This window comes from Schistocerca nitens, chromosome 8 (assembly GCF_023898315.1).
Source record: "Schistocerca nitens isolate TAMUIC-IGC-003100 chromosome 8, iqSchNite1.1, whole genome shotgun sequence".
NCBI classification, from domain to species: domain Eukaryota; kingdom Metazoa; phylum Arthropoda; class Insecta; order Orthoptera; family Acrididae; genus Schistocerca; species Schistocerca nitens.
Window position 1 is genome coordinate 509,438,989 of NC_064621.1, and position 72,089 is coordinate 509,511,077.

Consider the following 72,089-nt stretch of genomic DNA (forward strand, 5'->3'; position numbering starts at 1 on the left):
TGCTCCAATGTAGGGCGCTGCTGCGGTCGCGGGCATTTAACTTCGGCACGTCCGCTGGGGCGGGAGTGCGGTCCCACACTTGTTCGCCAGTTGTCGGTGTTCTCTGAAGTATTCAATGGGCGCCATTGGTATTAGAGCGATTGACCCTGCCTTTTTTTACGTTTTTCTATTCGGGTTGCTTTCTGGACCGTTTGTGCACGCTTTTGACGACTTTCACTGTGCTCTGCACTTCATTTCTGGCTATCCGTTCGCTTCGTGATTTCCGCCGTCATCGACCGCAGCAACTGACTGTTTGTTCCTTTGGCCTCGCCGCCACTTCGAGTGATCGTAAATTGTGGTTCAAATGGCTCTGAGCACTATGGGACTTAACATCTGAGGTCATCAGTCCCCTAGAACTTAGAACTACTTAAACCTAACTAGCCTAAGGACATCACACACATCCATGCCCGAGGCAGGATTCGAACCTGCGACCGTAGCAGCCGCGCGGTTCCAGACTGAAGTGCCTAGAATCGCTAGGCCACCGCGGCCGGCCGTAAATTGTGTTCTACTTACTTAGAATAGGATATAAAAAGTGACATCTCCCATCTTCGTATAAGAAATTGCAACAGGTGAAATACAGTTATTGTGGAGAATAATAAACTACTAACAGTGGGTGCATAAAAATATGGAAACACCAAACACACAGCACATTACCATGCCTAATATCGTGCATGGAACCGATGGCATTTAAAAAAGCTTCCAGTCATCTTGGGATGGATAAATAAAGGCCCTGTATGGTTTTCAAGGCACTCTTGTGCCATTCTTCCTGCAGCCTCATGGGAAGTTCAAGTAATGATGATGGATATGCATATCTGTCACGCACCCTTTCTTTCCATGTAGACCATAAAGGCTCCATAATATTGCGACCTGATGACAGTGGTGGCCAACGGAGATGCAACAATCCATTATTATCCTCACGAAACAAGCCCTGGATGGTGTGAGCTGTGTTACCAGGGAACATTTCGTCTTGAACCACAGCATCACCATTGGCGTCCAACATTTAACCGTGGAATCGACCTCATCAGCCACAACGGCTGCAAAATTCTTGGCAGAAATGTGACCTTGCAGAACAACCATGGCGCCTATCGAATACCGCAAATGGCTGCACAGATCATCACCGAACCCCTGCCACGTTTCACTCTTGGGACATGAACTCGGCCGGAAGTTGGAAACATTGCGAAACAAGAGTCATCCGACCAAATGACTTTCTTCAACTGGTCCATACTCTAGGTTTCATGGCTTCGGTAGCACGTTTTCCTTCTACTTGAATTTGTACCAGTGATGAGTGGTTTTGGAATTCCAGCTCGCTTGCGATTCCATGCTTATGGAGTTGCTTTCGTGTTGACCTGGTGCTAACAGGGTTCGCAAGAGCGACATTCAGTTCTTATACTTTGCGTCATAATCCTCTTCAATGGCCGTCTGTCACGACCACTCAACACACTGTTTCGACGGCGTTGTGACTTAGCGGATGACGTTTTTCCTCGTTCCCTGTACGCGATTCAAATCTTCGGCAGGGTGTCTCTCGAAACACCAAACAATTAGTCACGAAAGCACCCACTATACGATCACGAACAGTTTGCCCAAGTTCTAATTCGCTTAACCCTGACATAATGCAGTTCCAACTACACGCAACACTGATCTTACCACGACTGACTTTTGCAACGTATTGAGGACGTTTCACACGTGCCGCTCGCGCAACCTGTAGGCTTGGTTGACATTTGCATTTATATTCAAGTATACATTTCTCGTCGTGTTTCCATATTTTTGTCCAACGCCTGTATTTTCTCTGTTAGGGTACCCATTTCATACAGTTGAATCTAATGTTATTTATTAACCGCAGTCGATTTCAAATCACTCAGGCCCTCATCATGACGCACACGTGGTGACCATCGTATATACTAAGCATCCTCGAAACACTTCATAATCATGTATTGTTATCAAGTATGGTCCTACTTAAAAAGGAGCCAGACTTGATAACGATTAACGATTGTCAAGTAACGTAATCTGCGCTGGCCCAGTATGTTGACGGTCACCACGCGTGCGTGATGATGAAGCCTTGAGCGCTAAGAAACCGACAGCGACTAACAAACAACATGAGACACAGCATTGTGAAATGGGTGTCATAATAAAGAGCATAAATAGTTCACAGTTCTTTCCAACAAATAATTTGATTCATTGCTCTGTGTTATCTGACCATCTTCTTGTTTTACCTGACGTCTGTCTCCCTTTCTTTCGGCACTTAGCACAACATTTTGTATCATACAAGAATGGACAAGCATGAGCTCCCTGAAGCGTCTGGCCAGAATAAAGCAGATGATAAGAAATCCTAACGGAAGTGCAACGCGAGGCATGAAGAGTGCAGACAAGAAGGCAGTAGTAGCAAATGAAATGGTTTGTTGGAGAAGAATGGTGGCGATTAGGTAGGTTGATCAGTGGCTCATAAAGAAATTAATGATTCGGATTGTGGACTAACGAACTTTGTGGCACAACTAAAATAAGGGATACACCAATAGGTCATGACTTGAGGCATTAAGGTATAGTGAATTTGGTAATGGAGGGAGCTGCGGAGCGTAAGAATTGTAAAGGAAGAACTAAGCCTTACAACAGGAAGCGTGTGTAAACAGACGTAGGCTGCAGCAGTTACACACAGATTAGCGTGGAGAGCTGCATCAAACCAATCTTCGGGCAGCAGACCGCAGAAACAGCAACACAAAACCCTGAACTGCGTGTTGTGAGGCGAGGAACTAACGGTCGGAAACGAATATCTAGTTCTTCCCTGACAGAAATAACTTAACACGTCTAGACCAAGCTAAGCTCGTGGAAGTTATTTAAATCGACGTCCGTCATCCTCAGTGCATGCATTACAACACAACCCAATGATGCAAATGATACTTTAGAACTGACAATTACGAAGTAAGTAGTGGTGTGAGGATCACGATGAAGGCACGGCTCGCATTCAGAGCTTTGCAGCAGCAACAAACAACCGCTATTCCCAGAGTTTCACCCCCACCACTACAACTATGCTGTAGCTTCGAACGGCTTGTTTTCCTTTGGGATCGTTTGTTGCGCGCTGAGATGTTGTGTTTGCTTTCATTTCTTACAGTTACCGGGTTGAAATTTTATCTGTAATAACTGTTGTTTGATGTGTGTTGAGTGGTACTGAACAACCTCAGAAGCAATTTCGTCAAATGTTTTTCAGGTGAAACGTTCGACTGTGCTCTTTTGACCAAGGAATTACCGTCAGTCAGTCGAGAGAAAAGCTTTGCACGTTTTGTGTCTGCACCAACAACAACCGTTATTCATAATGGTCGCAACTATTGTGTTGCTGTTCACAAGATGCCTACCATGGCAAAGAAAAAAGGAGTTGATTGGCTTCCGCGTCGAAACGTGTAAGTAAGTGATAATCTTAAAAAGGTGGAGCTTGTGGAACTAATATCTGTCTATAAACTACGACTCCTCAAGTACAAAATTGGCGAGTTAGCACAAACATAAGAGCATAAAGTCACTAGGATGTCGCATTCTCACTGTTATTCCAACCCAGTAGAACTGCTATGGACAAAAATTAAAGATTACTTTGCCAGCACTAAAAATAATTTAAAAGAACGCTGTATGCAATCGAGACACTCAGCAACGAAGCTCTTAGGAAACTCATGTCTAAAAACTTTGAGCATAGCCGCTGTTTTCCAGCGTAATAACGCTGAAATGTTGTGAATGCATGTACTTCTGAAGTTACTAACATCTAAAGTGCCACTACTCTATCAAACACATAATATGGAAACACCGAAAATTATCACGGTGACTAATGTACAGTTAATTTGTTAAAAACGAAATATTTTTCCAAGAAAGCTGATAAATTTAATGTAAAGTGATATGAATACACCAGTTATACGAATAACTATTATATTTTACAACAAATGTTGCTTAGACACTTCAAATGTTTCATTTGTATCACTATAGTCATCATCACATTATTTGTTTGTGATTTAAATAGCAATCTCCAGCATGTCATTCTCAATGGAGAGAAGTCTTCCGAAGTAAGAGTGATTTCAGGTGTGCCGCAGGGGAGTGTGGTGGGACCGTTGCTATTCACAATATACATAAATGACCTTGTGGGTAACATCGGAAGTTCACTGAGGCTTTTTGCGGATGATGCTGTGGTATATTGAGAGGTTGTAACAATGGAAAATTGTACTGAAATGCAGGAGGATCTGCAGCGCATTGACGCATGGTGCAGGAAATGGCAATTGAATCTCAATGTAGACAAGTGTAATGTGCTGCGAATACATAGAAAGGAGGATCCCTTATCATTTAGCTACAGTGTATCAGGTCAGCAACTGGAAGCAGTTAATTCCATAAATTATCTGGGAGTAGCCATTAGGAGTGATTTAAAATGGAATGATCATATATAAAGTTGATCGTCGGTAAAGCAGATGCCAGACTGAGATTCATTGGAAGAATCCTAAGGAAATGCAATCTGAAAACTAAGGAAGTAGGTTACAGTACACTTGTTCGCCACTGCTTGAATACTGCTCACCAGTGTGGGATCCATACCAGATTAGGGTTGATAGAAGAGAGAGAGAAGATCCAACGGAGAGCAGCGCGCTTCGTTACAGGATCCTTTAGTAATCACTAAAGCGTTACGGAGATGATATATAAACTCCCGTGGAAGACTCTGCAGGAGAGACGCTCAGTAGCTCGGTACGGGCTTTTGTTGAAGTTTGGAGAACATACCTTCACCGAGGAGTCAAGCAGTATATTTCTCCCTCCTACGTATATCTCGCGAAGAGACCGTGAGGATAAAATCAGAGATTAGAGCCCACACAGAGGCATACCGACAATCCTTCTTTCCACGAACTATACGCGACTGGAATAGAAGGGAGAACCGATAGAGGTACTCAAGGTACCCTCCGCCACACACCGTCAGGTGTCTTGCGGAGTATGGATGTAGTAGAACACTGAGTATGGAAACATGTACGTGAATGTAAACCAACTGAAAATGGGCACAAGCTCGAAACTGGTCGTATGTTAAAGTTAATCACCTTCTATTGTGAATAGTAGCGGTTGTTATTCTACCCCTATAAAGGAACAGTCACGGAGTTCAACTGCATTATAGATAAAATAGATTGTTAGTATCACTGTACAGGTTAACAACTGGATTTCTTGCACTGGGATTCTTCGCAGAGGTAGTTTTATGTGAACTACGCGCGTATTAGCGGCGCGTGGGGGTAGCTAGTGTGCCACCGACGAACTGAGCCGTCCAGAGCGGTGTGCGTGCGGCCACCGAGCTGCGCGTGCCAGCAGCGGACACGGGGCACCGCTAGCCGCGCCTACGTCACCCGGCGGCCGGGAGCTGTCTGCACAATTACTGTGCTCGTCACCGTGGCGGCGAGAACAGCTGTAGATGCTCGCCGCGATACGTGCCATTCGCAGTCTGCCTTATCAGAGGAGCCTTCTCAGCCAGTTTGGTAATGAGGTTGTACCCACAGGCGTCCAGAACAGCTGCAAGCTTCGTATTTTGCCACTGCGCAAATAGTTACCTTCAGGTACACAGCAAAAAGAAAAAAAGGAAGTGAACTTTTGTCGCCTAATGTAATTCGTCAAGGCCGTCCCACATCTGATGTGTTAGGCTGAAGTCTCCCCATATGGTCTTTTCACTGCGTCTTTGACTTCTTTTGTGAAAAATCCGACTGTTATTTATAGAAATACATAAAGGGGACGCTACAGAATAGCCCTCTTCGATTGTCTCCACAGTTATGGGATTTATTCGGAAAAATCCTCTTTGAAGATTAGAAGATTTCCAAGCGCTGTTAAGTACGAAGGCTTTCTACGTTATTCGCATAATGGCCGGCAGCTGAGTGTGAAGAACAAGTTTTGTAATCGCAAAGTTAAAGAATTAAATCACAATAGCACAATTTTTTCATATTTTCACTTAAATTCCATATTTCTTAACAAATAATAATAATAATAATAATGGCGTGTGACGAGGGCCCCCCGTCGGGTAGACTGCTCGCCTGGTGCAAGTCTTTCGAGTTGACACCACTTCGGCGACATGCGTGTCGATGGGCATGATGATTAGGACAACACAACACCCAGTCCCTGAGAGGAGAAAATCTCCGACCCAGCCGGGAATCGAACCCGGGCCCTTAGGATTGACAATCCGTCGCGCTGACCACTTTTTTTTTTTAATCTCATTTTGTTCGTTTTCGTTCGTTGTATCTGCTCTGGGCGGACGTCGAAAGACACCCGTTTCAGTTCGTTGTTGATCCATTAACTCAGTTTTTTTTTATTCAGAGGGCAGCTAACCCTCTGACCGAACACGCTGACCTACCGTGCCGGCTATACAAAACCATAATTTTTAATAGACATAGCATGTTATAAATATTAATCACTAACCGCCAGAAAATATGAGCGTTCACAAGACATTAAAATTTCGTACAAAAATGTGAAATTTAAACTAAAAATAAAACACATTTTTCTGCACAATTATGTATTTCGCATGTTTGTAACATATTTTGCTTTCATGCCATCAATAATTAAATATAAGAAGATATGATTAAAAATTATGGTTCACTATTTGTTAATTAACAAATATGAAATTTAAACAGAAGTGTAAAAAAGTTCCTACTAGCGAGGTTCGAACCTGCAACTTCACAATTACGAACCACTTTTTCTCCCCCTATTTACCGGCAACATTAACATACTCGAAATATTTCACACCGCATATATTATTTTAATTGTGCGTATAATGTCTTGCCACTGATATTCTATAAGTGTGATGAAAATCGAAAAAGAGCCACTCCTTTAGGTCCCCTTGTTTTATGAACCTCCTACTTGTTTTACGAAATCTGGTACAGACGACTTGCGGAAAAGCTACTGGTCCGCAAACCCGTACATCATCCTTCTATACTGTCGTTTTTCCTTCTTCCGCTGTTGTTTCAGCCTAATTGTGTATCTCTTATTAGACACCGAAAACATGAAATGTTAATAACAGAAATAAAGAAGAACTAAAAATGAATTGCTTTTGAACTGAGGGGGTTCTTCTACGAGATTTGAGAAAATAATTACACCTCTGGGCAGACCGTTAGTAACTATCCTGATAAAAGGTGAGGGGATGTCGGGTTTAAATCCTCAAGCAACCACCCACATTCAGATGTTCTCTAGTTTACTAATATCAATTTAGGCACTAAAGTAAATGCCGCGACGGTACGTTTGCAAAGGAGACGGCCGGTTCTTTTCCCAGACTTGCCCTCTACCAGCACTGCTCCAGCTCTAATGACCTCGTCATGGACAGAACGTTAAACGCTTGTATTCCTTCTTCCCTTGATCAGAAGAGACGGCACACTGCGACATCTGTGTTTACGTCGAGTGAGATTTCATAATTATTCTGACTCTTACGAAATCTACCGTATTCAACCGTTTCAGGCATGCGTTCCTCAACTCAAATACAGTAGTCAAAATAAATGTTGCATATTGTTTTATTGTCAATGCTGCACATAATAGGAAACAAAACGAATTTTGTTCTCTCGGATACAGTCATAACAAAATAAAAATAAAACAGGTAAACACATTTTCACTTAATAAACACAAGCATGAAGGACAAAGGTTCCCTGTGTTGGGCTGTGAAAGAACTAAGGCGATATCTTTCACCATCTGTGTCTAAGGCAGACCACGGTCTTGCTTAACGTACTGTATACACTTTGGGGTTATGTTTAGAACTACATTGTTTTTGTTTTCAAAGGTACCGCCCGATTTTACAGGGGTATATCTTTGAGATGTAAGCACAGACAATTTTGGGGTATTTACTACAGTTACATTTACGACCAAAGTTTTGATTTACCTTTCATAAACGCTCAATGCGCCATCCACCAGACGCACGACTAACTTTCAGGCGATAGACAAAGTCATCCCAAACCGTACCTGATCAAAAGTGTCCAGACTCGTTTTGGTGATGAGACGTGTCCACGCTTTGCCTTTATAACGGCTTCGATTAGATGTTGAATGTCTGTGGAGAAACGGCAGCTCATTATTCGTCAACAGACGAAACCAGAAGCGGTAGTGATGTTGGGCACTGTGGTATGGATCGAAGTCGACGTTGTAGCTCCTCTCAGTGGTGTTCACTGAGTTCAGGTAAGGACTCTGGACAGGCAATATATTTCAGACAGATACTGCTTTATGACACGGCGCAATATTATACAGTCAACATTTTGCAAACTGCTTCTCTACTGTACAGAGTATACAGTGGTCTAAAATGTCCTCATATCCATCCGCATTTAGCGCTTTCCTAGGCGCAATAAAGGGATCACTCCCTAACCAGGAAAACAATGCGATTCCGTAACTTCACTGTTCGCACTACACGAGATAGCAAGTAACGTTCTCCAGGTATTGCCCAAATACTAACCTCTCCAACGGACTGGCACGCGGTATAGCATGATTCATCGCTCAAAATCACACGTTTACAGTCATTCAATGCCCAGTGGCGTCGGTCCTTACTCCAACTGAGGCGTCAGTATTTATTACAGAAATGTGTAGCTTATTAGGAGCTGCTCTATCACTGTACCCCATTATTTTAACTTCCTAAGGACAGTCATTGTGCTATTGGACTGCTGGAAGCACTTTACAACTCACGAGTGGTTTCTTCAGCGCATTTCATGCAATTTTTTACAACCAAGCGGTTCAGGTTTGATTTCTTTCTCAGATATTCCTATTCTTATAGCGCAATGTTACGTATTCGTATGTGTGCCACTTGAAGTTCGGAATTTTATTTAGCCAGTTTTGGTACGTAAATTTACAGGGCAACTTTGACAGAAGCAATTTGGATAATTATTCTTTCAAAGTTTCGTTTGCAATTTGTATTTTTTCTGTCAGTTCATTGTGTTGGAACTGTAAGACAAGCACAGTGATGTCATGCATTGCTATTCACTGCACTGCACGATACTGAGTTTGACAGGGTAGCTTATATACACTCCTGGAAATGGAAAAAAGAACACATTGACACCGGTGTGTCAGACCCACCATACTTGCTCCGGACACTGCGAGAGGGCTGTACAAGCAATGATCACACGCACGGCACAGTGGACACACCAGGAACCGCGGTGTTGGCCGTCGAATGGCGCTAGCTGCGCAGCATTTGTGCACCGCCACCGTCAGTGTCAGCCAGTTTGCCGTGGCATACGGAGCTCCATCGCAGTCTTTAACACTGGTAGCATGCCGCGACAGCGTGGACGTGAACCGTATGTGCAGTTGACGGACTTTGAGCGAGGGCGTATAGTGGGCATGCGGGAGGCCGGGTGGACGTACCGCCGAATTGCTCAACACGTGGGGCGTGAGGTCTCCACAGTACATCGATGTTGTCGCCAGTGGTCGGCGGAAGGTGCACGTGCCCGTCGACCTGGGACCGGACCGCAGCGACGCACGGATGCACGCCAAGACCGTAGGATCCTACGCAGTGCCGTAGGGGACCGCACCGCCACTTCCCAGCAAATTGGGGACACTGTTGCTCCTGGGGTATCGGCGAGGACCATTCGCAACCGTCTCCATGAGGCTGGGCTACGGTCCCGCACACCGTTAGGCCGTCTTCCGCTCACGCCCCAACATCGTGCAGCCCGCCTCCAGTGGTGTCGCGACAGGCGTGAATGGAGGGACGAATGGAGACGTGTCGTCTTCAGCGATGAGAGTCGCTTCTGCCTTGGTGCCAATGATGGTCGTATGCGTGTTTGGCGCCGTGCAGGTGAGCGCCACAATCAGGACTGCATACGACCGAGGCACACAGGGCCAACACCCGGCATCATGGTGTGGGGAGCGATCTCCTACACTGGCCGTACACCACTGGTGATCGTCGAGGGGACACTGAATAGTGCACGGTACATCCAAACCGTCATCGAACCCATCGTTCTACCATTCCTAGACCGGCAAGGGAACTTGCTGTTCCAACAGGACAATGCACGTCCGCATGTATCCCGTGCCACCCAACGTGCTCTAGAAGGTGTAAGTCAACTACCCTGGCCAGCAAGATCTCCGGATCTGTCCCCCATTGAGCATGTTTGGGACTGGATGAAGCGTCGTCTCATGCGGTCTGCACGTCCAGCACGAACGCTGGTCCAACTGAGGCGCCAGGTGGAAATGGCATGGCAAGCCGTTCCACAGGACTACATCCAGCATCTCTACGATCGTCTCCATGGGAGAATAGCAGCCTGCATTGCTGCGAAAGGTGGATATACACTGTACCAGTGCCGACATTGTGCATGCTCTGTTGCCTATGTCTATGTGCCTGTGGTTCTGTCAGTGTGATCATGTGATGTATCTGACCCCAGGAATGTGTCAATAAAGTTTCCCCTTCCTGGGACAATGAATTCACGGTGTTCTTATTTCAATTTCCAGGAGTGTAGTATAAATTCTTACGTATTCTAATCATTTTTGTAAAAGTTCATTGCAGTACAATTATACTGTTTCAGATGGATTTGGCGACTCTATTGATCAGACAACGTTTACACGATCACATCATTTGCATTGTTCAGGTTCGCGTTACAACACACACACACAGACACAGACACACACACACACACACACACACACACACACACACACACACACACACACACACACACACACACACACGAATAGAAAGATTAAGAAACCTGTTCTCGTACACAAAAAAAAATAAACAAAACAGTTACAAAATGTTTGCGAATCGTGTAACTGAGACGGAAGTTGGGTACCGACCCGGCATTCAGCTAGTCAGACGTGAAAACCCGTGGAAAAACCAGAGCCAGGGTGGCCGGCGCTCTGACCGTCGTTGTTAATCCACCGGATTGATTCGATCCGGGCCAGCGCACCTCCCCGCCCGTGAAGCTGCGCCTTAACACGTACGCCTCTACGGGCGGGTATTCGTCAAGAAAATGTAGGCTTGTAAAGACGGAAGAATCTCTCAAATGCCCTGTAAATCTAGAAACTAACATAGTTTCTCTTTAGTTAATTGTAATAAAAATCGGATACACGTCGTAGTTCCTTTCCTACAAATAGATTAGATGTTCCACGGACGTGTACAAGAAGTGACCCTCCCTAAGTATTTCCTCTGCACCTGACCTCCACTCCCCATATAATCGTTATAATCGTCGTAGTGCGGTGCAGACGTCGGTCGGCGCTCGGTCCCACGACCGCATCCTCCAGGCATTTTACGAGGCGTAAAACTGGAGACCTTTTACCTCGGCCTACCTGTTCCCGCTGTCCATCGCGCGCCCGCCACGATGGCGGAGCGATAAGCAACAGGATCCGGCAGCTCGCACACATTCACTCCGATACTCTTTTCTTTCTCCGGCGGCCGCTGTGATGCAGTTCTTCGACAATGGCCTTTCATTTGTGAGGATCCGGCTCGGGCGCCCGCTCTTTTCCCCACGGGCCACCTGTATGGCGAGTGGTGGAGGGTGCTGTGTACCGGCGGTGCAGGCTTTTCTCCTCGTCCCTTTTATGCGTAAGGCATGAGGGGAAACGTTTGTCTACATGCCTGGCTTCTGTCCGTAATTAACCTTATACAGCACGAGACCGCTGCTCTGCTCGCGTCCTTGCACCGACGCGCCACAGTTCTGCGATTGTCTCCGACAGACAAGAGAGGATCATTGTCTTTCTAGGAATTATACTGCTGCCGTGTGATACCCGTTACCTTTGTCGTTACAGCAGAACCCCACCGATGTTATCTGCTAACGTACAAATACTTTCTGTTATTTCGTACACTGCTTTCAACGCATTACCAACACTTATTAATAAGAACAGCTTCATGTATGCTACAGCTTTCACGTACTTAGTGATCTAGTTGCTGTTTTTTATCTACTTGGTAGCCAGTGACACACCTTTCATAAAGCATGCAAAAATAGTTTGGAAAGTCTTAGAACACACATTTATGCAACGGATCATATGGCACAGAGAAGTCAAATACATCACATTTCCTACTAAGGAGGAGTCAAAGATGCTTAATTTTCACACAGAAACCAATTTGTTGTGTGTCGCGATAACATGTGGAATATTAAATAGTAGCCCTTGTGATGTATGTGTAATATGTTGTGTTTGTGCTTGTGTGAACATGTGTTGTATTTTTTGAACAGCCTGGATGCCTAGGGTGGACGGATTCGTCAAATGGTACTGTAGAAGACCTTCCCATTTTTTCGTTTCTTCTTTCTAGACTTTCATTCTCTTCTACTCCTTCTCCTTCCTGTTTCTTTCGTCCGTTCCTTCCCATATGAACGATTTCTAGTAGTTCTTCCCTCAAAAAAAAAAAAAAAAAAAAAAGACTTCAGACACAATCTCGCATTTTTTCTCTTGATAGAGTGACGAAGCGGCCGATTACTCAAAACAAAAACTACAGCAACTCTAAGATGACAGAAAAGGTCAACAGGCTGCCAGAGACCTTTCATGTCTCTTCATGGTAGACTGAGACGGTAAAACATATTCTTCTATGTGATAATTTTCAGATGCATCGCTTTCCCACTGGAGGTCCTTAAAATACGATATTTCCCACAATCATTTGACTGGGAGGCCTTCACGAGTACCGTCGGTACTAAAACCACCTCAACTGACGGCTAACCTTCATAGACAATGTCTCAGTCGAAGGCCAGAGTTGTGTGGCTTAGCCCAGGGTAGTAGCTTTGAGTCCTGTCGTGGAAGAAATATTCACCATCAGTAAATGGCAGACAATAGAGAAAGATGTATTGGCGTAGAGTTCATGATCACCCAACTATGTGGTACTATTGTGCATTGGAAATGGAAATGAGCGTTTGGCATCATTGGCCGGGAGGCCCCTTGCGGGGCAGGTCCGGCCGCCTTGGTGCAGGTCTTGTTACATTCGACGCCACATTGGGCGACCTTCGCGCCGGATGGGGATGAAATGATGATGAAGACAGCACAACAAGTGGAGAAAATCCCCGACCCAGCCGGGAATCGAACCCGGGCACGTAGGACGGCAATCCGTCACGCTGACCACTCAGCTATCGGGACGCACTATTGTGCATTACATACCTCTCTGTATTGTGCTAAAGAAGCTACTTGCTGGCTCCAGCAGTCACCTTATCCCTAGCCTTCATTTCCACACAGTGCGAAATAATGCAGTGGTAGAGGCACTGCTCTCGTATCTGGAGAAATGCGTTTCAAATCTCTCTTCGAACCACCCATCCAAATTTTGGTTCCGTAGTTTCGTTAAATGACTTGCGATGAATTGTGAGGTACTAATAAAGACAAGGATAAATTCCTTAGCCGGCCGAAGTGGCCGCGCGGTTCTGGCGCTGCAGTCTGGAACCGCGAGACCGCTACGGTCGCAGGTTCGAATCCTGCCTCGGGCATGGATGTGTGTGATGTCCTTAGGTTAGTTAGGTTTAAGTAGTTCTAAGTTCTAGGGGACTGATGACCTCAGAAGTTGAGTCCCATAGTGCTCAGAGCCATTTGAACCATTTGATAAATTCCTTAGATGTTACCTGTCTTTAGTGTCCTAGACGTCGAGGCCGTGTCAAACTCTAATATTCATCATTCGTTTGGACAATGACCCGATTGCAACATAACATTTCTTGGCCAAGCGAGTGTTTGTGTTGTTCGGTATTACGGATTCCAAGACGAATTTTGGGTATCCGGGAATGGGATGTTCTCCAGTCTGTAGGTAATGGGTTGGTCTTTCCCTAAGCTTCCTAAATGGGTTGTGGCTGGAGCCTATGTTGTTGCCTTAAAGGCATTTGACTTTCCATGGTGGCACCTATTTTTCGGAACCCTTGGGAAGGAAACTTCTAAAGTCCTATCAGGGAGCGGCACATAGTGCTTTTAATGGGAGAAGGAAATCGCCAATTTGGAATGCTTACACTCTGTTACTGAGACTGATTGGTTGAAATCGCCAAGAGTTAAATAATGTTGTGGAGCATTTAGGAACTGGAGAATTTGGGGAATAGGCCGGCGGCCCTCGTGGGGTTGAAGCGGTAAGTCGCGGGCCCTGTACGGTGGAGCAGGTTTTTTTAATAATGTTTAACTGATCTCAGGAGATAGTCATAGTGACCAGCAAAGTTTCCTTTCAAGCATGAAGAGATGACAAGTATCGGAAATGCGTTCCTGTGTGCGGACGTGCATTTCTGCCTCGGAAGTGCTCGACAGGAATAAGCAACTTACATCAGAAGCTCAGGCAGTTTGCTAGCTGGAGGTAGTGTCCACTGGCCGAAGCGGACTGGGTTAGGCTTAATTAAAACAAATAAATTGTACCTGTTCCCACGAAAATACCAATGTAGGTTTTGGAATGTCTTTCGATCTGTTAACGCTGAGTTGTATTCCTTATTAATTGTTGTGGAGATGGACGGCGGAAGTTGCTAGGAAATAGTTGCATGCGTTGTATGAACTGTTAATAAAATACATATTCAAAATCAGTGGTCAGATTTCGGAATCTTCCTGAGACTAGTTACACTGTTGCAGGATTTTTAATTATTGACTTTCGGTTAGTGAGAAGTTGAACCCTGACACGCAGGTGAAAGCGAGGTTAGCGATCATTATTTAGACTCATTAAACAGTGCAGTAGTGCAGAGAATTAATGCTGCTTCGCCAAGAAAAGGACTTCGAGTAAATCTACGGCACAGTACGCCGCGTAAATACACTCTAAGAAAAAAAGAAAGGAACTACTCGAATGGGGGCGGAAATTGGGAGATGCGAAATACATGTACAGATAAGCAATTGATTACATTTTCAGAAAAACTGAGTAATTTATTCAAGAGAAAGAGCTTCACAAACTGAGCAAGTCAGTAACACGTTGGTCCACATCTGGCCCTCATGCAAGGAGTTATTCGGCTTGGCATTGATTGACAGATCTGTTGGATGTCCTCCAGAGGGATATAGTTCCGAATTCTCTCCACGTGACGCATTAGATCGTAAAAACCACGAGCTGGTTGGAGGATCCTGCCCATTATGACCCAAACATTTTCAGTTAGTGAGAGATCCAACGGTCCACATACGGCGACATCTTCTACTGCTTCGTTTCGTGTTTGCTAAATCCTACTTTGCCTATAGGGTCGACCTCTCTCTCTCTCCAATTGGAAATGGAAACGTTCGGAGCATTACGGGCGAGGTCCTCCAAACACCTCGGAATTTTGACGATCTAACGCGTCAGTTGTATAGAATTTGGCACTATATCCCTCGGTATGACATCAGCAACGCTATCAATAAATTCCAAGCAGAATAACAGCTTCCATAAGGGCCAGGGATGGACCAACGCGTTATTCAGTTGCTCAACTTGTGAATCTGTTTCTCTTGGAAAGCCAGGCGGTCTGAGGCGCCTTGCCACGGTTCGCGCGGCTGGTCCTGTCGGAGATTCGAGTCCTCCCTCTCGCAAGGGTGTGTGTGTTCCCCGTAGAGTAAGTTAGTTTAAATTAGATTAAGTAGTGTGTAAGCTAAGGGACCGGTGACCTCAGCAGTTTGGTTCCTTAGGGACTTACCACTATACTTTCCCTTGAAAAAACACCCATTTTTTCCGCAATTGTAGTAATTTGTTTGCCTGTACATGTACATCGCATCTACCGATTTCTGTCCCATTCGGATAATTCTTTCGTCGTGCATTATTATTTTTTTTAGTGTACATGTAGCTTTGCGTGCCGCACACCGCTGTAGTACTGTGCAAGTAAGAGGGCATGTGCGCGTTGCGTTTTGCGCAGACACACAGACTTTATGGCGTCGTCATTGTCTCTGTCCCACACAATACGCTCCAGCCGTCGCCTACCGTAGTACCTGGAAATACTGGGATAACTGCCACATTTGGCCACTGTTTGTGTTTCTGACTCTCCGTAGATAAATCTGTATGCTAGGAAAATCTTTCTTAAGGGAATGCTTGTCGTGTATGATTTATGCTACTCATAATGAACACTATAGTGGCTGAGTACCTTCACCATACCTGAACTAACATGAAGACCACCTCTTAATTACCTACACACACACACCCAAGAACACATGACTCGCCACTTAAAGACACGGCAAAACGGACGTATTTGGCGGCCGCCTCGTAAAGTACAGTGCCGCTTGCTTCTGCGCATCGCCCCATCAAGGGCACACCGCTACGAGATTATGTGGGTTTGTTACCACGGCAGCGAGTGGGATATTACTTGACGCCACTGAAGCTCCGAGGATGGGCGAAATGAACGTTTCACGACGTAACTCTTGAAACGTGTCTGGTATTAATTAATAAATATCCCAGCAGGATGAGCTAAATGAAACGTATCTGTTAATACGGATAAACAAACCAGGCAGGTTGACATAAATGAACCCGTAAAGTATCTGTTAATGTGGGTACAATATAAAACAGAAATATCCTTCATATAAAAGGATAGTTATCATTTGGATAAGGGTTTGCACAACGGAATTCTGAAAGAAACATGTCCCTCATACATTGTAACATAAAGATAACTGCGTTCAGAAAGAATTCATCCGAATATGATGGGAATAGTTATGTCTGATTTACATGTACAGGAAAACAAATAATTACAGTTTCACAAGAAATGATGATGATGATGATTGGTTTGTGGGGTGCTCAACTACGCAGTCATCAGCGCCCGGACAAAATCCCAATTTTTACACAGTCCAACTTTTTTACACAGTCCAATCTAGCAACTAGCACGAATGATGATGATGATGATGCTGATGATGATGATAAAATTATGAGGACAACACAAACACCCAGTCCCCGGGCAGAAAAAAATCCCTAACCCAGCCGGGAATGAACCCAGGACCCCATGATCCAGAGGCAGCAACGTTAGCCACTAGACCACGAGCTGCGGACTTCACAAGAAATGGATGATTTATTCAAGGGAATGAACTTCACAGACTGAGCAAGTCAATAACGCATTGATTCACCTCTGGCCCTTATGCAAGCTGTTATTCGGCTTAGTAATAACTGATACCGTTGTTGGATGTCCGCCTGAGGGATACCTCGCCATATTCTGTCCAATAGGCGCGTTAGATCGTCAAAATCCCGAGCTGATTGGAGGGCCCCACCCATAGTGCTCCAGAGTTTCTTAACTGGGGAGAGATCCGGTGACCTTGCTGGCCAAGGTAGGATTTGGCAAACATGAAGACAAGCAGCAGAATCTCTCACCGTGAGCGAGAGGGCACTACCTTGCTGAAATGTAAGCCCAGGATGGCTTGTTACGATAGACAACTAAACGGGGCGTAGAATATCGTCGATGTACCGCTGTGCTGTAAGTCCTCCTGGATGACAACCAAAGGGGTCCTGCTATGAAAGGAAATGGCACCCCAGACTATCACCCTCGGTTGTCGAGCCGTATGGCGGTTGACAGTCAGACTGATATCCCATCGCCATCTGGCGCATGTCTAGACACGTCTGTGCTGGTCATCAGTGCAGAATTCAAAGAGGAACTCATCACTGAATACGCTCCTACTCCAGTCTGGAGGCGCCACAGGCAGTGGTTGGAGACCAGCCTGACTGTTGCCCATCACACGGCGCGACGACCAGAAGCGAAGGTCTGCGGTGCCGTTTCTGTTCAAAGCAGGACTCCATTGCTAGCCCCATCGGCACCCTTACAGCGCAGCGACAATATTCTACACTCTGTTTTGTTGTTCTTCAAGGCAAGTCATCCTGAGCATACATTTCAGCAAGATAATGACCGCCCGAACATGGCGAGAGGTTTTACTGTCTGTTTTTGCGCTTTCGAAACCCTACCTTGGCCAGCAAGGTCGCCGGATCGCTCACCAATCGAAAAAATTTGGAACATTACGCGCAAGGCACTCCAACCAGATGTGGATTTTTATGCTCTAACACGACAGTTGGGCAGAATCTGGCGTAATATCCATCACGAGGTCATCCAACAACTTATTCAGTCAATGCCAAGCCGAATCACTGCTTATGTAAGAACCAGAGATGGGCCAACAGGTTATTGACTTGCTCAATTTGTGAAGCTCTTTCTGTTGAATAAACCATCCAACTTTTATGAATATATATATTGCTTGTATATCACATCTACCGATTTACATCCCAATCGGATAATCCTTTCGTGATGCGTCATTTTTTTCTTTCTTTTTCTTCTTCAAGTGTATATAAGCATGGCTGATGGCCCTTTTTAAACTATAATCAAAGTGACAGAGGCTGGTAACTACCGAAATGATAGTAAAAGATCAATTACTGCACATTTGCTTCACAAAATTTTATGCACACGGGGAAAACTAAATACAAAGAACATCTTCTTTCAAAGTTGATAAGATGCACATGAAGCGCTAAACTGACTCAGTTAATCATAATACACACACGCCTGGCCCCCAAGGTACTGGGAAACATAGCACAAAAGAGATGTTACTTTCAGAGATCGCGACTGAATCGACTTTAAACGATATGGCAGAAATAATTTCTTTACCCGTGGTAAAAGCAGATATGATATTCATACATACACAAATCTAATACGTGCACATTGGAATTTAACAAGCAAGATACGGTAACATAAGAACAACTCTCATAAACATCAGCTACCGAGTGGCGAAAGAACTGAAATAACTAAAATATAAGTCATGAATGTTGCTTCAACAAACATCCTCCGCCACAAACTTCACGTGGCTCGCGTATTATGTATGTAGATGTATATCGTGGCGTTCGTAAAATTCACACGACGCCAGTCTCAGTTAAATACAGTCGTCGAAGCGAGAATACTTACCGGCCTTAACAGCATCAAAATCGGAACCCCATTGCCCCGAAAAACTCTGCACCTCTGAGCAGGCTGCAACTCGCCAAAGATGGAGCCTCAACCGTCAGTCTCGGACTCTGAATGCTTTTTACCCCAATATCGAGACCTGAATGTCTGCTTCACCAGTATCAGACACAAAATGCTTTCTGAACTTGTCGTCTCTGTAATTCTGACGTCCCACTGAAAAAAGAGACTGCCAAAACACATATTAGCCAACCAGGACCCATGGTGCTTATTGACCCTTCAGAGAAAGGAAAATTGTTGTCAGAAATCCCCTCCTCTCTTCCGATGAGTAGCAGAGATCTAGTCTCGTCGTTAACCTCTCAATCAAGAGGGAAACCTCCCGCCTTCCCCATAGATTCGGAATATTTTCGAAACGTCTGAGCTAGAGCCCGAAAATGCGTTGGCATTCGCACGGTTCACAAGTAACCTCCGCTGACGCCGCCGAGGCGATACTCCATTGTCAGTTACAAGCGTGTCCTCTCCAGAGCATTCCAGTGGAATTCTAGCTTTACGGACCCATGGCTCGCTGGAAAAGCGTGCGCAAGAGACCGTACGACACAGTGCCGCCTATATATATACGGTCCGGCCACAATGATGATACCACCTGACTAACCTTTTTCTGCAGCGCGGACGTGCAGGAAGAGAGCGAGTGAGGTTTTGCAGATACCGACAGGCGTGTGAAGTCATGCCGGCTCCCGTGCCATGGCCAGCTGTGTTAGGCTTCTCGGTTGAGGATCCATGGCGGCCGTGCGGAGTGACCGCGCGGTTTGAGGCGCCATGTCACGGATTGCGCGGCGCCTCACTCCGGAGGTTCGAGTCCTCCCTCGCGCATGGGTGCGTGTGTTGTTCTTAGTATAAGTTACTTTAAGTAACGTGTAAGTTTAGGGACCGATGACCTCAGCAGTTTGGTCCCTTAGCAATTCACACACACAGACACACATACACACACAGACACACACACACACACACACACACACACACACACACACACACACACACACATTTTGAGATCTATGGCGCAAATGGCCCGATCGAGTGGTACCACGGATTCTCGATTGTGTTTGAATCCGGGACGTTTGGTGGCGAGGGGAGTACGGCAAATTCATCTTGATGTTCTTCGAACCATGCACGGACACTGCGAGCTGTGTAACACGTTGCATTCTCCTGCTTGTAGATGTCATCGTGCTGAGGATAAAGCAGACTGCATCTAGGGGTGCACATGGTTCCCAAGAACACACACCTGCTTGTGTTGATCCATTGTGCCTTCATGAACGACAGTATCACCCAGACAATGCCACGGAAACGTTCCCCAGACCATAAAGCTCCCTCCTCCAGCCTGGACCATCCCGACGATTATTGCAGAGCCGTACACGCCAACGATGGAGCATAAAACTTGATTCATCTGAAAAGGCCGCATGACGCCATTAAGTGGACGTCCAGTTTCTGTATTGACGTGCAAATTCCACGGCGGTCTGCCAACAATTTACAGACTTGGCCGTTTCGAAAATGCTTGCTTTCTTGAGCCGAATCCCAAGGATCATGCCTCCCTGGACGTCACATAAAGCACTCCATTTCCTCATTAGGACAACTACTGCACTGTTTTCCACATCCCCCGAGCCCCTTCCGCCCCCCCTTCCTCCCCCCCCCCCCCCCCGACGCTCTTTTCATACCATCCACTACTAGTGCTGCCACCCCTGTGAGTGGTTATTGCGCGTTGACATAGAACTTAGGCGGTGGTCACATTAGTGTAATTGGACCGTATATTAAGCGAGTGGGACACCTTGAAGTAACTGCCCAGCAGACTCACGATTCCAGTGAGAATTCTATTATGCTCAATGCTACTCTAGAGGAAAAATAGTATTATTTTAATAAAATACGAATTGCTCATTCGTTGTTACGTTAAAAGGTGCAGACAATTATATATATATATATAGGGTGAGTCACCTAACATTACCGCTGGATATATTTCGTAAACCACATCAAATACTGACGAATCGATTCCACAGACCGAACGTGAGGAGAGGGGCTAGTGTAATTGGTTAGCACAAACCATTAAAAAAATGCACGGAAGTATGTTTTTTAACACACATCTACGTTTTTTAAATGGAACCCCGTTAGTTTTGTTAGCACATCTGAACATATATACAAATACGTAATCAGTGCCATTTGTTGCATTTTAAAATGTTAATTACATCCGGAGATATTGTAACCTAAAGTTGACGCTTGAGTACGACTCCTCCGCTGTTCGATCGTGTGTATCGGAGAGCACCGAATTACGTAGGGATCCAAAGGGAACGGTGATGGACCTTAGGTACAGAAGAGACTGGAACAGCACATTACGTCCTTATGCTAACACCTTTTTATTGGTCTTTTTCACTGACGCACATGTACATTACCATGAGGGGTGAGGTACACGTACACACGTGGTTTCCGTTTTCAATTACGGAGTGGAATAGAGTGTGTCCCGACATGTCAGGCCAATAGATGTTCAATGTGGTGGCCATCATTTGCTGCACACAATTGCAATCTCTGGCGTAATGAATGTCGTACACGCCGCAGTACATCTGGTGTAATGTCGCCGCAGGCTGCCACAATACGTTGTTTCATATCTTCTGGGGTTGTAGGCACATCACAGTACACATTCTCCTTTAACGTACCCCACAGAAAGAAGTCCAGAGGTGTAAGATCAGGAGAACGGGCTGGCCAATTTATGCGTCCTCCACGTCCTATGAAACGCCCGTCGAACATCCTGTCAAGGGTCAGCCTAGTGTTAATTGCGGAATGTGCAGGTGCACCGTCATGCTGATACCACATACGTCGACGAGTTTCCAGTGGGACATTTTCGAGCAACGTTGGCAGATCATTCTGTAGAAACGCGATGTATGTTGCAGCTGTATGGGCCCCTGCAATGAAGTGAGGGCCAATGAGGTGGTCGCCAATAATTCCGCACCATACATTTACAGTCCACGGTCGCTGTCGCTCTACCTGTCTGAGCCAGCGAGGATCGTCCACGGACCAGTAATGCATGTTCCGTAGATTCACTGCCCCGTGGGTTGTGAAACCCGCTTCATCGGTAAACAGGTAGAACTGCAACGCATTCTCTGTTAATGCCCATTGACAGAATTGCACTCGATAATTAAAGTCATCACCATGTAATTGCTGATGTAGCGACACATGAAACGGGTGAAAGCGGTGACGATGCAGTATGCGCATGACACTACTTTGACTCAGTCCACCGTCTCTCGCAATGTCCCGCGTACTCATGTGTGGGTTCATGTCAACAGCAGCTAACACACCACCTGCACCCGCTTCTCCTGTGACGGGCCTGTTACGGACCCGTTTGCGTGCTACGACCATACCTGTTGCATACAGTTGGCGGTAGATGTTTTGCAATGTGCGGCACGTTGGATGCTCTCTGTCCGGGTACCGTTCTGCATACACCCTGCAGGCTTCAGCTGCATTTCGTCGACACTCGCCATAGATAAGTATCGTTTCCGCCTTTTCAGAGTTCGAATACACCATGGTCACAGTTCCTACAACACTACACTACCACAGACGTCTGGTAACACGGTGTACTACAGTTGGTCTGCGTGCGGAGACGAATGCAGAATAACAATAGAAGCAAGCGCTACATGCGGACACAGCGACAGCTAGACCAAACCACAACAGTGCACTATAGCCACACTCGTAAACACGGTCGTCATCGTAAACATGTCCCTGCAGATGCTGCTCGCCGACCGTGGCCCGTGTTTGTTACAACACGCAACTGAACGTCGGAGGTTTCAAGCGTCAACTTTAGGTTACAATATCTCCGGATGTAATTAACATTTTACAATGCAACAAACGGCACTGATTACGTATTTGTTTATATGTTCAGATGTGCTAACAAAACTAACGTGGTTCCATTTAAAAAAACGTAGGTTTGTGTGAAAAGACATACTTCCGTGCATTTTTGTATGGTTCGTATTAAACAATTACACTAGCCCCTCTCCTCACATTCGGTCTGTGGAATCGGTTCGTCAGTATTTGATGAGGTTTACGAAATATATCCAGCGGTAACGTTAGGTGACTCACCCTGTATATGTGTGTGTTACTCAAAAAGGGCCTAGCTATTAGATTGATTGCAATTACTTCAGCTCTGCTTATGCTTACCTTGAAGTAACTGGCGGAAATTAATCTTAAACGAGTTTTCATCACAGCAGGGAGTTGTCTTACTCAATGTGCAAATAGTGAGACATGCGCCATCATCTTCCTATTTTTCCTTTATTAATTTATCTCTTCGTTCTCCGTTGTGAGACTGAATTTCCATATTAACTGGTTTGGGAAAAATAGTAAAACCTACGAATGAAGTGACACACTTCTCTACGAGAGGCTGATAAGACCCGCAGACAGGTACCAAGCGGCGAAAGCCCTGAACGGTGAAGAAAGCCAGGGAGATATGAGAGTTATCTGACAGATTTCGCTTCATCTCCAAATAACTACTGCAAACTACAATCATCTGAACTTGCTCACTGCAAACTGCCTTTACAATTTTTACCTCTTGTAATCCATTGCCAAATCGACTATTCATTGATGTCTCAGGTTGTGTCCTAACAAGCGATCCCTTCCTTTAGTCGCCGGCCGGTGTGGTCGTGCGGTTCTAGGCGCTTCAGTCTGGAACCGCGTGACCGCTACGGTCGCAGGTTCGAATCCTGCCTCGGACATGGATGTGTGATGTCCTTAGGTTAGTTAGGTTGAAGTAGTTCAAAGTTCTAGGGGACTGATGACCACAGATGTTAAGTCCCATAGTGTTCAGAGCCAATTTGAACCTTCTTTTAGTCAAGTAGTGCCGTAACTTTGCTTTCAGTGGCTCCCCATAAGTTTCTTGGTTTACCCATCTAATCTTCAGCATTCTTCCGTAGCACCACATTTCAGAAGCTTCTGTTCTCCTCTTGTCCAAACCGCATATCGTCCACGTTTCATTTCCGAACAAGGCTACATTCCACGCAAATATCCATATAAAATACATCTCAACGTGTAATTTATACTAAATGTTAACAAATTCCTCTTTTTCAGAAATGCTTTTCTTGGTGTTGCCAGTCTACATTTTATATCCTCTCTACTTCGGCCATCGTTAGTTACTTTACTGTCCAAATAGCGAAACGCCGACCGAAGTGGCCGTGCGGTTAAAGGCGCTGCAGTCTGGAACCGCAAGACCGCTACGGTCGCTGGTTCGAATCCTACCTCGGGCATGGTTGTTTGTGATGTCCTTAGGTTAGTTAGGTTTAACTAGTTCTAAGTTCTAGGGGACTAATGACCTCAGCAGTTGAGTCCCATAGTGCTCAGAGCCATTTGAAATAGCGAAACACATCTACTAATTTTAGTGTCTCATTTCCTGATTTAATTCGTCTGAATGCCATTATCCTTGTTTTATTATTGTTGTTATTGTTTATAAGATATTTTTTCTAGGCACTATCGATTCCTTTCAACTGCTTTTCCAAGTAGTTTTCTGTCTCTAAGAGAGTTATAGAGTCATTGGCAAGCATCAAAATTTTTATTTCTTCTCCCTGAATCTTAATTCCAACGCAAGTTTTTCTTTGACTTCCCTTACTACTTGTACAGATTGAATAACATCGGAGATAGGGTACAACCCTGTCTCACTTGCCTCTCAACCAGTGCTTCTCTTTCGTGCCTCTCGACTCATAACTGCCGTCGGGTTTCTGTACCAGTTGTAAATAGCAGTTCGCTCCCCGTATTTGACCCCTGCGTCCTGTATTTTACTCCTGTATTCCAGTCAACATCTCAAAATCTCTCTCTAAGTTTAGAAATGCTATAAACATAACTTTGCCTTTCTAAGATAAGACATAGTATACTGTATTCCTTTCCCCTGTTCCAGTCCAGTCCACCGTAGCCTAATATTCCCTCTGAAACTCTCAGCAGCTTCTCGTTCTTTCAGTTGATCCAGGAACCATATCCTTAAATTCCTATTGTTTATTTCAGTTTCTACCGTTTTACTCTACAGTTCATAACTTATAAATTACGGTCAGAGGCCACAATTGCCTCTGGCAATGTCTTGCAGTTTAAAATCTCTTACTTCTATATAATCAATATGAAATCTCCCAATGTCCCCAGGTCTCTTTCACGAGTTTTGAACTAATTGTTAGCCATGATTAAATTAATCGTGACGCTCCAGCTACATACGCAACCGATTTGAAAGAAATTTTCACCATTAAACTCTAAATTATTATTCATTTATTTCACACAGTCATGATTTCGGCCTTATAGCCATTCTCAAGCGGAAATCCAATTGTCACAAAATGTCCGCCCTGCCTAAATGAGAAAGCAAGTTGTACAGGGTGGGGCAAATAAGAGTCGCCCGGAGAACAGAGTTCCACGGGACAAAGAAACACAGCAGGAAAGGAAATACAGTACCAACCTGACTACAGCAGATGTTGAAAGTGACCACCATTCATCTATTAGTACTTTTGGGCCGTGGTCAGCAAGTTGCTGGAGGTCAGCAAGTTGCTGAAGGCGGACCGAAGCTGGACTGCTGGAATTGCTGCAGTCTCATGGAGATGTTCTGTTGCAGTTCTTGAAGACTATGAGGGTTATTGCGATACACCTTAGCTTGAGGGCTCCCCACAGAAAGTAATCTCACACTGATAGATCAGGTGGCCAGCTGGGGCTGCGACCAGAATGACCTCTAGTAACAAATCTGTCAGGCGTGAAGATTATGTAAAAGTGTTCACAGGTTTGACTGGCCGTTAGGCCAGTTGCTCCATTCTGTTGGACGTAACTGTAGGTCTTTTGCTCCTCCATTAGTGCTGCCACAAATAGCTTCAAAATGTTGGGAGTGTAACACGCCGAAGTCAGCGACTGATGGTAGTAGATGGGACCAACAATGCGGCGTGCAGACACTGTACACCAAACCCCAACCTTCTGATCATGCAATGGTGTTTCGTGGACGTGACGCGGGTTCTCCGTAGCCCAGAACCTGTGATTCTGTGAGTTGATATAACCACAGGCGAAACCAGGCTTCAGCAGACATAAGGAACAGATCCGCGCCCAAGCCATTCGTTGTTATCTCAGTGAACAGCCATTCTCAAAACTGAAGGCATTTAGGAGCATCTGCTGGTTTTAATGTATTACTAACAGTCACTCGATTGGGATGCATGTGGAAGTCCAGGCGAAGTATTCGTCTGCATGATCGACGTGGTACGCTGGTCTCTTACGACAGGCTTGGAGTTGATCTGGTAGGACTCTGAAGCATTTTCTGGTGAACTGCAGCCATTGCGGACTAAGCGTTGGATGTCACTCTTTGCTGGCGCTCTGGCACCATTAAACTTCTCAATAAACAACCGACCACACCGTTTCCACGACTTGTAGTCACCTAACTTTCCACAACAAACAGCCGCTGCTCCACTGTGATTTCCATCGTCCCCTTCCCACTGTTCCACTCACACTGACACAGCCCGCACTACGTTCTGAAGCTGTGTGGATCACGTGGCGGGTGTACACGTGGTATGCGCGTCACGGGGTGTGTTTGTGTGCATATTTTCACGTCCAATCGTTTCCACTCGTCCAGTCCACTTTTATGTGCCTCATCCTGTGTAACAATATGACTGCTCAGTCAGCAGTGAATATTGTTCTGTTTATACATACATTTATATGGATAAAATTTTTCGAAGACTGCTGTACATTTACTTTAATTTTTAACCTCTATTCAGAGCATGCCTAGCAATTACGTTGATGTACACACATTTTCGAAGCGTTATCGAGTCTATAACGACATGACATGAGGATGAAGTGCAATCTCTCAACGGTGATTGATTATTAAAATAAATTACAGAAAAGAATGAAAAGTTGGATGAGGAATTCCGCCTTACGCAAGACACCTTTGGAGTTTCGTTTTAACCAGACATGTTTCAATAATTTTTGTGCTATCTCCAGTGGGTTATTTTATCTCATTTCTTACATGAAGCTGTTGCATGTTTCTATTGGCAGCTGCAAGTTTGCTACACAATCCCCAACTTGTCGTGGTTTTGATGTCCAGGTGTGTTTGTCTCCATTGTTTGTAGTGTGGTAACACTCTGATTCCTACCACTTTTGTCGTTTCACAGGCTTTTTCTTCCATTACGTGTTGTTGTCCAATGGCGACAGAAAAGCCGTGCAAGTTCGAAAAATCACTGAAAATGCCTGTGAAACGACAAAATTGGTAGAAATCAGCATGTTGCCACACTACAAACAAAGGAGACAAATACCACAGCTTCAAAGTATTGACAAGTTGTCAATTGTTTAGCAGACTTACAGCTACCAACATAAACATTCAATAGCCTCATGCAAGAAAGGAAATTAAGTAACCCACTGAAGTTCAGACAAAATGTGCTGAAACATGTATGGGTAAAACAAAACTGCAAAGATGTCTTGCATAGGGCGGAATACGCCGTCCAATTTTCTTTTCAAGCAGAGAAATAAGAAGAACTGTAACACCACAAAATGATTAAGAATGATAAGCTACACAACTCGCCGTGAGCCTTTAATTGCAAGTAGCCATGATCAAATGAATACAGAAAAAGCGCGTGTTTTTGTTGCAGGGATGTAACAGTGACGTTGTTCTATACCAAGTTTTTGTTTGACGCAGAATACATATTTTCTCTTGGTGGAGGTGGAATACACAAGAATACAGCCTTATTGATTGCATTGGATGGAATTTGTATGTTTTTCGTCTGAAGCGTGAACAGTAGTGTAAACTTAATCCAGATGTCGCTCCTCCTCAAATTGAACAGATCTGCAATTGTGTACTACAATTTAATTTCGTCTTACGCTCTCCACAGCCTCACAAAATACAGGTTAGTTAAAGATCATCAGATTCCGACAATCGGTGATTTCGCTTTGTCGGTGCTACTTTACAGCAGTAAAATCGTATACTCGTCTACCGTGCTAGCAATAAGTGACGCTGCTGCGGGCTTCAGTAAGAGAGAACAAGTCGACATGTATGAAGTGACCGCAGCGCCACAGTTCACGGACTCGTCATACTTGTGGAACTACAGCAACGAAGGAAGCCCTTAGTACTAATGTGAAGTATGCAACCCACAACATTAAACTAGTAGTCGCATCGTTTCTTAACAGATACCGCTCCGTTGTGGTTACACCCCAATTCGGCAACGTCCTTGGTTCATGGGAGGACATCATCCTAGCAGTACCGCTTGGGAAGACGCATAGACACACCAGCGACACCTTAATCGCTCGGCGAAAGGATAATAGAATCTGCCCAGTACGTTGTCTTCGGTGGCGAGTGTTTACCAGAGACAAAGGTACCGTCAAAAAAAATGGTTCAAATGGCTCTGAGCACTATGCGACTTAACTTCTGAGGTCATCAGTCGCCTAGAACTTAGAACTAATTAAATCTAACTAACCTAAGGACATCACACACATCAATGCCCTAGGCAGGATTCGAACCTTCGACCGTAGCAGTCGCTCGGTTCCAAACTGTAGCGCCTAGAACCGCACGGCCACTCCGGCCGGCCAAATGTACCGTCAGGACTGCCCTTGGGAAATACAGGGTGCTTCAAAAAGAATACCACAACTTTAAAAATGTGTATTTAATGAAAGAAACATAATATAACCTTCTGTTATACATCATTACAAAGAGTATTTAAAAAGGTTTTTTTTCACTCAAAAACAAGTTCAGAGATGTTCAATATGGCCCCCTCCAGACACTCGAACAATATCAACCCGATACTCCAACTCGTTCCACACTCTCTGTAGCATATCAGGCGTAACAGTTTGGATAGCTGCTGTTATTTCTCGTTTCAAATCATCAATGGTGGCTGGGAGAGGTGGCCGAAACACCATATCCTTAACACACCCCCCATGATAAAAAATCGCAGGGGGTAAGATCAGGGCTTCTTGGAGGCCAGTGATGAAGTGCTCTGTCACGGGCTGCCTGGCGGCCGATCCATCGCCTCGGGTAGTTGACGTTCAGGTAGTTACGGACAGATAAGTGCCAATGTGGTGGCGCTCCATCCTGCTGAAATATGAATTGTTGTGCTTCTTGTTCGAGCTGAGGGAACAGCCAATTCTCTAACATCTCCAGATACTGTAGTCCAGTTACAGTAGCACCTTCGAAGAAAAAGGGACCAAAAACTTTATTGGCTGAAATGGCACAGAAAACGTTCACCTTAGGCGAGTCACGTTCATACTGCGTTGTTTCCCGCGGATTGTCAGTGCCCCATATACAGACATTGTGACGGTTGACTTTCCCGTTAGTGTGGAAAGTTGCTTCATCACTAAACACAATCTTTGAAACGAAAGATTCATCTGTTTCCATTTGAGCAAGGATAAAATCACAGAAATCGATTCTTTTAATCTTATCAGCTGCAGACAGTGCTTGAACCAATTTCAGACGATAAGGTTTCATAACTAACCTTTTTCGTAGGACTCTCCATACAGTTCATTGTGGAATTTGCAGCTCTCTGCTAGCTCTGCGAGTCGATTTTCCTGGGCTGCGAACGAATGCTTGCTGGATGCGTGCTACATTTTCATCACTCGTTCTCGGCCGTCCAGAACTTTTCCCTTTGCACAAACACCCATTCTCTGTAAACTGTTTATACCAACGTTTAATACACCACCTATCAGGAGGTTCAACACCATACTTCGTTCGAAATGCACGCTGAACAACTGTCGTCGATTCACTTCTGCCGTACTCAATAACACAAAAAGCTTTCTGTTGAGCGGTCGCCATCTTAGCATCAACTGACGCTGACGCCTAGTCAACAGCGCCTCAAGCGAACAAATGTACAACTAAATGAAACTTTATAGCTCCCTTAATTCGCCGACAGATAGTGCTTAGCTCTGCCTTTTGTCGTTGCAGAGTTTTAAATTCCTAAAGTTGTGGTATTCTTTTTGAATCACCCTGTATAACAGAACCGCTGCTGTTCCGTATATACAAAAATGGTTTGGCGGGTGGGGTGGGCAGCAATCTGCAATTGTTTGCTGGTGATGCTGTAGTTTTCGGGTAGCAGTTAGCACTAAATGTAGAAAAATGTAAGTTAATGCGGATAAGTAGGAAGATCAGATCTGTAATGTTCGGATACAAGATCCTGCTTCACACAGTCAAGTCTTTTAAATATCTGGACGTAACGTTGCAAAGCGTAATGAGATAGAATGGGCGTCTGAGAACTGTGCTAGGTACGCGAATGGTCGACTTCGGTTTATTGGGTGACTTTCAGAAAAGAGTGGCTCACCTGTAAATGATACCGCATTTAGGAAACTGGTGCGACCTATTCTTGAGTACTGCTCGAGTGTTTGGGGTCAGTAACAGATCGGAGTTATGGTTCAAATGGCTCTGAGCACTATGGGACTTAACTACTGTGGTCATCAGTCCCCTAGAACTTAGAACTACTTAAACCTAACTAACCTAAGGACATCACACACATCCATGCCCGAGGCAGGATTCGAACCTGCGACCGTAGCAGTCACGCGGTACAGGACTGCGCGCCTAGAACCGCTAGACCGCCGCGGCCGGCCAGATCGGATTTAAGAAAGACATCGAAGCAATTCAGAGGTAAGTTGCTAGATTAGTTACTGGTAAGTTCGAATAACACATAAGCGTTACGGAGATGCTTCGGGAATAAAAGTGGGAATCCCTGGAGGGAAGGCAACCTTCTTTTGGAAAAATACTATTGAGAAAATTTAGAGAACCGGCATTTGTAGCTGACTGCCAACATGCATGCCACGAAGATAACGTACGATCAATTACGGGTTATACAGAAGTACATAGATAGTCGTTTTCCCCTCGCTCTGTTTGCGGGTGGTTCAGGGAAGGAAATGACAAGTAGTGATATAGGGCACCCTCAGCCACGCACCGTACGGTGGCTTGCGGAGTCTCTCTGCAGACTCGACTCGAGGCTGAGTGCGGCAGTGCCCCTTGGCGAACAGGAGCGATCGGCTGTCGGAAGGCGCACGTTGCGGCGAGACCACAGCGCAGTCGGCGGCGGCAAGTGGAGCACGGAGCTGCGGCACCGCGCCGTGGCGGCCGGGAAGTTCTCACCGGCAGGCAGATCCTGCCTCGGCGGCGCCGCGGCCCACTTCTCGCCTCGCAAAAACGGCTGCTGCGCTGGCCCGCCTGGACAAATTGGATGCCCGCCTGGCGCTTCCTGCGGGTCGCCGATGGGAGGCAGGAAGCCCACGTTGGTGTCGTACCGCTGCTCATCACTTGGGACGGCAGCGCCTGCGCGGTTGCCACGCAGAGCGTCTAATGTCGACCCAGATATTACGCAAGCTTGACCAGGAGCCCGCCAAAATAACTGCACCAGTGCAAAACTTGTGGGATCTACATCTAGCCTACACTGAGGTGATAAAAGTCTTGGGATAGCGGCATGCTCATATACGGACGGCGGTAGTATTGCGTACATAAGATATAAAAGGGCAGTGCATTGGCGGGGCTGTCATTCCTTCTCAGATGGGAATACCAAGTTCGGGCGTTACCTCTCACCATGGACAACACAGTGGCTGATGGCTTCCACTTAATGACCGAGCGCAGCGGCGTTTGCATAGAGTTGTCAGCACTTCGTGAGAAAATAACAGAAATGAGTGTGCGACCTGCAGCGAAAGTATCCGCGGCAAAATCTGGCGTTCATGGGCTATGGCAGCAGACGACCCACGCGACTGCCTTTTCTAACAGGACGACATCGCCTGCAGCGCCTCTCCTGGGCTCGTAACCATATCGGTTGAACCCTGGACGACCGGAAAACCGTGGCCTTATCAGATAAGTCCCAATTTCAGTTAGTAAGAGCTGACGGTAAGGTTCGAGTGAAGCGCAGACCCCACAGGCCGTGGACCCCAGTTGTCGATAAGACACTGTGCAACCTGCTAGTGGCTTTATAATGGTGTGGTCTGTGTTTACATGGAATGGACAAGATCCTCTGGTCCAAATTGAACCGGTCATTGACTGGAAATAGTTACGTTCGGCTATTTGGAGACCATCTGCAGGCATTCATGGACATGATGCTCCCAAACGACGATGAAATTTCTGTCGATGACATTGCGCCATGCTGCCGGGCCCCAATTCTTCGCGACTGGTTTGACGAAGATTTTAAGCGATTCCAGCGAATGCTTACATGAACATTTAGGGGACATAATGGAGAGGTCAGCTCCTGCACAGAATCCTGCACCGACAAGAGTTTCGCATTTATGGATTGTCATAGAGGCAGCATGGCTCAGAATTTCTGCACGGACTTCCAACGACATTTTGAGTCCATGGTACGTTGAGTTGCTGCACTGCGCCGGGCAAAAGGAGATACTGGATGTATCCCACGACTTTTGTCACTTCAGTGAACACTGAGAGTCAAATACCAGTTCCTGCATTAAGCGTCAATCTTGTGTATATCTTCCTCGATTTTGCTACAATTTCCGAGCGTCCCGATTTCTCTGTATACTGAAAAATCATCATCCGCGAAAAGTTTCATGAAATATGTATATAGTTTGTGAAATTGGTGGTTCTACAGTACAACACCCTCTTAAGGTTCGCCTGAAATTACTTTTCGTTTCCGGATATCTCTTCATTAAAAGTGACATGCTGTGTTCTGTTTACTGGAAACTTTTCAGTCCAATCGCGCAGCTGGCCTGGTACTCCGTTTTTGTTTATTGGGCTGCACTGCGTAACAGTATTGATCGCCTTCTGGAAGTCAAGGACCACAGCGTCGACATGACCGCCGGTGTCTTCTGCTCTCTGCTCCTCGAGGAGCCCCAGAGATAGGTCGGTTTCACAAGATCGTTGTTCCCGGAATTTATTAGCATTTCACTGTAAAAGTATGTATGAAGTGTGATATATCTATTACAGGCAAAAGTAAACAAAACAGAGAGAGCATCAAACTAGATTTAAGCGTTCCGTTTATGGCCGCTATTTTTTCATATCTAATGGTCATCCTTTTGGAATGGATAAATGAATTACTATTTTATTGTTGTAATCTGAAAAACCTATACTATCTATTGAAGATGCTATTTGCAGATGACCAGGTAATTACTACTAAGAGTGAGAATGAAGTGCTAATAGCAGTATATCAACAACAAAGAATCCATGTCTCAGTCATCTTGCAAATATCTAACAATAAAGAAAAAGGTGATACAGTTTCATGGGAGAAACTAAATTGGTCCAAAATGGTAATAAACTGTAGAGAGTTGGAGCAAGTAAATAATTTTAAATGGTATGCAGTGCACCACATGAGGAAGAAATTGATTTTAAACGTAAGATACAAAATATACATAAATTTAAAATATACAGAGAACCCACTAGAACAGATGTCACCCTGAGCAACACGAAATGGGGTATTACAGGGCAATTTTCAACAGAATGGAAAAAATCCGTTCGGGCAGCAAAGATAAACTACAAGAACCAGTCAAACTAATAGTCCACAATAATGGTTACAGCTCTCATTCCATCACTAAACTTCACAACAGAACTGAAAACAAATACAGTAACAAAGACCAAATTAAACAGCACTTACTTTTACGCAAACAGCTCCTCAGAATTCTACAAAATATGTCTGTTTAACATTCATTGGTAAACTGTCATATCAGATTGCTAACTTATTCCATGGCAAAAATATCAAAATTAGTTTTTCCACAGAAAATAAAATGATAGACAAAATTGTTCACAACTTAAATTTAAAGGTGAAGTAGGCCGCAGGTCTGGCATTTACAAACTACATTATTCTGTGTGGCTCAAATTTTACATTGGCCTCATTGTTAGGAGTTTCAATGTATGATGCCGTGAACACATGGAAGCTCTCAGGCTCAGCAATCTAAATATGTCAAAGCTACTCACTTAGCCCAAAACGGAAAACAGTGATAAGATTGAAGAAAAGTTGGAGATATTACATTCTGCTTAAAAAGGAGCACAGATGAATTTGTTAACAGAATTAGATATATACAACTACACTCACAACAAAGTCGACTGCATACTGAATGATCAATAATAATTAAAAAACGAAATGTACCTATAAAATTTGATCGAACTTCTATATTCTGAAATAAAAGAAACCATAACTAACTGACAGAGAGAAAAGTCTTCATTGAGCATTACTGGCATCTTTCAAATCTAAATAATTAAATGTCTAACTGTATAAAATTATCTGTACTATGAAGGTGTATCTCCGCAGTAACTCCTGAAGCGTGCCTTATCTGTACATATATCACGTTCTTCGGCACATAAGATCAGCAACCAATGTAAACAAATTTATTGGCTCAAATGGCTCTGAGCACTATGGGACTTAACATCTATGGTCATCAGTCCCCTAGAACTTAGAACTACTTAAACCCAACTAACCTAAGGACATCACACAACACCCAGTAATCACGAGGCAGAGAAAATCCCTGACCCCGTAAATGTATTCAGTTCAGTTCAGTGGTCACCATGGATAGCAAAAGAAAATCAAAGCTCTGTCTTATAATATGTAAAAGAGGGATTTTCATGAAGAAAGTACAATGTATGAAACATATTTAAGTATAAAGCTGTGTAATCACGAAAGCTTTGTTATATTTTAGGTAGAAAATGTAAAATATTTTGTATACTGTATAAACACAAAAACTTTTTTATATTTTAGGACACAAACGTAAAACTTACAAAAAAGTCAACGCTACCAATTGACGATGGGCTCAGGTCTGAAACACGAACGGTACGGTAAAGTCATTTCAAGAAAGCTTGTGGCTGGTTGTAGTATTTCCTACAGTGTAATGTACGAGACAACTGCGGTGGTCTCTAACCAGAATGGATAAAATAATGTAGAAGACAACGTCGAAAGCGAATATAAGAAACAAGAGCAGAATTAGGATTAATACCTCTTTATGAAATGAAATAGAAGAATACCGAAGGATGTGGGAAGAGCACACATCTGTAGGATGAATCACAAACCATCGGAAATATTATAGAAGTACAAACCAAGAGTATGAGGAAGCATTGCTCGTGAAGATCCAACGATTTAAACTAATTTCTGTAAGTAGGCGTAATAGGTAAAGCCTAAAAAGTGAAGATTATGATAATGGAGGATGATGATTAAAGTCATAAGGCAGTATTGACTAGTTCTCTGGAATGAATTCACTCAAGTAACTGAAGTATTTCTTTTTTTTCCCATTCATTGACACGTTTAACGAATCTTCAGTTTATCTGAGCCATTTGGTTTTCTTCCGCTAAAGGCACATTTCTTTGTTCGAATCTCCAACCAAGACAAAACTGCTTCGACGAGGATATTTCATTTTTATTTAATGTTTTGTGACGTTTTCAATAATTCACTTGATATCATCATTTATTTTACTGTGTTACATATTTATTTGCGTAATGCACTCAGAATTGAAACACTTTAATGTTACCAGTGACAGTTAAACACTTCGATTCTGATTTCATGCGAAGCAAATCCGTTAAGAAATGACTAAATATATGCATTCCCACAGAAGCCAACTGGTCTCATTTTGGCCTATGTCCTTAAGTGTGGTGCACGATGCGATGGTCGAAAATTAGTTTCTTGAATTAAATATCTAAAATGCATGAAAAGATCGCCGTATTTCTTCCAAAGATACCTACATAACATTAGTGACCATCTCTGTAACAGACTCGAACCAATTTTGCGGGTCACTTACCAGATTGTCTCATTATGCAAAATTTATCATCGGTATTCATTGCACGTACTGAAATATTGAGATTATTTCCTTCTTACTTCATGGAGTTGTGAGTCAGGGGTATATCTGGGTCGTGTAAATAGTTGTGACGTTCAGCTATGACGCTCAGGATGACTATGGAAATATACGGAGGAGATAAGTTGCCTAGTTCTCCACACAAAGTCGGTGAAGTCCAGACCCGGTATTGGATGGATGTAGGGCACCGGAAGGAATGTGTACTTTCATTCAGTAATGTCGTACGAAATAATATTCTGCGGCAACTTATTGTCACGGAAGGAAGTTTTCGTCGCTCAAAAACATGCTATAAGAATAAGATGTGGTGCTCGTCCATTATCATTGTCTCTTTGAGGCGTTAAGCATTCTGACGATAGCGTCACGTCATATTCTCTCATAAAGTTTGTTGTCAATAACACACAAAAGTTATGAAGGAACAATGATGTACATAATTAAGAGGGTAGTTCGATAAGTTTGGCCAATAAGCAAGAAAAAATTTGTTTTGTAAACAACTCACCTTACTTCTCGACACAGTCTCCTTTGTGGAACATACAGTTGGTCCAGCGATCCCCCCCCCCCCCCCTTTTTCATTCCATAAGAACAAAAAGTTCTTTCAAACTCTGCAGAATACTTAATACTGCAACTACCACTTCCTCATTTGCTGAAAATTTCTTTCCAGAAAAAAAAGGCAGAGTTTCAAGTTAGGAACAGAAAGAAATCAGTTGGAATTAACTCTAGTGAATAGGCTGGTTGACGAAACAATTCAGAGCAAGTACTTTATTGCGTGCCAGCCTTGGTCTCTTTTTAGTCGACGCAAGTTACAAACGAGCCAACAATGAAGCCTCATGGGGTCCAGTGATGGTTCTACCTTTCCCAGGTAATCTTTGAGAATTATTCCTTGGGACTCCCAAAAATCAGTGGTCGTCACCTTATCAGCTGACAAAATGATCTCTGCCTTCTTCTTTGTACTTTCACCAGTCTTTGTCCATTGCTCTGACTGCCGTTTTGACTCTGGTGTGTAGTGATGGATCCTGATTTCATCAACAGTCACAAATCGGCGCAGAAAGTCTTGCAGATTGCGATTAAACACCACCAGACATTGTGTTGAAATGTTGTGCCGGATGCGCGTTTGGTCGATTGTCACCAAACGCGGCACCCACTCGCTCACAGCTTCTCTGGAGACAGTTCTCCGTGCAGGATATTATTGCACTCGTTGAGTTGAAATGCATGTAGTCTCAGCAATTTCACGATTTTTTATGCGGTGGTCTTGCATTAGCAAATCATAGATTTTGTGAATGGTTTCCTTTGAGTTGGACAGCCGGAGCCCACTTCGTCTTTGGTGCTTGTCAGATCACGTTTAAATTTATTAATCCAAAAATAAATGGTCTTCAATGATAGTGCAGAGTCCGCGTAAACTTCATCCAGTTCTGTTTTGATTTGTATGGCCGTCCAACCTTCCAAATGAGAATGTTTAGTAACAGTACGAAACTCGGTTTTCTCCATTTTCAATAGCAATCAACACAGTGACCAATTCAGGTGGCTATCAACAATGGAGTTACGCTGTACATTGTTGAAATTCTTTATACGATCCTTGGAATAATCAAGCTTACCAAGCACGAAGTCGCAAAAAATTGTTTCATTCTCTCATGGAAATTCACCAGTCTTGTCGAACCACCCTCATACAATACCAGAAAAAGTGGCAGTCAGTATTCCACAATTAGATAGACATTAGCCGGAAAAGTGGTGCAAAATATTGCAACTGGAATTTTTTACCGCTTACCAAATGATATAAAATGTCTGGCAGACACTAAAGGCAAATTTGAAAAAAAACTGCGAAAGCTTATCATTTGTAACTGCTTCCATTCCGTGAACGAAGGAATACGTAAAAGATGGTGTTTTTGCCGTGCTAACTCACACATTTAAAAATAAAACATTAAACCACTTCCAAAGTGTCAACATGTAGCCATATTTACATGAATGTATAATATGAGCCGGCAGCGGTGGTCTCGCGGTTCTAGGCGCTCAGTCCGGAGCCGCGCGACTGCTACGGTCGCAGGTTCGAATCCTGCCTCGGGCATATGGATGTGTGTTATGTCCTTAGGTTAGTTAGGTTTAAGTAGTTCTAAGTTCTAGGGGACTGATGACCACAGATGTTAAGTCCCATAGTGCTCAGAGCCATTTGAACCATTTTTTTGTATAATATGAATATAAAATTATTCCTTCTACACCATTTCAGTTCATCGTCCAAATGATCGATGGAACATGAAACTATGATCAGAGAAACGAAGGTTCTTTCTGTTTAGGTCAATTACATAACCTGCTGCTGCTGAAACACGGAAAGCACAGTGGATGACAATACTGCGGACAAACGCACACAACAGCATTTTGTGAGGTAAGATTAGTGTCCACATCCATAAGTTTATTTTCGGAAGAACACATTAGCCCAAAGTACCTCTTCGCGTTCCTCAGACACTTCTGTTGGCGGGTGGGCGTACTGCGCACCGAGGGTCGGGTTTCCGAGTTTGCGTCACATGGCGGCCGCTGAATACTCAATTCTTCATATAAGTACCTCGCCGAGAATAGTCCTGGCAGCAGATGCAAGCAACAAGCGTGCGCCCACTGCAGGCCGCACGCTGCTAACGGCCTGTAATAAGCGCTCACCCCCACACAAAGTAATAAATATTTCAGGCATTTACTTCTTCACGTTAATACGCCGACTTCGGGCGTGTCCGGCATTTGTTCAGTCTCTGTACAGTCGTTATCTCCCACCCTCCGTCTGCCTAAAGCCAAAATAATAGCCAGCCAACTGCACCACTTGCAATATTTTTTACTCCTGCCTCTATTTTTGAATTTCCACGTAACAAATTACAGTCAAGCCCATTTTTTAAATATCCTGTTTATCACTTTTCACGAATTTTCATCATCATCAGCCATTTCATATCTACGTCTAAATAAAGACCTCCAGATTCATCCATGTACACTGCTTGACAATTGCTAAGGACCAAAGACATTGTTGAACAGGAATAATCACAGGCAGTGATGGACTTGAAATACAGTACATACGTTATAGAGGTGGGCTGTTATAATTAGAACGAAAAATGGTACAGATTTCTCTAGTTGGGAAAGCAGGATAACAGATATAAATAACGTTCGTTTTTGACACAGGTGAGACCCTTAACGTAAAGGTCGATATCGCACTCTCAGTAAGGAACATGTCCTCCTCAGGCACTAATGCAAATTTTGCACCTGTTTCCATGTTGGCTACCAAACTGATGAGAACAAGGGCGCCCAACTATAGGTTGTGGGCGGGGGGAAGGGGCAGACCTGAAGGTGTGAAGTATTTTTAATATTTTGGAAAACAAATGTCGACTTGTAAGTAGCCATAAAAAAGTTCTAGTTTGCAACCTGCTAAAAACCTATGTTTTACTGACTTTTAAATCATTTTGTTGAAACGAAGACATCTGACTACACTATACTTTTTCCTTTGTGTGAGAGCTTTGGGGGCGAGATATTGTCCCACTCCTCACTCAAGACGGTTTTCAGTTTTAGCATGGTTCGGGGAAGGGGTGTTTGTTGAGAAGAACGTCTACCAAGAGCATGCTCTATGGTTTAGGTCCGATGAGTAAGCAGGCCATTCCATACATACAATATCTTCACTTTCCAATACGTCGTACACCTCAGTAGCCCTGAGTGAACTGTCGATCACAAACAGATAGCCGGTCGAAGTGGCCGAGCGGTTCTAGCTGCTACAGTCTGGAACCGCGCGACCGCTACGGTCGCAGGTTCGCATCCTGCCTCGGGCATGGATGTGTGTGATTTCCTTAGGTTAGTTAGGTTTAAGTAGTTCTGAGTTCTAGGGGACTGATGACCTCAGAAGTTAAGTCTCATAGTGCTCAGAGCCATTTGAACCATTTTTGAACAAACAGAAAGCCGGGACCTACTGCACTCAAAACCAGATGGAGATGATCTACAATAACCTCTCTGTAATACCATAGTGCTGTTACGATATGTCATTTACAGATACGCTACGGTGTTCGGCCACTGTACATGATTCCTACCCACATCGTAAGGCCTAGACCGTTCGATGATGATCAAGGGCGCATCTGTGGAGTGTAACGTTTCCCCACCCTCTCCACATTAACTGGTTGCCAAATCACTTACTATAATGAAGCGAAATTCGTCAGAGAACATCACTCTGGACCACTGTTGCCGACGCCAAGCAACATGCCCCCTTACACCAACGAACTCTTTTTCGACGATGGCGTGGTTGAACTGGGATGTATTTAACAGGATTCCGAGCGTACAAATCAGCCTGATTTAATCGACACGAAGCAGTTCCGGCAGCGACACGTGTACGAGTAGCGGTTGCAATGTTTGCCGCTCTCTAGGAGTGAGATGTCGTTCGCTTTTCGCCATTAGGGCTACGTATCGATCCTCATGGGATGTGATGGTCCATCTACAATCACCGACACTCTTGCCCACAGCATTTTGACCCCCAGCGGCCTTATTTTTAATGGCGAGATATCACATTTGTACTGTGGCCGCAGTAGTGACCCCTCTGACCGGCTTCGAGGCGACCGACGGCTTGTCCACGACCGTACGCACCCAAATGCTGTCTTGCAAACATGTTGCCTTACCACAAGGAATGTCACACTAGTCGGTTCCATAACGACTTTCGTCAAACGCCGCACCGCGTGAACTGTTGAATGCTTACAGAGCGTTCGTGCACAGGCTTTGCTGCAGATAACACGTCCTACCTTCTACATTTCCTGTTATTATCATTGGTCGGGTGTTCTGTACCGATTGCCGGTTGTTCTGTAGCAACTGGCAGTTGTTCCTTAGCAAGTGTCAGTTGTTCGTTAGCAATTGCCAAGCAGTGCATTACAGTCTTCAGCGCCGGCCGCTGTGACCGAGCGGCTCTAGGCGCTTCATCCCGGAACCACGCTGCTGCTACGGTCGCAGGTTCGAATCCTGCCTCGGTCATGGATGTGTGTGATGTCCTTAGGTTAGTTAGGTTTAAGTAGTTCTAAGTCTAGGGGACTGATGACCTCAGATGTTAAGTCCCTTAGTGCTTAGAGTCATTTTGAACAGTCTTCAGCTATAAGCTTACAAAAATATATGGTGATCTTGATTTACGGCAACAAAATTTCTGAGGTTGTTCAGAGATGTTTCCCGAGAGTTCTGGCGAAAGAGACCCTTAATGCCCTGCAACGGCTTGCTACAGAGTAATTACATTTCGTTTGATAAGTCACCATGTCATAAGTCCGTGGTGACAAATAACCATTATTTTATCTTTGTATCTATACTGCACCGAATATATCTATGCAACACGTAAGTATCGACGGCATGCGCTGTGTGTCTTGTTAACAAACCAACTTGTTCCATTCAGTCACGTTACTGTCTGACAACAATAATGTTCGCCCGCATCTCGTGGTCGTGCGGTAGCGTTCTCGCTTCCCACGCCCGGGTTCCCGGGTTCGATTCCCGGCGGGGTCAGGGATTTTCTCTGCCTCGTGATGGCTGGGTGTTGTGTGCTGTCCTTAGGTTAGTTAGGTTTAAGTAGTTCTAAGTTCTAGGGGACTGATGACCATAGATGTTAAGTCCCATAGTGCTCAGAGCCATTTGAACAATAATGTTCATACACGGCCTCAATAAGTTTCGGTATTTCAAAAAAAAAATCATAATTTGGAGACTATTAGAGATAGAGCATCGTGATTTGTTATAAAACGTTTAGCAGCTCTCAATGTTTTTTTTTCTGTTGTCCCATCATTTCAGTTTGTGTTCCACCCGGCCCTCAAGGCGATATGAAAGTTCTGCCCATGTACGAAACGAATCAGCATTGGAATGTCAACCGTTTCGTTTCATTGATTCATGCACGAAGAGTAACAATGTCAGTGACTGATGTGTTCACGCGATACTTGACGTAACACTACAAAAAGAAGTCTGCATGACATCGGGAGAGTGCGGGGATCATGCGATGGGACCATTACGACCTGTCCAACCTTGAGGAAGTGTGTCATTTGCAGTGAATGATAGGAAATCAAACTGCAGTGTGGGTGCATCATCGTGTTGCAAGATGATGAAGGGTTGCAGCTCTTCGATTTGCAATATCAGCAACTGTTCGAGGGTGTGCTGCGTTTCCTCACGTGTGTTTACGGCAACTTGGCTGTAACACCGCGAGTAGGGCACACTGTATGACGGATCTGTCAGTGTGATGTGGTCTAAATTACCTTTGACTGTTCTTCTTTCAATACGGTTGCTTTTAATTTTGCTCTCGTGTTGTGGCTGCTCCGTACCACGGCAGTGTGCGAACTTAGTCTTCTTGACTTCGTATCCAGGCAGCGTGATGCTGTAAGAGTGTGTCCCACTGCTTCCAAGTACTGAATGACAAATACGTCTTCAACGATAATCTCTTGTATCGTTCCAACTATTTACGTCAGTTTTGAAGACAGATTCAATTGTCAATAGCTCATAACTCCAAATACATCATTCAATATATCAGACCACACCGAATTCAACCCAAGATCTAAGATTAATCTTCATTTTTGCCTTTAGCGTTTACATTTTAGTATGTCCGTTTTCTCTGAGATGCTCATGACACCTTCAAGAGGCGTCACCAAGGCATAAATGTCCACGTCCAGAAAGTGCTACGGCTCTCACCACGTCGCGACTTAGCCCAGCTGTGTTACGGCACCGCCTACGCACCATCTACACAAATCACAAATCGGGGTGATCACAGTGGACTGTTCCTACTACATAAAATGTTTATTGGAGAAACAGCCATCTTTCGCCAGCTAGACCGTCCTCAGTGGAAAATAGGTAATTTACACGAATAACACATGTTAAACTGCAAATGTCCAGGTAAATATTTCCCGTTGTGGTTTTCTCTGTGAAGAAAAATGGTCCTATCACCCTGTCGTTCATTAGGCTACATCAAACATTAAGCTTCGGGCTATCACGGATGCGTTCGCGTGAGCTGTATGGATTTTCGGAGCCCCAAATCCTAATGTAATGACGATTCACAAGTCCGTAATGTGAAATGTTCCTTCATCTGAAAATGGGCACGTCCTCAAATGGTCATTGTCAGCATATGTGGAGACCAAAATGGAACACGTGATACGTACGTCAGAGGACGACCGTATTGGTGCGATATCTGGACCATTTGCGCTTTGCACACAATATGTTGTAACCTCTTCTGCAATACTTTATGGACAGTTGATCTTGCTTCCTACGGTCTGCATTGAGATGCAGCATGCACCCTGTCAACACGCACTTGAGACAGAGGGGAAGTCCAATTCGAGAAAGGCCTGTGACACTACCTGTTTCTTTAAACCTTTGGAAGTATCTCATTATGCGTATTTTTCCCGGTGGTGCTCTTCCATTATGGCGTTGATAGTTCCGCCGTACCATAGTCACAGTGTTGGATGCTACATACCAGATGCGCCTTTTCCTGATCTGCTGCCCTTTTGATGAAAAAAACGTTGAGAGCTGCTAAATGTCTTACAGCAAACCACTATTCTCTGTCTCCAACAGTTTCCACGTTATGATTTCTTGAAATGATAGCGGTACTTTATGGACAGCCTGTATTACTCCTCGCCCTGAAGCTAGCGTTCATTACAGTTTCGGGTTTGTTTTTCCGGTAGTGTTGGATTTACGTTAGCAGCGATACACATCAGCACGGATAAGTTTACTGACGAAGAGCTGGCCGATGTGCACCTCGTGTATGGATTCACCAAATGCAATGGAAGAGCGATTACGCCGAGACGTTGCCGCGACGGCGGCAAATACACCAGAGTAGTTTTGCACCTGTATGTAGAAGCCTACGACCAAACAGATCCTTTCGTGATATGACGATCGCGTATTACAGACTTTCTCGCCGTTTTGGGTTTGTTTTCACAGCAAAAACGACATCTGTGGTAACAAACCGAATAAATAATAACCGCTAGAGCGCGCAAGCGCTCTAACAAATATATATGAAAAGGACGCACGCGAAATAGCTGTTTGGGATGTCTTGGTGCTGTTTGAGCTAGGAACATGGGATGAAAAGATTTTGGGTTATCCCGGACCATTGGCCATTTGTATAGCCATCCGATCTTCTGTCTTACAGTAGTTGTGTTACAGCATGTTAGGCAAGGTTTCAACGACGAACCGGAGCTGGCATTAAGGCAAATTGTGCAAATAGATTAATTCCTTTTGCAAACAATTTTAATTCGGCTGAAATTAATGCTCAGCTAATGGCACGATTTGTCACCCTCGTTCGGAATTACGTGCAAGAAACAGTCATCCTCAAATAACTCCGGGCTGGAGCGAGACTGATGGCTTAAAATTGGTCCACAAGTCCATCGGAACTTGGTCTGAGATAAGTTTTAACAGTCCGAAAAAATCTTGCTTAGTTTGGATTTTATGAGCAGAAAACACGTTAAATTGCAGCTCCCCTTTCCCCGGTTGGATAACTGGTGTAGGTAAGGCAGAAATAGCGTCCAAAGAAAGACTTGCACCGGGCCATCGCGCCACACGAAAATATTATTATTATTATTGTTATTATTATTATGTATCTTGAGTCGCTTTGAAATGTAGGGCAGTCTTCAGTAGAAGTTACTTGGCCTGCCATAACAATTATTTTTTGAAGTCTTCTGGTACATTACTTCACTCTAATTGTAGTTGATTTTCAAGCCTGTATACAGACTCGTGCTACTAAGATCCTCAGTTCGTTGCTAAAGTTTATTTGAGCTTGGGGAAAATAAATATTATTTTATCATTTTCCTAAGTATCTGAAAACTACCTGGGGGATGCTGAAAATTTTTCCTAGTGTTGAAGACATTTTCTGGACATTTATTTCAATTCAGAGTTTCTCACTCTCCTGATGAAGTCTAACGGAAACTGTGGCACTGACGTACTTGTTCTTCAGTATACTAGCTTAGGTTGAAACAAGAGCTATTAATACAGAGCAATTAGTACGGTTTCGGTTGAAACGTTTTCACAAAATGAAAAACTCCGAGAAGCAGTTGTCAGTGATACTCATTTCTCCATTCCATGGTTCCGTTCAAGGTTCTCAATTGGCCTACCGTGCCATATACGCTTCAAAAAACCAGCTTGTTCCGCCGCGTCTTTCAAATCCAAAGTTTTTTATATGGTGTTAGTGAAAATTTTAGCGGATATTTTGAAGAGTACAGATACGGGGCTGATGTCTTCATAGTTTTTCGTCTTATCTGATTCCAATTACATTTTATTCTGTGTTGTCAATACATTCTCTATACACTACGAAAATGACTATAAATGTCTTTTCGCTTCAGTCTGAAGGAAAAGTAAGTGATGTTGTCAGGTTGAGTGGGAGATCACTGACTAACATAATATTCAGATTTGGTTGAAATGCAAAAGGAAAAGTCCTCTCAGTGATCAGGTAGGACGGTGTTTTCGATGTTGACGGACCACCAACGCTTACGGAATCGAACACGAGTGTTTGACACCTTTCTGACCTCTCATCTAAGAAGGCGGCCTCGGGTCAAGTAACGTTTCACAAAACGCTGGTTTTAGAACTCATCGCAAGATCTAGTTACTAGAGTTTTGGAAGAGTTAACGTAGATTGCGTAGACGTTAAGAGCGAGCTGTTACCTGGCCGGGGCGGATTTAAACCCTGTTCCACCCTATTTGGTTTTAATTTTCTGAGGTTTTTCCGAGTTACTTCAAGGACACTACGGGATTATTCCTTTTGAAAGACCAACTACTATCCTTTCGCTACACTGATCCTACATAATGCTCAGGGACTGTCGAATAGTCTGCAGGAATTCCGTTCATATGGATTCATTTATCGACGTGTTACTTAGCTGCAAAGAGTATGTGATGAATGTGTGCTTAATTTATAAGTATTTCCAGTAGCAGCTAGTGCATGTGATGAATGCGTACTTCTTTTTTTAATATCCTCGGTGGCAGCAGTTCTGAAATGCTTCATTAAGTTTGCTGTTTTCGTGTGACAACGCAGCTGATTTTATGCCTCTTTCCAATTACCAGAGCACGTCATTTCACTAACAGACCATCGACCTTGACGCAAAGAAACAATAGCCGAACATAATACTAGGGAAAGAAAGTAAATAATCCACAATGAAAATATTTACGCACTTCTGCTGAGAATTACACGAGCCAGTCACATTATTATGACCGCCGCCTGTGGTCGATGTCAACGAGCAACAACCACTCACAGATGGCAGCTGCCAGCACTAGCAGTGGAGGGTATATAAATCGTATCGGGGGGACGCGGAAAACTGTGCAGCCGTTATCAAATGGTTCAAATGCCTCTGAGCACTATGGGACTTAACATCTGAGGTCATCAGCCCCTAGAACTTAGAACTACTTGAACCTAACTAACCTAAGGACATCACACACATACATGCCCGAGGCAGGATTCGAACCTGCGACCGTAGCGGTCCCGCGGTTCCAGACTGAAGCGCCTAGAACCGCTCGGCCACATGGGCCGGCCAGCCGTTATCGTTATGCGGAAACTGAGCGATTTATTTGACGTCCGAGGCTTTCGAGCCAAGGTTGGAAGCATTTCCGAAACGGTAAAGATTGTAAACTGTTGGCCAGCCACCGTGATTAAAGTATACTGTGTACGGAAAAATGGCGCTATCCAAAACAGGCGCCGAGGCAACTGTTGTGCACAATTGGCCATAGATGAAAGGGATGAAGGATTGCTTCGGAGATTTTTACGGGCGACTACACGTGCAACTGTTTGAGCAACTGACCTTCCAGATGAACCAAGGGCCTACCAACAGTAACTCCTCAACGACCGTTCAGCCAATACTACTGCATATGGCTCTCCGCAGCTGGCATGTGGTTAATGCATCCATGCTGTCTGCAGTTCATCGGCAACGAGGACTGTAATTTGTACGCCGATGCCACAACTGGTGACAGGACGCCTTTTCAGGTGAGTCATGTTTTATGTTTTAAGGCCGGAGTATCATGCGTTATGGTGTTGGAAATGTTTACCTGGATGATCTCATTCTGGAAAGCACGATGCCTAAACAAAAGCATGCATCTATCCTTGAGGAACATGTCCACCCCTACATGCAGTTTGTTTTCCCTCGGCACAGTGGCATCTACCAGAAGGACAGTGCAACGTGTCACACAGTTCTTTGTGTACGTGAGTGGTTCGAAGAGCACCAGATTGAGTTTACCGTCCCCTCCTGGCCACCAGACTCCTCGAATTTAAATCCAGTCTGGAATCCTTGAGGCCACCTCAATCGGGCTATGGATGCCATGTCTCTTCAACCGAGAAACGTAGCGCAGCTGGCCAAGGCACTCAAGTCAGTATGTACTTAAATGGATATGGTGTCTGTTCTTTCGGACACGTCCGAAAGAACAGATACCATATCCATATATATCAACTCCCGTCAGCAGCTGGAGGTATTAATATATAATTCTAATTTCGAAGTCAGTATGGGTTCACATCCCTGACGGTAGCTTCCAGAATCTCATTAACTGTCTTCCTGTACGTGTCGCGCTGCAGAAGGTGGTCATTCAGGCTTTTGACCTGTGGTCACATTAATGTGATGGGCAGAGAATCTGACTAAGACAAAACATGGAATTAAGTGGTACTCTTTATCATTTTGTAAGTATTATGATATCTGCTCCATAACTATTGATAAACAACCTCTAAAATGCTCGAGATGGACGTGTACATGTGTCAAATAATATCAAATAGTGGGGTTTAAATTTGCTACGTATCGTAACATATGTAGCATTCGGATGTATAGGGGCCGAACTGCAAATTCGGGGGTTATGCACTTATGAGTCTAACATTGATAGTACTAGACGCATGGAACAAATCAAGTTGCAGCGTTGTTCGTATTGCAACTTAAGCTGTTTGGATCTTCTGTAAGTGGCTACAGAGACGTAAAGGCAAGAGCATACACCCCGCAATAGTATCACGAGTAACACACCACAGTGATATTTTTATGAAGCATCTGGTAGATGACTGACTTTTTACGATTTCTTTATACGTAGATGAGCAAAAAATATTATAGCAAATGTGAGAGTTCACACCGTCAGCTGCAAATAATGTAGGCGAATAATTTGCTTCTCAGACAAATGGAATCGTAGGGCCCCGAAAACTGCTGCTGTTTCAAAAAATGGTGATGAGGTGCTGGCGAAAAAATGTTTCGACGTGCTTGGTACGTAACACTCCTCTGTGATCAGAAAGTAATCTCAACGAAAGACTTACGCGACCTTCATTAAGAAATGATTCCACAACCCTCTCTGACTTAATCTAAGAAATTAACCGCTATACTATATCAGCATAGGCAGAGGGGATTTGAATAGGTGCCTTACTAATCAGGGGAGTAGAATAAAATGGAAATCTGATAATGTGAAAGAAGGAAGCGAAGAATTAACTGAAAAATATTGTGGACACAGAAATCGATATGGAGTGTTGAAGATCGTGGAATTTATCTCCTAATGGAAAAAACGTCTTCCACTTTTCAGGCTTCGCAGTACTTTTGTTTCATTCAACCACGTGACTGAGCGAAGAACATTTGAAAAACCTCATCGCACTGTTCAGAAGACATTTGACGAATTTCTGCAAAAGATACTCCGTCATGTATCGCACATTAATGTAGAGAGCGCTACATACGACTTCAGTTTTAAGAAAATGAGCAAGTTTCTCATTATTAGTACCCAATGGCGTCTTACATTATACGCCCACGATATCATAAGGCATGTTTCCAATTCGCTAATATGGTTGTCACTGAGACATTAAGTAGCACAGAGTTATGGAATACGCGCTCCAGATGTTCAGAAGGAGATTGCATGATTGACAGGGTCAGAGAAAATCATTTTCATAGTTCACAGGTTTACACGGACGATTAAAAAAACTAAACCCATTTTTCCTTTTTTAATACTAGCTACTTTTGTTTCATAACAAATTATGCAAATGAGTCGAACGTCAAGCGTAATATTATTTTGCCCAGTATTACTTGCAGATATATTGGCGATGTATTCGGTTACTGTCATATTTATGTGGAGCTGTGATATATGCAAAAGCTGACAATGATTACCTCCTCTCCCGCCCTTCCCTTCTTTAATTAACACCAAAATCACCGTCATTTTAACGTCGGCAATAGTTAACAGGAAAAGGTTAGAGTGATTAAACTACCTTTCTGGTTCTAAAATACCTCTCAAAACCAGTTGCCAGTACCTCATTTTCTCTTATTTAGACTAATAAAAAATCTGCTTTGATTCAGTGAGATACGCATGATTCTATATTGCTGCCTCATCAGTGCCTGAGGCAATTCTAGCATACCGTATTTGCTCCAGCAACGCGGAACTTTTGTGAAATATGTCAGACGCAAGAGAAATTCTGCCATTAAGCGATCCCGACAGCATCAATTTGTTCGCTACTGGAAATCAATAATTATAATTTTTTCAATAAAAGAAAAAATGATAGAAGTACTTCAAACCTGAACGGATCTAGCTGTAACAACATTAGCAGTAAACTTGTCTTCTAGACATCGTCTACCGTCCTATCAGTTAATGGGAACTAAATATCTCCAAGTATAAGATTTATTTCACACTACTGAGTTTCTACTAGCAGTCAATTTATTTTAATATGCGCTTAATCCAATCATCTTCTGAAAGTCGGAGCTATAAACAGTTAAGATTTCACATTCCAGTTCACCAAGGTCAAACATATTCCTTACCGCAAATAAACTTTCTCCGACATGACATAATGCTCTGAAGACTCGCGTACGCTGAAATAGCGACGCATGTTTTTACAGTAAGTTCTGTAGTCGAAATTCTATCAGGCTACATCTACATCTCCATGAGCACTCTGGAATTCACACTGAAGTGCCTGGCAGAGGGTTCTTCGAACCACCTTCAGACTATGTCTCAACCGTTCCACTCCCTAACAGCGCGTGGGAAAAACGAACACTTAAATCTTCCTGTACGCACTCTGGTTTCTCTTATTTTATTATCATAATCATTTCTTCCTTTGTTGGCTGGCGACAATTAAATATTTTTGCATTCAGTGAAGAAAGTTGGTGATTGAAATTTCGCCGCAGCGAAACACGCCTTTCTTTTAATGATTGCCATCCCAACTCGCTTAACAGGTCCGTGACACTCTGTCCCCTGTTTCTGATAATAGGAAACGAGGTGCTATTTTTTCATCTTTTTCGATGTACTACGTCAATACTCTCTAGTAAGGGTCCCTTATAGCATAGCAGTACTCTAGCAGAGGACGAACAAGCATAGCATAAGCAGTCTCTTTAGTTGACCTGTTGCCTCTTCTAGGCGTTGTGCAGATAAAAGGTAACCTTTGGTTTGCCTTCCCCACAACACTGTCTACGTGATCTTTCTAATTTAAGTTGTTGGCAGTGTCATGTAATCGAAATTCAATGGATTTAATGTGGATGACCTCACACTTTTCCTTATTGACATAGAACTGCCACTTTTCACACCAATCAGATTCGTGTCTAAGTTGTTTTGCAATTGGTTTTGTTCATCTGATGACTTTATTAGACGGTAAATAACAGCATCACCTACAAAAAAAATCTAAGAGGGCTGCTAAAATTGTCTTTTAAATCGTTTATGTAGATTAGAAACAGCAAAGGTCGTATAACTCTTCCTTGAGAAACGCCGGACATCACACCTGTTTCACTCGATGATCTTCCGTCGAATACTATGTACCACAACCTCTCTGAGTAGAAATCTCGGACTCAGTCGCACAGCTGAATCGATATCCCGTAGGCGCATAATTTGGTTAGAAGTTTCTTGTGAGAACGGTGTCAAAAGCCTTCTGTAAATCTAGAAATATGGAATCAATTGCCCGCATCTCGTGGTCGTGCGGTAGCGTTCTCGCTTCCCACGCCCGGGTTCCCGGGTTCGATTCCCGGCGGGGTCAGGGATTTTCTCTGCCTCGTGATGGCTGGGTGTTGTGTGCTGTCCTTAGGTTAGTTAGGTTTAAGTAGTTCTAAGTTCTAGGGGACTGATGACCATAGATGTTAAGTCCCATAGTGCTCAGAGCCTGCCATGGAATCAATTATACACCCCCTGTCGATAGCATTTATTGCTTCGTGCGAATAATGAGCTTGTTTTGTTTCACAAATCCGTGCTAACTGAGTTACTAGACAGTTACCTTCGATGTAATTCATAAAGTTCGAACACAGTGTACGTCACAAAATTCTACTGCAAATCGACGTTAGTCCAGAGTGGTTATCTTCTCCTTTTCATTTCAGATCCCATATTAACACTGCTTTTGAAAATGTGAAAACAAAATTCATTTTATGGTCACATAATGCGCAATGTGTTTATTGCGCAAAGAACAAAAGGATTCTGGAACGAAATAGAAAGCGCTAGCGGAGTGAAGGGAAAAATATTCACACGATTCTTCGCAAAGTGCCCCGAAAATTTTAATGCTTTAAATTGGTAATCATTTTATCTAACGTAGGCAACTGTCAAATACCTATGAAATTCATATAAAAATTACCTCCGACACAAAGAAACGCCCTTGCGCCTGGGTTCATGTATTCATCATCCAAAAAATTATTACTGAGATTATGAAATCAAATTTAAGTGGTTAAAAGCCCTTTTGAAGCATATTATTTTAAAAAAATGCGTCACACATGACGGGAATTGCTTCAACGAAGGGGAGACACGAGTAAGGAAATGTAGGTTCTTGAAGGAACTCAGAAACGGGTCGCTACTTCTGAAGTCTAATAAGTGAATGGTAATGCTGAGGCGTTTATTCCTTCATCGGTGTCTGATGCCGTAGTGGAGCGTGCATCTCAAGGGCGGAATGTAAGTTCTTTTAGCGATGTGCAGTGCGCGATTCAAATTATTAGACATATTGCTCGACTGATTAGCAAGAAGACGTTTGTCTGCCGATCCGGATCATTTCCCGCAGCTGCTACCCCTGCGAAACAGTCTAGATAACGACTACTAGTCTCGCTTGGATCTGCGAAACAATCTTAAAACAGCCATCGCTTCTTTGTCAGTGAAGTAAGCCCTGAAGCAATCTAACTGCTGTTAGAAAGATGCGAAGGTCCAGCCTATAGACGGAAACATGTAACGGTTAACAGTATAAAACTCGACAACAATTCAAAGCCACGTAGGTTAAGAGTCAAACCAAAGCAGCTCTAGCTCGCAGGAAACAAAAACAGCTTACTAGCTCTAATTAAACCTCCTCAGGTAAGTGTTTTCAGTCAATCTCTTCAGCTATCTAACGGCTTCACGATATAATACGAGGGATGACGCTGGCGGGAGGACGATAGCGTCGTCTGTTAACATAGGAAATTAAGCTGACCCTAGTGCGCTCGCTTACGTTTCAGGAGCGAACTTCCTGATTTTGTGCCATCTTACTCTTTAGGCCATCTGTCGTGTCAGACGTAATTTAGTGTCAAATCGTTTCACCAAATCATTCTCAAACCAAGTAGTTACTTTTCTGAACCCCCCAACTCAACTGGCCAGAGCAATATATGCTATATAGCGATATTACACTGATCAGTCGCATTAACGTGACCTACTGTCAAGAACCTGAATAGCCACCATTTGCACAGCGAGACGTGTAGCAAGAGAGTCAGTGAGGTTATGGAAGTTGCCGACAGGGATGTGGAGACATGCAGACTCCAGTGGCGTGGCAATCTGCGCTAGGTTTCTCGGTTGAGAATCCACGGCGCGAGCAGCCCGATCGAGATGTTCCCACAGATTATCGACTGGGTTTAAAAACGGGAAGTTTGGTGGCCATGGGAGTACGGTAGACTCATCCTGGTGCTCTTTGAACCATATACGTACCTTGTCACGATTCGCGCGGCTCCCCCCGTCGGAGGTTCGAGTCCTCCCTCGGGCATGGGTGTATGTGTTGTCCTTAGCGTAAGTTAGTTTAAGTTAGATTAAGTAGTGCGTAAGCCTAGGGACCGATGACTTCAGCAGTTTGGCCTCATAGTCCTTACCACAAATTTCCAATTTTTTTTCTCCATATACGTACACTGCGAGTTGTGTGACATGTTGCTTTGTCCTGCTGGTAGAAACCATGGTTCCGAAGAAAAACGTATTGCATGTAGGGGTAGTCATAGTCCCCATGGATATATATATATATATATATATATATATATATATATATATATATATATATATATACTTGTGTGGATCCACTGTATCGCCGGCCGAAGTGGCCGTGCGGTTAAAGGCGCTGCAGTCTGGAACCGCAAGACCGCTACGGTCGCAGGTTCGAATCCTGCCTCGGGCGTGGATGTTTGTGATGTCCTTAGGTTAGTTAGGTTTAACTAGTTCTAAGTTCTAGGGGACTGATGACCTCAGCAGTTGCGTCCCATAGTGCTCAGAGCCATTTGCACCATCCACTGTATCTGTCAGAATGACACAGACAATAACACTCCCTCCTCCGGCCTGGACCCCATTGTTTTCGCACTTTCACGCCATACACAAAATGGTTCAAATGGCTCTAAGCACTATGGGACTTGATGAGGTCATCAGTCACCTCGACTTAGAACTACTTAAACCTAGCTAACCTAAGGACATCACACACATGCCCGAGGCAGGATTCGAACTTGCGACCGTAGCAGCAGCGCGGTTCCGGACTGAGCGCCTAGAACCGCTCGGCCACAAGGGCCGGCTCACGTCGTCACACCAAGGGTCGTCTGTCCAATGGAGCATAAAACGTCATTCGTCTTAATAGGCCACATGTCACCCCTCAACGGACGTACAGTTGCGGTATTGGTGTACACATTCCAGTCTTCGTCGCTGACGAGCAGGAGCCAGCGTGGGCGGGTGAACCAGGCGCCGGCTGCCGAGGCCCATGCGCATCAACATTGACTGGACGGTCGCTGAGGAGACGCTGTTGGCAGCCCCTTGGTTCATCTTGTCGCCCCTGTCACCTATGGCCCGTGGTGCATCACATTTGTCATGGTGCCGGTTTTCAATATCGTCAGTTTGCTATGCACGAGAACAGTTCACAAACTTAGCCGCGTTGGAAACGCTTCCACCCTTGGCCATAAAGCCAAAGACCATGGCCTTTTGCACGTCAGATAAATGCGCTGTTTCCGAAATACGACCACGAATGCAATATTGCCCGCGTCATCCTGACTGGCGTCATATATCCTCCACTGCTAGTGTTGCCACGTGCCGTCTGTGTGTGGCTACTGCACACTGACGTCGGAAATAGGCGGTGGTCTTATTAACGTAACTGGAGCGTCTAATTTGGAACAATTAGGTAATTTTAATTTTCTCGCATATTTTTCATACCCTGCAGTGCAACATTCACAAAGATTCCTGCAACAGAATATGTCAGTATAGTAGAAAATTTACACCTACTAATTTATTGCGCGACTGATAAAATGTTAATAAACCTGCTTGTCTCACCTTATTTCTAAGTTGTTTTCCAATTAACAAGAAGAGTAAACGACAGTACGTATACGGGTGTCTTTACCTACGCCAATCCGTTCACAGTGTATCAGTGCTAGTCTAGTAATATGGCCACAAACAGTACCCGAGACAGGACGGAGTTCCATGTACGAGTAAATGACGTCTGAGCAATACGAGTTTAAATGTGCTGCAAACAGGAAGAACCACGATCTTTGGAAACGCGGGCATCGAACACATTAGGAATTTTTGGCCTGATGTAGAAGCAATCTTAGTACCGTTCAGTTCCAAAGATAATTATGGTTATAATGTTTGTCAATTACTTGTAACGAACTAAGAATTATGTATGTCTAAACGCACGGCAAACAACCCTGATCATCTCTGAAAGTCTGATATAATTCTGACAAGGCCGGAATAATACACACTGATGATCAAAAACTAATACTGGATGTGCGTCCTTCAAGTTCTAAGTGATGATCTATGATGGAAGTAGCCGTAACGCCGTTATAAATAAAGATATATTTAGATCCTTTAAGATATATTCACAAAATATACATCATGATCGCACACTCGTTCTGGAAATTTAATTAATTAATTAAACGAATTAAGTTAATTTCGCCAACTTGAAAAATGGCAAAGATTTTTACAATCTCATTTTACGAAATTCTATGCGTCATGCTGTTTATTTAAACTGACGTTTCCTAGATAATTTCTGATGTGAGCCCAACAATATTTCGTAGAATGAGAAACACCTACGTCGAAAAGTGTGTAAATATTTCGAATCCATCGATATTAATCCAGTTTTCTTTTTCTAGGACGGTTACTCATTTTGTTATTTTCTTTAATCTCTACTCAAAAACGCCGGTCGCATTGATTGTTAATATAGCAGCTGTTGACTTATGATAATCTGTTTAATTTAAACAACGTTTCCAGCTCATTTGACACTTTAACTTCTCCATTAATAAGATTGAGGCAGTCGAGTAACAGCAACAAAAACGCCTGAACAGAAGTACAGGGTGGGGAAAACACCAGTGGACGGGAGAACAGAGTTACAGGTAAGAAGAAGCAGCAGATAAAAAGAAGTATAGTATAACCTGACAAAAGCAGATGTTGAAACTGACCACTTTTGGGCCCTGGTCAACAAGTTGCTGAAGGCAGATCGAAGCTGGACGAGTGGAATTGCTGCAGTCTCATCTGAAATGTTCTGCTGCAGTTCTTGAAAACTAAGAGGGTTGTTGGGATCCACCTTAGACTTGAGGGACCCCCATACAAAGTAATCACTCAGTGACAGATCAGGTGACCTGGGTGGGCAGTCAGGGCCGCGACCACACTGACCTCTGCTAACAACTCTGTCAGGCGTGAAGACTGTGTAAATGTGTTCCAAGGTTCGTCCGGCTCTACGGGCTGTTGCTTCATCCCGTTGGAAGCAACTGTTGGTCTTTTCCTCTTCCGTTAATGCTGGGACAAATTCACGTCCAATCGTATCCTCTCGCCGGTCCCACTTTTATTTGCCCTACTCTGTACATCCATTCGTACAACGTACATGTTTATTCCGCAAATTATGTACGATAGCGGTGATGACCTCGCCGTTGAGCGCCCATAAGATCCAAACACACTTGTACGATATGTGGCGAAGTTGCTAGCATTATTTACCGCTCCCCCTTGCTACAAGTACCTTAAGCGGGAAAAAACAGTTTCAGTCTGCAAGAGCACTTAAAAAAGATAGCTATATTTAGGCAGTTGAGAAATGAGAATTTAAATAAGAGTAGCATTAAAAATGATAAAACGCAAGTGTTATTTCCAAGAAAATTACTGTAATTTGCAGCGTCGTATCATAAGCTTCAACAAATTAGTGCAGGACAGTTGAAGAATTAGCCCTCAGCCCTAAAAGAAGATTACAAGTGAAAGTGGCATTAACATCGAGGTCTTTATAAACGTTGTGCTAATTCAGTTGGAAGGTCATCAAAAAAATGGCTCTGAGCACTATGGGACTCAACTGCTGAGGTCATTAGTCCCCTAGAACTGAGAACTAGTTAAACCTAACTAACCTAAGGACATCACAAACATCCATGGCCGAGGCAGGATTCGAACCTGCGACCGTAGCGGTCTTGCGGTTCCAGACTGCAGCGCCTTTAACCGCACGGCCACTTCGGCCAGCGAAGGTGATCAGGGAGAGTATGTGCGTGGCTGTCTTAGAGAAAGCATTCGCCTAAGTTACTCTAGAGTAAGAGGCCAGTATCTTCTACTTTCTGTTCCAGACAGGTCCATGTTCTCACAATACATGGAAAAAGAAGATGCAGCGAAAATCTGCGGTACGGAATAGTAAACTTCAGTTGATCTGTGCAGAAAAAAATAGCAAGAAAACTTCCCCATACGGTATTAAATGGAGAAAGAAGTATAAAAGTAAATAATCCCTGTGGGAAAGAAATAGTCGAGAGATATAGCACATACTTTTCCGTCACATCCGTTTTTGACGTTCTGTAAAGCTCATTACAAAATCGTAAACAGTTAACGCGGGACTGTTTGCGAGTACTCTTGAAGCACTTGAAATTTTTCCCGTCTATGACATCCAGACCACCGCAAGCAACAGCATCTAGGTTGATGCAGTGTCCTTTTCCTTTTGGTAGGCATTCGACACACATCCGCCCAGTGAACGAAATACAAGCTTACGGTGTATCGGACCAACTCTGTAACTGTATTCAGAGTTACCTATAGTATAAAACTGGGCAACTCGATCTTAAAGGCGCTAAAGCGTCAGACGTAAACGTAACTTCAGAAATAGCCTCAACTCACTGATTGTTATACAGGGTGTTACAAAAAGGTACGGCCAAACTGTCAGGAAACATTCCTCACACACACAGAAAAAAAATATGTTATGTGGACATCTGTCCGGAAATGCTTACTTTCCATGTTAGAGCTCATTTTATTACTTCTCTTCAAATCACATTAATCATGGAATGGAAACACACAGCAACAGAACGTACCAGCGTGACTTCAAACACTTTGTTACAGGAAATGTTCAAAACGTCCTCCGTTAGCGAGGATACATGCATCCACCCTCCGTCGTATGGAATCCCTGATGCGCTGATCCAGCCCTGGAGAATGGCGTATTGTATCACAACCAATACGAGCACGAAGAGTCTCTACATTTGGTACCGGGGTTGCGTAGACAAGAGCTTTCAAATGCCCCCATAAATGAAAGTCAAGAGGGTTGAGGTCAGGAGAGCGTGGAGGCCATGGAATTAGTCCACCTCTACCAATCCATCGGTCACCGAATCTGTTGTTGAGAAGCGTACGAACACCTCGACTGAAATGTGCAGGAGCTCCATCGTGCATGAACCACATGTTGTGTCGTACTTGTAAAAGCACATGTTCTAGCAGCACAGGTAGAGTATCCCGTATGAAATCATGATAACGTGCTCCATTGAGCGTAGGTGGAAGAACATGGGGCCCAATCAAGACATAACCAACAATGCCTGCCCAAACGTTCACAGAAAATCTGTGTTGATGACATGATTGCACAATTGCGTGCGGATTCTCATCAGCCCACACATGTTGATTGTGAAAATTTACAATTTGATCACGTTGGAATGAAGCCTCATCCGTAAAGAGAACATTTGCACTGAAATGAGGATTGACACATTGTTGGATGAACCACTCGCAGAAGTGTACCCGTGGAGGCCAATCAGCTGCTGATAGTGCCTCCACACGCTGTACATGGTACGGAAACAACTGTTTCTCCCGTAGCACTCTCCATACAGTGACGTGGTCAACGTTACCTTGTACAGCAGCAACTTCTCTGACGCCGACATTAGGGTCATCGTCAACTGCACGAAGAATTGCCTCGTCCATTGCAGGTGTCCTCGTCATTCTAGGTCTTCCCCAGTCACGAGTCATAGGCTGGAATGTTCCGTGCTCCCTAAGACGCTGATCAATTGCTTCGAACGTCTTCCTGTCGAGACACTTTCTTTCTGTAAATCTGTCTCAACACAAACGTACCGCGCCACGGCCATTGCCCCGTGCTAATCCATACATCAAATGGGCATCTGCCAACTCCGCATTTGTAAACATTGCACTGACTGCAAAACCACGTTCGTGAAGAACACTAACCTGTTGATGCTACGTATTGATGTGCTTGATGCTAGTACTGTAGAGCAATGAGTCGCATGTCAACACAAGCACCGAAGTCAACATTACCTTCCTTCAATTGGGCCAACTGGCGGTGAATCGAGGAAGTACAGTACATACTGACGAAACTAAAATGAGCTCTAACATGGAAATTAAGCGTTTCCGGACACATGTCCACATAACATCTTTTCTATATTTGTGTGTGAGGAATGTTTCCTGAAAGTTTGGCCGTACCTTTTTGTAACACCCTGTATACAGGGTGCTCCAGATAATGTGGTGTTCTCTGTACCTTACAAAATAATAAGTGAAAAGAATGTTTATTTAGACACGTAAACGTGAGAGAGATTAGTCTTTCTGCGCTGTTATGAACATAGGTTACTTAGTTATTTTTCATAAAAGTTCCTCTACGGGTAGCTGATGTGTCTATCCCAACTGTGTATAAATCAATTTAAATCAAATTTCTTTCAGTTTTAGTTAAGGAGCAAGTAATGTTGAAAATTTCAGGGATGAATGCAATAGGTTGTGTATAACTGGATATGCCTAGATGGGTGATCGTGTGGCGAAATGTTCATTGAAGTGAATTTTCAAACGAGTGCTCATCTGTATGCGCCTTCTAAACGACCTGTCGACGAGTGTAAGGTTGCTGGAGTCACGGAGCGCCAAGCTTCCACGATGCGCTGTTTAAAGTCATGTTCGATTAGACTGTACAATGTGCCATTACACAGCCGTATACAACGCCGGTCGGAGCGCACGAACAAATGAGGTTCGAACAGCCACGGATGCTGACGTGGATTAAATACGCGTTACACACCCAATGAGTACGTTCACGTGTTGCTCGGCGAAAATCGACATGTAGCCAAAGAAGCACTTACGGCTTATGCCGTAAGGTATCCTGTCCGAAGAGCTCCATCTGCCAATACGTTCTTATGTGCTGAACGGCGACTTTGAGAAACTATTATTTTTGCAAAGGTGCGGCGGTAAAAGACGAAGACCAGCAAATAGTAAGGATATAGAAGGGTTTGCTATAGCTGCAGTACAACACGATCCTCATGTGATCTTACTAGAATCTGTTTCAGTCACTGGTATCAGTTCTAAATCTGTGTGGCGATTAGTGCTCGGTCTCAAGTTTCACCCGTACCACCTGTCACTGACACAGGTGCTGCGTGGGAACGATTTCAGTCGGAGAGTTACTTTCTGTTGCCCGTCCGGATAGCCGAGCGTGTTAAAGTGCCCATTTCCGGGATGCGGGGAGACGCGCCAGCCATGTATCGAATCCACCAGGCGGATAAACGACGAAGACCAGAGTGCCGGCTAGCCTGGATGGTTTTAAGTGGTTTCCCACATCTAACTAGGGGAATGTCCTGCATCAGTTACACGCTACTTGCGAGTGAGATTTACTGTAAATCTACATCTACATCGATGCTTTGCAAATCACATTTAAGTACCTGGCAAAGGGTTCATCGAACCACCTTCACAATTCTCTATTATTCCAATCTAGTATAGCGCGCGGAAAGAACGAACACCTATATCTTTCCGTACGAGCTCTGACTTCCCTTATTTTATCGTGGTGATCATTTCTCCCTATGTAGATCGGTGTCAACAAAATACGAGGGCCGTTCAGAAAGTAACCTCCGGTTGATTTAAAAAAATACACCAAGTTAAATAAAAATATTTTAATATATACATCTTACAACTACATCTTTGCACTATTTTTCTACATAGTCTCCATAGCGATTGAGGCACTTATCGTATCTCTTCACAAGCTTTGAAATTCCTTCTGCATAAAAATCACCCGCTTGTGCCTGGAGCCAGCCTGTGACCGCATCTTTGAGCTCTTCGTCGTCATCAAACCGTACAAGAGAGTCTTAGAAATCTGTGGAAAACCAGTAGACAACTCTGACATTGAGAAACGTCGATTTTCACGAACTTTTGCATCAACTGTCTGAACGAGTTCGTCAGTCACCAATGATGGTCTACCACTCCTCTCTTCATCATGAACGTTTTCTCGTCCACTTTTAAATAAACGTACCCATTCACGGACAACTCCTTCACTAATAACTCTTGGTCCGTACACAGCACAAAGCTCACGATGAATAGCTGCTGCAGAATATCCTTTGGCTGTAAAAAACCTTATGACAGCACGCACTTCACATTTGGCGGGGTTTTCTATTGCAGCACACATTTCAAACTGCCACAAAAACTAAACTAGCGCAGGTACGACGTTCACTCGACCACGGCTTGATGCCGACTGACCTGTTGAGCAGCGTTGCCAACTCTAAAAAATCCGAGTCGCTAGATTCAATATCAAAAGTCGCTAGAAAGTCGCTAAAACTGATTTTACTATGGGTGTACTGAAAATTTCGTGCTGTGAATGGTGCAGTAAGCCAGTGGGGGTGGGGGGATAATAAAATATTAATAAAAATTGTCTCATACGTAATTGCTATATTGTCTTAATTAAATGACACATCGCTTGCAACAACATACATATAAAATACGCTAACGTATAATTAAACTTGTTATCATAATTGACGCAACACATAAATTGTTTCAATCACAGTAGTCAAATATACTAGAAATATACAACTACATTTGTAACAAAAGAAAGCAAGAACTCAAATTAGGTTACAAAATATATACATACTGGTATGTGAGCTATTCATCGTCGTCACTCAGAAGATCGAATAACTCTTCTGTTTCATGCTCTGACAGAACTGTAGTTGATGTAGAGGGTTGAACGTCGCTCAAAAGATGATGTTGCAGTTCGCCTGGTTTTGTCGCAAAAGAGTAACTTTTGTTCGTTTCAATAAGCTCCAATACGTCTGACGGTATGTCAAAAGATGCACAATCTTTATTTTGTTTCTTCAGCTGGTCTCTCAATATGATGAAAGCATTAATTGTCTTTAACGATAATCTGTTACGTTGATTAGTTTTTATAATCTTCATAGAACTGAATATTCTTTCCACTTTTGCATTTGAATGCGGTAGGCATAGAACAGTCATTCATTGCTAGCTGTGAAATCAACGAAAAAGAATTCTCCCCTGCGGCATTTTTATACTGCAAAACCTCACTCCAAAATCCAACAGTGTCAGTAGTGTTATTCCACCTAATGAAGTTGATATTATGCCATTCTTGCAGCATACCGTCTATGAAATCGCCACTAAAACCCAATTCTTTGGCTACATCCGCTACAGCATTATTTTTATTCACTTTTAGTGTTTCTTCAACATAAAGCATTGACATTTTTTTAGGATCGTAACGTTACTTGGCAGTCTTTGTTGAATTTCTTTTATGAGTTTCAGACTAAATTGCATGCATCTCTTCTTCAAATAAACTTTATTTTCTTCTGACAAACTTGACTCAGACAATTTCTGTTCAAACATAAAGCCAAGGTTCGGATTTGCGTACATACATTCGCTTGGAACTGGTGTTGTCAACAAATCAACAGTTGGAAAAACTATGTTTTGTCCAAGTGACTGCATGAGAAATATAAGTGTATCTAGTAATTTAGTGGAGTCATCGTCGTCTCCTTCAAAAGCTTTTATTGCTATTTGTACGTCTTTTAAAGCATGTCTGAGGTAAAACATGTAAAGATGATTTGAGTCGTCACAATACATCTTGTACAAAAGATCGGCCGTGTAACAATTGTCTTGAACCATGGCAAGTGAAAAATGTAGCTTTAGTTGTTTCCACTGCTCCAGAATTCTTCGTATTGCTGGTTCAATTGAAAGCCAACGTGTTGCACAGACCTTCAAAATTTTTAGTGGCTGTTTCCCACAATTTATTGTCTCATAAACTTTTTTATATTCCTCTTGTCTTTTGGGTGAAATGGAGAACCAATTGTAGGTGTCCCGTACAAGAAACTCTATGTTTCTAGGTATGGTATTCACTGAGGCGTGCGAAACTGCAAGATGAAGAGAGTGAGAAATGCAACGGATCAATACCAAATGCTTCAAACCATATTTTCTCTTGAGTTGTTCGAAAAGCCCATTGTTTATTCCAACCATTGCAGAAGCATTATCTGTGCCAATTCCTACCATATTAGCGATTGGAAGTTTGAGATATTTCAAAGAATTCACAAGAACAGCAGCCAGATTTCTTGCGTCTGCAGTTTCTACTACAGCGAGTTTGAGATTTGCTGATCTAATGGTTTGGTTGTTTACACTATAGTACCGTATAACGATACCTAGCATTTTAGATATTGATACATTTGTGGATTCATCTATTAGTACACTGTATTTTTGGTTACCTATATCTTCAACCAATGATTGTGTAAAATATGGAGCCAAAACTTCAGTTATAATGTTAGTGCACTTTGTACGATGTAATTGCATGTTTTTAGCGCCCTCATCACCGGAAAACACCTTCTTGCACAGTATTCCTAAATGATCTACAGCTAAAATAGGACAGTGTTCAGCAATAAATAAAGAAAGGGCGCCTTCCGCTCTGCTTGCTATTCTAACTGTAGTTTTCGGAACAATTTTCACAGGTAAGGTGGTTTGTGTTTTTTTTAATCAATTTTTTGTTTATGCTTAATAGTTTTCGAATGCTTTCTAATATCACACAATTTAGCATAAAACTCTGTTGCACATACTTGACATCTTGCCTTGGATAAGTCTCCAACGACTGGTTTCAGCCACCCATTGAATTCAAGCTCTGCTTCCCACGCATCCCGATATTTTTGAGCGTACTGCTTCTTCTTCTGCGTTAAATCCATTATGTAAGTCGCCACAACATAAGTTTCACCAATTTATAGTCACTGAAAATACATTAAAACTCAGGCGAACTAGAGGTCATGAAACAATCTACTCACTCGGTGACTGGATATTAGTCCAATTGTTCATTGTTTAAAACGTAGTAATGTCTGAGATACCCCCATCGAATTGTTCTTGCGTTACCACTGTGCATGTGGTAATAATTTGACTGCGAGTTAACATTTCGAAAAATTAGAGGTTGCTGGACATAAATGTATTTTATTATACTTAATATTACGTATGTTTTTTGTCAATTCGGAAAATAAAGGGAGTTCAAAAGTTGAAGAATTGTAGAGCGATACGCTATCGACGATAACAGGCTAGTGGGTAATGAATAATGAATTGTTCTATAGTCAAGGTTTTCTTACTCTGTAAGCAATTCCCACATTCAGGTTTACTAAATGCTGAACAATACTACATGATCTGCTAAGAACTTAATTTAACTTGTAAATCTAGAACAAAGTCAGTGTATTACCCATACTATAGTTAAAATCTTAGTTTTGTTAATGAAAATACTGGCCCAAAATAGTTTTGATTTGTACTTCAAAAGTCGTCAGTATTCCAAAAGTCGCCAGATAAGTCGCTAAATAATTTTTGTCGCTGAAAAGTTTTTTTTGTCGCTAAGACGGAGGCAAAAGTCGCCATTTCTAGCGACAAAGTCGCTAAATTGGCAACACTGCTGTTGAGTGCGTGAACGCACAGATGGCGTCGCTACTCCCCCCACAACCCGCACTGTGACCAATCGGAGGTTACTTTCTGAACCGCGCTCGTAATTTTCGCATTAGGAGGAGAAAGTTGGTGATTGGAATTTCGTGAGAAGATTCCGTCGCAACGAAAAACGCCTTTCTTTTAATTATATCCAGCCTAACTCTAGACTCGGACTGAACTGCCACTAACAATGGCAACACTAACGTAACATGTCGACCCCGTAGAGACACGAAACAAAAAAGAACAACAAAACTTACTGTTATTGGCCAGAAATAATTTCACTCTAAACGTCTTACGAAGTGTCATTTGATGAAACCATGTGCACAAATTGCGGTGCGACGAACTATCATAATATGCACTGCTGGGCCCCAGAATATCACATCGCTCCAAAAAAGGAGGTGGTCCAATAGTGTGCAATCAATGAAATGAAATCCTAGCTCCACACTTCTCCGCGGCTCTCTGAGAAGTTATCAGCTTCGATTCCATGTGGAACGGGAGTGCTCAGCGACTGTGTTTATTCAGAGTTGAGAAAACGTACAGTAGTCAGACCCTAATGACTTGTTCATTGCAGATGTAGATTTCGACCGCTATGTGGCTGTCATGGGTGCTAAGAACATATAAGAATACATTTCAGGAAGTCACATGGTTGAATTAAAACGAAATATAGTTGTATTAACTTTGTACAAGGGTAGATGATAGTCAGGTAGAAAGATTATACAACTATATTATGCTTTTATTCGTGCATGTGTCTTATTGTAATATATTCTTGCATGTTTTTAGCACTGATGAGAGCCACACAGTGGTTGAAATCAAACACATTATCAGCGAATGACTGTCGTAAATTTTCTCAACTCTGACAGGGGATGTGTATCAAGCTTTTATCGTGGGCAACCGAGAAGTTCTCCTTGAAAATGGCGGTCTAGACATTAGAGGCCATATGTGGATGTATCGCGATGGTCATCCAGCCCATCTTCTGCGTGAACTGAACAACAGCTTTCCTGAAAGACAGATAGGATGCGTGGTGCTTACGAATGGCCCGCACTGTCACCCGGTTTAACGCTAACAGCTTTCTTTTTGTGGAAATACCTAAAGTATCGCATTTGTCATTGAAGCCAAAATTCCAGATCACTTGAAAAAACACATTCAGGAAGCTTCACGCTCCATGATACTATCAACCTTACACCTCCTCCACTGGTTGTTTAGGAGACACATTGAGTTGTGCGTTCAGGAAAATGGGCCCTCGTCTGAACACCTCACTTAAATAAACATTCTGCCAGCAGAATATCTTTCTGAACACAGTCAGTTATGTACAGCACGCTGCATCCGATCCTAAAAGCTTCGACGTTCCAAGCTCTCTAAGTACAATTGATAGAAATCTGATTTTAATTGATTTGTACACATCTGGTTTAAATATATCAGCTTTATATAATGGAAAAAGAAATTGTATTTAAAAAACGTAACTCGTTTCTGCAACTCTCTAGAAAAAACACTCTAAATAAACCACTCAGGAAGAAAAACATTTCTTACCTTTATATATCTTAATAAATATTTCCTTCAGATATTAATTTGTAAATTCCAGGTAACAACACTTTATCTCAAAAGCCATATGTACAAGGCATTTTTTAACGTCTAACAACTTCGAACACTACGCATCGTAAGGAACAAATGTGAATGTGCCAGATGGAAAGTTAATATTGTCATTTGAATTGGGGGACATTTGTCTATGCTGAAACTGGTCTCCCCATAAACCATCCACCCCCTCCTCCCACGGGGGTCAACTTTTTATTTTCATACGGGAATCTCTCATTTTTATTGCAGATTCGAATTCTACTCCGAAAAATAGCTAGAATTTACCAAGAACATTTTTTCCCATTCGTGGTATATAGTGCTATAATGAACAAAAATCAATTTATCCGGATTTTTCAGTCAAGTACCGACTCATTTGTTTCTGCATTACATTTTCGATAAGAATATAAATATTTTAATTCCAAAGCTTTGATGTTATTGTTAAAAATTTACTTTAGTTTTACAAATTTGATTGTGTAGCAAAATTTTTACGTTTAGACATTTAAAATTCAGACAAAGAAGTTACATTTAACGTTAAGTAGTTTTGTTCCCTTCTGGGTTGATTCGTTGAATCACCACACCACTAGCATGCTTGACTTCGGTGAGTCTCCTCGAATCTCACCATCAGGGCGACTGATTTCGGTGAGCTCTTCTGTCCAACTGCCTCATCTCACACACCGATTACAGCGCCATCTACCACGAATGAAAAAATTGTTTCACATAAACACAGGTATTTTTTGCAGTAGAATCCAAATGTACATTTAAAGAAATGGAGTATTCCCATTTGCAAATAAAAAGTTCCTCCCAAAGGGGAGTGCGGGGGTTAGGGGGTGGTTTTTTTCATACGATGCGTATTTTTTGAGATAATTTAGCTGTTCAGACTTTAAACAAACACCCTGTATGCAGTGTGGACGTTAATAAAACCGACGAACTGCAGGGAAGGCTTCCTTACTGGAAATGGTGGAAAAAGGCCCTATGAACACGTGTACGGAAATGCATAGTTGCCACGGTAGATGGCACTGAGGAATAAAAGTTCCTCTGACCACGTGCCGTGTGTCCCTTGTGTGTTGCAGGCTGTGATACTCACGCACCGTACTGTAAGCAGCAGTACGTTCCGGTATTCATGTCGGGGACAAGCTGAGATGGTGTTTGTGTACGGCCAGGCGGATGGAAACGGTCGAGAGTCAGCACGGCTATACCAAAACAAGTGCCCTCACAAACACCAACCACATCACACAACACTTCAAACCTATTTTGGGAGTTTGTGTTATCGTGGGTCCTTTCAGACAGACGAATATGCAGGGAGGCGGCGGACTGTGCTTACACAAGATTTGGGGGACCCTACTACAAGCTCCAGGCAAGTGGCCCGGCAACGTGCAGTAAGCCAAAGTACAGTTATGTGTGTCCTGCATGACAGCCGATACTATGCCCATCGCCAGCAACCGGGCCACTTTGAACAGCTGTGACGTGGATGCTATCCAGCTCTGTACTGTGTTTGGGATGATTTGTTTTCGTTGTACGCAGAGAGTCCAATTTCGGACTCAAGTTCATCGGACCTTATTTGCTACATTTCCAGTCATGAACAGTCCCTGCAGTTTGTCGGTTTTATTAATGTTCACCCTATATAAATGATCTGTGGATAGCTTAGGAAACATCTTGGGGCAGTTTACGGATAATTCTGTGGTATACAGGAAATTTTCAACGTAAGAAAACTGAATCGAAACGCAGGAAGACATATAGTAGGTCGACGCTTGGTACAGGGAAAGGCAGTTCACCCTCAACGTAAACAAATGTGACGTTTGGCGCATAAATCTGCGGAAAGACCCATTACTGTCCGAATACACTATTGCTATAACTAACTGAAAACAACCGTAAAGTGTCTGCTTAAGTACCGATCAGGAGAGATGTAAAGCACACCGACCGCATAAGGCTTGTGGAAACACCTCACGACAGACGGAGATTAATTGCAACAGTCTTAACAAAATGTAATTCACTCACGAAAGAAGTGGTTTGCAAAACACTCGTTCGATCTATTCGTGAATATTGCTTGTCATTGTAGGATGTTACCAGGGAGGAGATCGAGACGATACAGAGAGCGGCGAATTTCGTCACGGGGATAGTTCAGTCGACGCGAGAGCGTTACGCAGATGCTCAACAAACTCCGGGCCGGCCGCGGTGGTCTAGCGGTTCTAGGCGCTCAGTCCGGAACCGCGCGACTGCTACAGTCGCAGGTTCGAATCCTGCCTCGGGCATGGATGTGTGTGATGTCCTTAGGTTAGTTAGGTTTAAGTAGTTCTAAGTTCTAGGGGACTGATGACCACAGCTGTTAAGTCCCGTAGTGCTCGGAGCCATTTGAACCATTTGAAGAAACTCTACAGGAGAGGGGTTGTGCAGCATGGAAACTTTTACAGCTGAAATTACGAGGACGGACATTACACGAAGATCCAGGCAGCATATCACTTCTTCCCATGTACATTTGGCGGCATGACCATCGCGGGAAGACTCATAGAAATTCGAGATGGCACGGAGGCTTACCGGCAGTCGTCTTCCCACGCACAGTTCACAAATTGAACAAGAAAGGGAAAATGGTTGTGGCAGAGAAGTACCTGTTCCCTACCCGCCTAGTACCGTAAGTTGCCCCGAGGGTTATAAAGCGTGATTCTTATTACCGTTTAAAAACCCGCGAAGCAACGTAGGTGACGCTAAGACAAGTAATTTGAGACACAGGGGGCCGCAAATGTCGGGAAATACCCCAAAAATGGATGAGAAATACTGAACATGTGACGTCAGCAGATACGTACGTAGCCGCACGCGTAGCGTTTGGGCTTCGGCGTGACTGAGTGATGGATACCTGCATTCGAGCAGTCAATGCAAATTTGGAATATCTTTTGTAAATGCGACCTTTTGCAAACGTAGAAATTACAATATTACTTTCCTCGCCCTAACCATGTAAAAGCTGTTCTTATTTTGTGTTTCCTTCATTTTGAGCTTTTTTTTTTTTTGTCTACAGGCATTATTTAGTAAAGAAGACGCACGTCATTTGCTGGTAACAACGCAGTTTGAAAACTTACACTTTTTTACTTTTGACACAATACGGTAGGTTTTTGCTGTGCTGTATTTTGCAATAAACCAGCGGAGGCTGCGAGATTGCTAAATAAAATTATAAATCTCACCTCAATGTAAACAATTGTCTGATGCAGTGGAAAAAATACTGCCTGCGAGACTCAAGACTCGAACCCTGATCTCCACGCGCAACAGTTGCGCACACAGGCGCAGAGCCACGCCGACGTGAATAGCTGACTTGGGTTGGAATGATCAGGTCTGACAGAGAGGTAGGCTAAACCGCTGCACGTGCGGCAAGATACGTCATCTGGCAACGTCACATGTTCATCTGTCATCTGCTTTTCAAATATTTCCCAACATATGCGCCCCATTTGTCTTATATTAAATTACTTGTCTCAGCATCATTTAAGTCGCTGCGGAGGTTTTTAAACGTTCATAAGAATCACCCTATAGATGTAAAGGTGGATGGACGCGCGCCGAAAAATTCTCTAGCTCATCATCCTCGAAGAAAGTAAAACCCCTTCTGGTATCACACGCTGTCTTTCGATAACGCTTCTCAGATTATGCACGCCATGCCTGACATTTGTATGGGTGATTACTTGAGGGCACTTACGTAGGTATACACAAATACTCACACACTCAATACATTATAAAGCATTATTGATTAAATTAAAATCGTTTTTTTTTCAGAGAAACATAATGTCATCATCATCGTTTTCAAGGATTAGGTACTTTGGCCTGGTCCACCTCAGAATTGTTCACGCAGTCTCTTTAAGGAACTTCCAATTTCCATTCTTTTCTTTCCTATTGGGTTGCATAGTACTGCAGTTTTAGTTATCCTGTTTTAGACATATGTTGGACATGGTCCTAGCTGCTCAGTCCATATTTCTCAGTTATAGTTGTAATGGGTTCTACATTTAGTTCTTGTCTAATATCGCTGTTTCTTTTATGGTCTAGTGATGAATATTCCGCTACAAAACGAAGGAACTTCATCTCTGATTCAAGTTGTCGTAACTGATCTGATGTTAGGGTCCAAATTTCGCTACCATATAGCAGCAAAGGCAAGGCTATTGTTTGTAATGTTTAATTAATATTACTTTCCGTGCGTTATATTTTAGTGTACATTGTATTGTTCCACAGAAATGTCTGAATCTGACCGATTTCTGGCTCTGGATAATGTGAGCTGGGAAATTTAAAATGCACCGTAAACATACAAACTCTCTTACTTGTTCAATTACTTGTCCGTCCTCAGTCATTTTGGCTCTGGTTGCAATCCATAAAATTCCATCACTTTTGTTTTATCTGTCGATATTCTCATTCCTAGCTGCAATTTAACTCAACTTATGTACTGTAATTTGAATTTTTCTTCATACTTTTCTATTGTAAGCTGATCGTCAGCAAATAGCAGAGTCATAAAATTAAAATTATCGTTTCTTAATGTCTCGTTTAAGACAATCAATCGTTTATGAGTGATATCGTCAATATAAACAATGAAAATGGTGGCGGACAATGGGCAGCCTTACCTAGCCCCTTATTAGCTTTACCACGTTCTGACCCATTCCTTACAGTGTGAATATAGCATTTTCCGTTTTAGCTTGTAAAACGGCATTTTCATTAGCAATAAAAAGAAAAAAAATGCTAAAATAATATAGTGAGAATACATTCAAATGACATGAAGTTGGTGTAGAAGCAGCAACAACTAACAATAAGAAACCAGATGTAGATATACGTATGAGGCTTCTTTGTTTCTGTTCCTAAGTAACTACACTGTATCTAATGCACTCTGTACAGTACAGCTGTCGCTTGTCTCGACACTACTCAAATGTTTGGAAGTCCTTATCGTCTTCTGGGCATTTAAACTTAAATTAACATTTATCACTAGGAAGATGTCAATCAAGAAAGTTATGAAAATCCACTTTCGATACTTTGCCAACCATTGAAAACAAACTAATATAAGAATCCTTTACTATTCCTTAATGGGACAGGAAGTTAAAATTCGTCTGTTATCAGCGACGACTGAAAATCGTCTAAAATTCAGACAATAATTAACCCGTCTCCGATGAAAAATAGCCACTTGAGTTGTACACGACTTAGAAAAAAATATTTTCTTTCTTCAAGCACGGGTCTATCCATTTTGTGGCCTTGCAGTAATACAACCAGAGCGAAAGTGAGTCCTTTCTTTTCTTTTTAAATTTTTAAGATCGATAATAGTTTTTGATCTCTCATGTGTGTTGGTTACACTGATAAAATTCAAAATTGCTAATTGATAAATTGATAGAGCAAAAAATTTACGAAACTAAGCTGGTTGCCTACCCCCCTCCAACCCCCATGCCTCTCCCATGCCACCCTCCGTTGGTGGTGATATTACTGAAGATCATAGCTCTGGGTCTCTGAGAGGTTAGACAAATTTTCTGAAGAAATTTATTCCCCAACGTCTACCATTAAGTCGGCTAAGTAACACACTAGTAGCCGTCACAGTATTTTAAGTGTCACCTTGAAGAAATTAGGTTAGTTTGAACTGCTGCCGGAAAGGAATTACCGCACTGTATTCCACGTTACCAACAGGTCGTGCCATTTTGTTTTGGCGCCTCTAGCAGCGCGCTACGGTAGTGTGGCGCAGGACTGAAGACATGAACCAAAAAAACAAACAATGACTTTCAAAACTTTATTTTCTCGAGGCGTTAATTAAAACTTTATGACCAACCTCGTACTAGCTGTGTAGTCTCGATCTGCCAGCAGTCACGCGTGAAGAATGTCCGCAGCCGACTCTCGCGACCGGCTGTGCGGCGTGTGGGAACGGGAACTGGACATATCGCACGGCTGTAGGAAGCCTCCGGTCGGCCGCGCCGCACCCAGATGGCCCGCGGGGACGTGGGCCGCGGAGGCGCGAAAGAAGCGGCCAGCCGTGCGCGTGTGTGTGTGTGTGTGTGTGTGTGTGTGCGTGTGTGTGGAGGTGAAATGAGCGGCGGGCAGCAGCGGCGGCCGGCCGGCGGAGCGGTCGCTGACCGGCTCGCCGCTCTCACACGGCCCACGCCGGCCGCGGCGCAGCACACACCGGGGAACACAACACAACAGAAGAGAACAGGTCCGCTAGCGGGACGCGCCGCTGCTCTTCCCCGTGACGGGGCACACGTGGACACTGACGGCCAGCCCGAGCACGCAGCCCTGCACGTGCGCTCCCCACAAGTTGTCCAGAGTACTGTCACGCTGGACCGCCTCACGCACACCTTGAATGGAGATCGACACTTCTGGTACAAAGTCAATAATGATGATTTCTCTATCGTACTATATGGATTTCATTTCTAATAATATCTACATCATACTCCGCAAGCCACGTAATGGCGTGTAGTGGAGGATACTTTAGTACCACTAACTGAGCCGTCCAACCTTGTTCCATTCGCGGAAGAATGATTATCGGCAAGCCTCTTACGGCAAGAAAGGAAGAATGAATTGATTGTTGGTGTTAATAACGATCATCCTCCTTTACCTCCTCTGCATTACTGCAGATGACGTGTCACTGAGCACATTTGTTCTGTGCATGCAGTACACTTCAGGCGCCTAGTTCTTTCCACTGCACTGTGTGGAATACGAAGGTTCTGTTATAGTTCACTAACCTGCTGTCTTCAGGTTGATGTCCCCAGCGCAGAAAACAGCACGCAGGTCGTAGGTTCTGTATCTTGAGGCTGAAACTGACTTTTGGCGAGGTTCTGTTCTGAAATAATGTATCACTTCTTTGGGATGCCACTCGCGAATTTAATATAGTCACACGATAAGACTACATGATCGTAATACAACACCTTCTGATACAGCAAAGTACATGATCAAACACAATGTTTACGAAAATGTATCTTTACACTGTTTGTGGCACGTGTCTGTGCCTCATAACTACCGGAGTGAATCTTTTAATACTGTATACTGGCCGAGCGGTTTTAGGCGCTTCAGTCTGGAACCGCGCGACCGCTACGATCGCAGGTTCGAATCCTGCCTCGGGCATGGATGTGTGTGATGTCCTTAGGTTAGTTAGGTTTAAGTAGTTCTAATTTCTAGGGGACTGATGACCTCCGCTGTTCGGTCCCATAGTGCTCAGAGCCATTTGAACCATTTGAACTGAATACTGGCAAACACATC